Source organism: Nicotiana tomentosiformis, chromosome 1 (genome assembly GCF_000390325.3).
Source record: "Nicotiana tomentosiformis chromosome 1, ASM39032v3, whole genome shotgun sequence".
Classification (NCBI taxonomy): Eukaryota; Viridiplantae; Streptophyta; class Magnoliopsida; order Solanales; family Solanaceae; genus Nicotiana; species Nicotiana tomentosiformis.
Window position 1 is genome coordinate 73,606,564 of NC_090812.1, and position 56,341 is coordinate 73,662,904.

General features: G+C 36.7%; 1 protein-coding gene and 1 non-coding gene across 12 annotated transcripts; one reads left to right on the forward strand and one right to left on the reverse strand.

Annotated features, from left to right (window-relative positions):
- Positions 1 to 3,438: 3,438 nt before the first annotated feature.
- Positions 3,439 to 31,596, forward strand: LOC104114624 (uncharacterized). 11 transcript variants are annotated; one of them, XM_070185293.1, is made up of 19 exons: positions 3,439 to 3,846; positions 4,184 to 9,143; positions 9,216 to 9,404; positions 10,162 to 10,276; positions 10,774 to 11,827; positions 12,094 to 12,541; positions 15,185 to 15,238; positions 15,326 to 18,170; positions 18,282 to 18,395; positions 19,508 to 19,638; positions 20,381 to 20,473; positions 21,031 to 21,300; positions 21,373 to 21,762; positions 21,836 to 21,959; positions 29,751 to 29,826; positions 29,907 to 30,177; positions 30,280 to 30,334; positions 30,462 to 30,724; positions 30,826 to 31,596. In XM_070185293.1, the coding sequence occupies exons 1-16, from the start codon at positions 3,605 to 3,607 to the stop codon at positions 30,004 to 30,006; spliced, it is 11,205 nt and encodes a 3,734-aa protein (XP_070041394.1). In that variant the 5' UTR covers positions 3,439 to 3,604; the 3' UTR covers positions 30,007 to 30,177; positions 30,280 to 30,334; positions 30,462 to 30,724; positions 30,826 to 31,596. The 11 variants fall into 11 exon arrangements, with proteins under 11 accessions (XP_070041394.1, XP_070041388.1, XP_070041425.1 ...); XM_070185287.1 differs by having other exon boundaries at positions 30,482 to 30,724; XM_070185324.1 differs by having other exon boundaries at positions 30,482 to 30,686.
- An 892-nt stretch (positions 31,597 to 32,488) lies between these two features.
- Positions 32,489 to 32,561, reverse strand: TRNAA-CGC (transfer RNA alanine (anticodon CGC)). Its single transcript has one exon. It is a non-coding gene; the product is annotated as a tRNA-Ala (tRNA).
- Between the last annotated feature and the right edge of the window lie 23,780 nt (positions 32,562 to 56,341).

The following is a 56,341-nucleotide window of genomic DNA, read 5'->3' on the forward strand; positions in this document are numbered from 1 at the left end:
AGTAAATAATTTAGGAAAATAATATTTCAAAATCTTTACTACGTTGCTTCAATATAAAGTTTAAAAATGTCAAATACTTCATATTAATAATATTTAATTTAAAGAAAATCAACCTTCAAATAATGCACAGAATAAAAGAAACTAAGTTTCAACTAAACAGGTAAAACAATTAGTAAGAAAAGATCAAACAAATTTGAAGTATATATCTCAGACCAATGATGAAGAATATAACAAGATAAAATAATTTAATAAATGCGCAACAATGATCTACACAATTTTAAAATATAATCTTTCGCAATTTAGCCCGTGTACACACTCGTCACTTCGTGCACACGACTTTCAACACATTTCAATAATCACATCAATACCAATCCTAGGGGAAATTTCCCCCACACAAGGTTAGACAAGTCACTTACCTCGACTTGCTCCAATTTAATCAAGTATTATGCTTTTTCCTCGAATTTCCGACTCCGATCGACTCGTATCTAGTCATAATTAATTCGATACAGTCAACAAAAATTATAGTAATCACTTTCATAAGAAAATATTATATTTTTATTAAAAATCCAAAATTAGCTCAAAATTTGCCCGTGAGGCCCACATCTCGAAATCCGGCGAAACTTATAAAATCCGATAACCCATTCAATTACGAGTCCACCCATACCAATTTTACCAAAATCCGATAACAACTTGACCTCCAAATCTTAAATTTTCGTTTTTGGAAGATTTTGCAAAAATCTTGATTTCTTCCATTTAAATCCGAAATAAATGATGAATATGACTATGTATTTATGAAATATAATCACATTTGGATATAAGACACTTACCCAAGTTGAAGTCTTGAAGAAATCCTCAAAATCACCCAAGAACCGTGCTCCAAAACTCCAAAACGAAATGAAGAAAATGATCATTTTTGGTCCTTAAGTTTCTGCCCCCAAAACACTACTCCGGTCGCTAAAAGTCCAATCCCGTCGCTAAAAGTGTCACATCTGGTCGCTACAGGTGCACACCAGGACTATTTACACCAGCAGTTTTATTTCACTAAAAAGACTCTAACTCCATCATACGAACTCGGAATTCGACGATTTTTGTTCCTATGAGTCACAAATAAAACTACGAACCTATTCGTTCAATCGAAACTCAATTCAGAGCTCATTTGCTCAATATGATACCAATTTCGCTCGTTAAACAATTAACTCATATTTCGCGCTTAAAACTCAATCGCGACTTGATGAAATTAGACCAAACTTTCCAGATCACTCCTATAATTCATTATCAAAATATCAAAATTCTCGAAATCGAATTTCGATATCTAGAACTAAAAATGGACTTTTGGATCATTACATGCTTATGTTGAAAACATCAAACTCTTCCTCGACAGTATCGATCATAACTTCTTGTACTCAATTCCAACTGCTAAACGGTTTAAAGTTCTGCAAACTAGATATAAAGTACTACAACTTTTATGTTTTGCTCATCGCCCAACTCCTTATATATTGCGAGATATAAGCTCCCAAAGTCAGCCCTGTGCAGTAGAAATTTCTGGCGATGCATAGTGCTGTAGCAAAAATCTGCAGTACCTGCTTTAGTCAATCGATCACAACATTTTGTATAAATGTCTGAATGATAAATGGTTTATTATTCTGGAAACTAGAATCAAAGGGCTACAACTTTCATGTTTTGATAATATTCAGATTCCTTATAGATTTCGAGATATAAGCTTCCAAAGTCAGCTCTGCGATTGCACCGGTTGCTGTCCAAAAATAGCTTCTGCAGCAGAAATATTCTAGCAGTTCCTTTTTGTCCGGAATCCATTCCGTTAACCTTTCGAAATCCACCCGAGACCCTTGGGACCTTAACCAAATATACCAACATGTCCCAAAATATAATATGAACTTAGTTGAGCCTTCAAACCATGCCAAACAACGCCGAAATTACGAATCGCGCATCGAATCTAATTATGAGTTTTTAATTCTTCCAACTTCTATATTTTGCGCCGAAACATATCAAATCAATTCCGATTAATCTCAAATTTTGCACACAAGTCATAAATGACATAACTGAGTTATAAAAATTTTCAGAATCGGATTTCGACCCCGATATCAAAAAGTCAACCCCTCGATCAAACTTCCCAAAAATTCAACTTTCGGCATTTCAAGCCTAATTTTACTACGAACTTCCAAATAAAATTCCGATCACGCTCCTAAGTCCAAAATCACCATACGGAGCTGTTGGAATCATCAAAATTCTATTCCGGGGTTGTTTGCACATAATTTGATATCCGGTCAGTATTTGAACTTAATCATATCTCGCGCTAGGGACCTCGGAATTTGATTCCGGGCATACGCCTAAATCCCAAATCACGATACAGACCTACCAAAATTATCAAAATACTGATCCGAGTTTGTTTGCTCAAACTGTTGACCAAAGTCAACTCAGTTAAGTTTTAAAGCTCTAATTCACATTTTAATTCATTTTTCACCTGAAAATTTTCCGAAATATTTTTACGGATTGTACGCTCAAGTCGAGTAATGGTAAATAGTGCTTAGATCACATAATTAATTATTAAATTTAAAGATAACATTCTGGGTCATTATAGTTCGGTACGGTATGATTCGGTCGGTTTAGTTGATTTTTAAATATGCATTGACACCCAGTATGAAAGCATAGCTAATGGTACAAGCTAAACTTCCAATACCATGTGGATGTGCTTTCCTTTTTTTCTTTTCAATTTGATATATTTGATTAGGATGTTTTTGGATTCTAAAAAGTACTCTATAAAGAAACAAACTTTAATTTTTAACCGTGCAATGGAAGAGCGCCGATAGAAAAGTCAATTTTGCTTGCAATCGCACAAGTTTGACTTTCTCTAGCCAGGTGCTTTTGCTGTTTATATATATATATATATATATATATATATATATATATATATATATATATATATATATATATATATATATATATATATTACACACACTCTTGAATTTTTTAGCTTCTCTTGCATTTTTCAATTTAGATCTCTCGATTATTGTCTTATTCTATAGTATCATTTTAACTACTGATTTTGAAAATATTAAAATTTTCTAACTAAGTGGAAAATATGTGACATTTTCAAAACAGAAAAAGTTATTTATTTAAAATTCATTTTTGCCTGTAAAGTAAAAAAGAAACTCTATTTAAAATAAAAATAAGTTATTTCTCATTTCAACATATATGGGAATTGCTATTGTTCTTATTTATTTTTCTTTTTCCTTTTATTTTTTCTTTTCCCTTAACATGCAAAGCATATGAAATCTTATTTTTGTCGTCTTTGAAATAGAAATGTAATTCGTAAAAAGAAAAATCTTTAAAATGATGGAAAAAGAAATTTATTTCGCCCGGGTATTATAAATGATTTAAAGGGAAAGTTGTGGGACGGAAAATGAATAAGAAAAACTTTTAGGGGTGGCAGTGCATTATAAATTAATAACGACGTTCTTGATATTGTACAAGTTCAGTCGCCGGTGAACGGAGAAACGAAACAACAAATACAAGAAGTGCTCTCTTACTTGTAACGTCAGAAGACCAAAGAAAAATGGAGAATTCATTAGTAGAATAAGGAATTATGCAAGGACTTCATCACCAGCAGCAGCAATTAGCGGCGCTTCTCACCGTCTCTTTACCCAAAGAAGATCCTTCGAAATCCACTTCTACTTCAACAACTTCAGCTGCTGAAGATGACGAGTCTTCTCGTGTAGCCGCTATAACTTCTCTCCAACGCGCCATTCTTTACCCTCCAAACTCTCTCCTCATTACTCACTCCGCTTCTTTCCTTGCCCAAGGCTTCTCTCAGCTCCTCTCCGATAAGTATGCTTTTATCTCTCTCTTTTTCTGCTTTTTATTTACTTGTTCTTTTATATGCACGCCATATGTTCGTTGAATTTCCCATAAGAAACTCAATTTGCTCTTTGCCATCTCTCTTAGTGCTATTTGAACAGTACTGTTATTTGCTTATGAGGAATCATATTACACAATCATTGGTGACACAAGCTATCATATAGATATTTTGATCACACACCATTAAATCGGAAGCCTACTTAACTTAATGTGATACGACCATCTATTCTCTTAATAATTGTTACTATGAATTATGAAATCAGACTGTCTGATGAAAATTTTGCTTGGCATAAAAATTGCTGGTCAGGTCATATTCAGTGCGTCAGGCAGCAGCTACTGCTTATGGCGCGTTGTGTTCTGTACTGTGTTTAATCTCGATAGCTCCAAATGGAAGGCAGAACCATGTCATTCTTGGCAGTTTGGTTGATCGGTTCATTGGTTGGGCATTGCCATTGCTCAGCACTATAGTAGATGGGACAACAGATCTTGCATTGGAGGGCTTGCGTGAATTTCTTAATGTTGGGGATGTTGCTGCAGTTGAGAGGTTTGCGTTGCCAATTCTCAAGGCTTGCCAAGAGCTTCTTGAGGATGAGAGAACCTCCTTGAGCTTACTGCGCAGGCTTCTCGCTGTTTTAACACTAATCTCCTTGAAGTTCTTTAGATGCTTTCAGCCCCATTTTGTTGATGTTGTTGATCTCCTCCTTGGGTGGGCGATGGTACCGGACCTTGCAGAATCTGATAGGCGCGTTATTATGGATAGTTTCCTGCAGTTTCAGAAATATTGGGTGACTAATATGCAGTTCCCATTGGGATTGCTCTCGAAGTTTCTAGGTGACATGGACGTGCTGCTTCAGGATGGAAGTCCTGGGAGCTCCCAGCAATTCCAAAGATTACTTGCATTATTGTCTTGTTTTTCTACAGTGTTACAGTCCACAGCATCGGGTTTGCTGGAGATGAATATGCTTGAGCAGATAAGTGAACCTCTTTGTAAAATGGTTCCTATTCTATTAGAATGCATGTCTATGATGGGAAAAAAGTTTGGCTGGTCAAAATGGATTGAGGATTCTTGGAGATGCTTGACTTTGCTTGCTGAAATTTTGAGTGAACAGTTTGCAACATTTTACCCCATTGCCGTTGATATCTTGTTTCAGAGCTTGGAGATGGAAAGTAAAAACCAGTCTACGGGGATGAAGAAGCTTGATTCCTTTCAGGTTCATGGGGTTCTTAAAACCAATTTACAGTTGCTGTCTCTGCAAAAGCTTGGTCTTTCTCCATCATCTGTTCACAAGATATTACAATTCGGTGCGCCTATATCTCAGCTGCGTTTGCATCCCAACCACTTAGTGCCAGGAAGTTCGGCAGCTACTTATATTTTTTTGCTTCAACATGGAAACTTTGAGGTTGTTGAAAAATCAGTGAGTGTGCTACTTGAGGAGCTGGATTTGTTAAGGTGCATGCTCAGACAAAAATCAGACCTGCAGAATCCGGCATATGATGTCATGGTTCCTAAATCTTACTCGAAATCCGAGCTATTTGCATTGATTAAGTTTGATTTGAGGGTCTTACTTAGTTGTGTTTCTTTAGGCACTGGAGCTAGCGTGATTGGCCAAATGGAAATCGACACTCTGTATGTTAATAGGTCAGGAAAGTTAATATCGAGCATTATTGGCAATCTTAACCCTTTTGAGTCACCTGTCCAAGGGCATGTAGAATTGCAAGTCACAGTTCTCAAGACGTTAGAAAGACTAGCGGCACTTGAGTTTTTAAGCAAGTGTTCTCTAAGGAAACAAGTTACAGCCACAGTTTCACAGGAAATAACACCTGAGAAACTCAAAAAGGTTGAGAATGAGATGAATGAACTTCCTGGGCTAGTCCTACAGCATCTGGAAATGTATGGTATCCTTCTTATAAGAGCTCTTCATGTCACTTCTCCTCTAGCAGTTAAAATAGAAGCACTACAGTGGGTACATGAATTCTGTGGAAAAGTTGTTGGCATATATGAGAATGAGAAGGTATTATATTTTCCATATGAAGTATTTGGATATGTGGACGTTGTCCAGGATTTGCTGTTCTCGGTTCTGGATGCGGCGTCAGATAGTGAACCGAAATTGAGATATCTTGTTGCATTAGTCCTTCAGATGCTTCTACAAGCAAAGCTTATTCATCCTACACACTTTATAATTACTACTCAGGCGGTTCTTGAAAAACTTGGTGATCCGGATGAAGATATAAGAAGTGCATTTGTCAGGTTGCTTTCTAATGTGCTACCTATTACAGTGTATGCATGTGGTCTCCGTGATAATGGAGCGGCTACTACATGCTGGCCAGGTGTTCTTAGATTTAACAGTAGGTTGAACCTGCACTGGAAGCAACTTTTTGCAATTAAGCAACTGCCCCAGCAACTTCATTCACAGCAACTTGTTACCATACTTAGTTACATTGCACAGAGATGGAGAGTGCCTCTTTCTTCCTGGATCCAGAGGCTCATTTGTAGCTGCGGGCGCCCCAAAAATGTTGCCTTGATTCAGCCTGAGGAAACAGCTAATTGCAGCTTGAATGGGCTGTTGTGGGATACCAAAGTTGACGAAGATGTTCTTGAGAGAATTTGCTCTGTTAACACCCTTGCTGGTGCATGGTGGGCAATACATGAAGCTACTAGATATTGTATTACCACTCGCCTTAGGACGAACCTTGGTGGTCCAACTCAAACGTTTGCAGCATTGGAGCGCATGCTTCTTGATGTTGCTCATGTCCTGCAGCTTGATGCTGATCAAAGTGATGGAAATTTAAATATTATTGGTTCTTCTTATGCTCACTTGTTACCTATGAGATTGTTGCTTGATTTTGTTGAGGCTCTTAAGAAAAATGTGTACAATGCATATGAAGGATCAATTGTTTTACCCAGTGCTTCTCGGCAAAGTTCCTTGTTCTTTCGGGCAAATAAGAAGGTTTGTGAGGAGTGGTTTTCTCGGATAAGTGAGCCTATGTTGAATGCAGGATTGGCTCTCCAGTGTCATGATGCTACGATTTATTATTGCGCATTGTGCTTGCAGGAGCTGAGGAGCCTAGTGACTTCAGCTATAAAAGACAAGTCTAGGGTGGAAGTGACTGAAAATATCCACAATGTCAGAGCCAGGTATGCTGCAGATATCTTGAGGGTTTTACGGCACATATGTTTGGCTTTCTGTAAAACTTATGAGCCAGAGGCATTAATTGGTATCCAGAATTGGGCTACAGTAGTTTTCTCTCCCTTGTTTACTGATGAAAACCAGAGTTTAGATGATAGTGGAATAATTGGACATTTTTCATGGATTACTGGGCTTGTATATCAAGCTGAAGGTCAGCATGAAAAAGCTGCGGCTCACTTTATTCATTTGTTACAGACTGAAAACTCACTCACTTCTATGTGTTCTGATGGTGTACAGTTTACCATTGCACGTATTATTGAGAGTTACTCGGCAGTTTCTGATTGGAAGGCTCTGGAATCCTGGCTGTTGGAATTGCAAATGCTCCGTGCTAAGCATGCTGGAAAAAGTTATTCTGGTGCTCTAACAACTGCTGGCAATGAAGTAAATTCCATTCAAGCCTTGGCACGCTTTGATGAGGGTGAATTTCAGGCAGCATGGGCTTGTCTTGATTTGACCCCTAAAAGTAGCAGCGAACTCACTCTGGATCCCAAGTTGGCCTTGCAAAGGAGTGAACAAATGCTGTTGCAAGCTATGCTTCATCAAGTTGAGGGAAGAATGGACAAGGTATCAGAGGAATTGCAGAAGGCCAAGGGGATGCTGATGGAACCATTGTCTGTCTTGCCTTTGGATGGACTTGTAGAGGCAGCATCACATGTCAACCAGTTATACTGCATCTCTGCATTTGAAGAATGTTACAACCTCAATATAAGCCAAGACAAGCATTTTCCATCGCTATTAAGCTCTCATATGCAAGCGATGAAGTCTCCGATTATCAAAGTTCGCCAAGATTGTAGTATATGGTTGAAGGTCCTACGAATATGTCAAACGGCTTACCCCACATCACCTATGACTCTCAAACTTTGCAGGAATTTGATGAGCTTAGCTCGTAAGCAAAAAAACTTCCGTTTGGCAAATCGTCTTGACAATTATCTCAAAGAACATCTTTCTAGTTACCCTGATGGAAGTACCCGTGACAATATAATTCTTAGCTTGGAGTATGAGAGAGTACTGTTGATGCATGCTGAAGACAAATTTGAAGATGCTTTAACCAGTCTTTGGTCATATGTCCGTTCTTCCATGATTTCATCTTCATTTGTAGCGTCTGACGCCATTGATAGAGTTCTGAAGGCAAAGGCATGCCTGAAACTATCGAATTGGTTGCAAGAAGATTATTCAAATTCAGGGATGAAAGACATAGTCCTCAAAATAAGATGTGATTTCAGCACCTCACCCGGCAGAGAGGAATCTAGCTTCATTCTTGATAATCTGGCTTCTAAGGAGAATGTGAAGGCTACTATTGAGGAACTGGTGGGCACTGCAACAAAGTTGTCGTCCCAACTCTGTCCCACTTTAGGGAAATCTTGGATTTCATATGCTTCTTGGTGTTATAATCAAGCTAGATCATCATTGCGTGCCCCTTGTGAAGCTACCCTTTTTTCTTGCTCATTTTCTGCTGTTCTTGATTCTGAAATCCAACCAACAAGATTTAAGCTAACTGAGGAAGAAGTTCTGAAAGTGAAAGACATTATCTCAAAGCTTCTCCAGAGCAAATATTGTGGCAAAGTGTTGAATGAAGATGGAGATTCTGATGTTTGCTGCTCTGAATCTTCTGAAAGCATGCAAAGTGATGGCATTGCTAGCTCTCTGTTGCAGGAGGTAGTAGATACTATCGAAGCTGAAGCTGGAGCCCCTGGAGTAGAAGATTATAATGGCGAATACTTTCCCAATACATTGACATCTAAGTTGCAGCAATGTTTATTAAAAGCAAATGTTGTTCTAGAAGAAGCTACTGTCATATCCTTAGTTGGTGATTTAGTTAATATCTGGTGGTCTTTGCGGCGTAGAAGGGTCTCTCTCTTTGGCCATGCTGCTCAAGCTTTTGTGAATTTTCTTTCATATGCATCTTCCAGATCTTTAGATGGCCAATTAACCGGCTGTAGTGAGGAGTCAAAATATAAGTCTGTGAACTATACACTTAGATCCACACTTTATGTGTTGCATATTCTTCTCAATTATGGGGTTGAGCTGAAAGACACACTTGAACCTGCACTTTCAGCAGTTCCTTTGCTACCATGGCAGGTAGGTTCGATTTCTGCGTAAGGTTCGGTTTTGATTGCTTTGTCACATTTTAATTATCTCTTCTTTTTGTAGGAGATAACACCTCAGCTGTTTGCTCATCTAAGTTCCCACCCTGAACAAGTGGTTAGAAAACAATTGGAGACCTTACTGGTAAAGCTGGCTAAGCTATCTCCTAGGTCTATTGTTTATCCAACGCTCGTTGATGCAAACTCTTATGAAAGTGAACCTTCTGAGGAGCTTCAGCAAATACTAGCTTGTTTGGTAAATTCTTTCTTTACCATTATATCTGATTATTTGTCTTTATGATATAGAGAGAATTTCTCATGCAGTTATGTTTTTCAGTTCAAGTATGGTCAGATAGCATGTGGTTAATTGTGGTTCTGTATTTGGGATTTCAGTCTGCTTTCTTATAGTAAGACTTCTGTAGCTTAGTGGAAAATGTTCAAAGGGCTTTTCCCAGCACTACGTCGGTCTTTGTTGTCATTTGGATTCCAAATGGTAGTATTTGAACTCATTTTACCTTTTGGTCTTTCTGACAGTCTCTGTTACTTCTTCTGATAGATAATCTTTTAACATGTTTAAGTGTCTCATTGGACCATGATATCTTTCTGGAATTCTTCTTTCCAACTTTCAAAAAGAATTTTCTTGGTAGGTTATGGTAGGAAGTCCTTCTATTGGTTAACTATTAGGATAAATCAATGCGTGTTTGAGTCCCCTTATAGTCGGTTTATTATGTCTTATTGCTCATATGTAGATCAGCTTTATACCTGAAATAAAAGCTAGGTGACCTATAACTTTCTGCAAAATGGCATCCTCCCCATAAATAAATACGGTGCTAGCTGCAGAGTGCTATTTTTTTGCCCCTTCTGTTTTTCTGTTGGTCTCCTACTTTAATCTCCATTTTGTTAAATTTCCCAAGTTTGTTAGGTTTATGCAGATACAATCATTCCAGATTTGGTTGTATTGACTCATTCTGTATTGAGAACCAAAAAATAGTTAATCTTTCTATGAATTGCAGAATGAGCTGTATCCTAAATTAGTTCAGGATGTCCAGTTGATGATAAAAGAGCTTGAAAATGTAACAGTCCTCTGGGAGGAATTATGGCTCAGCACGCTTCAAGATCTTCATGCAGGTAGCTGTTGCTCTTTCATTTAGTCATGAGCTGTTTTTGGTTCTGTGTTTACCTTTTTCTGAATATCAAAATTAAAGGGCTGGGTGCTCTCATATTTTTCAAGTCCTAAAGGTAAAAGAGAAGTCAAAGCTCACCTCATATGAAAAGCATCAGAAAACTCTGAGCATGAACATTTGGTTTGACAATATTAAGAAGTTACTAAAATTATCTAAGAGAAAGAGAATGATAATTCGAAAAGCATACCTTAAGTTACTTATACAGTGTACAGGTTGAAAAACTTGTGATGTTTAACTTCCTCAATGGACCTTTTCTTTTAGTTTATGATAAATCCAAAAATTAGCATCGTCCGCATTTCTTCATTATGAAATTAACCAACACTCAGTACTTAAATGTACCGCACTTCCAAGTCAATAAGCATTCAATTGGGAAGGGAAGCAGTAAATTTAGTGCAAATCTCTTACCTCTTCTTGTTTGTTTGTTGATATATATTTTACCAGATGTAATGAGGCGCATAATTTTGCTGAAAGAGGAGGCTGCACGAATTGCAGAAAACCCGACTCTTAGCCATGGAGAGAAGAACAAGATAAATGCTGCAAAGTACTCAGCCATGATGGCTCCTACTGTTGTTGTCCTAGAGCGTCGTTTTGCTTCTACTTCTCGTAAACCTGAAACCCCTCATGAAATGTGGTTCCATGAGGTGTACAAGGAACAAATAATATCTGCTATTGGAACTTTCAAAACCCCCCCTGCATCTGCTGCAGCTCTTGGGGATGTTTGGCGACCATTTGATAACATCGCTGCATCCTTGGCATCTTATCAAAGGAAATCCTCAGTATCACTAGGAGAAGTCGCACCACAACTGGCTCTTCTGTCATCATCTGATGCTCCGATGCCTGGTCTTGAGAAGCAGATTACAGTTTCTGAATCAGAAGGGGGACTTAATACTTCTTCCAGTGGAATTGTCACAATTGCTTCGTTCTGTGAACAGGTGACTATTTTATCTACCAAGACAAAACCTAAAAAGATCGTTATAGTAGGCTCTGATGGGGAGAAGTACACATATCTGTTGAAAGGGCGTGAAGATCTGCGGCTTGATGCCAGAATAATGCAGCTGCTACAAGCAGTTAACAGTTCTCTGCAATCATCATCTGCAGTACAGAGTCGGTCTGTCTGTGTTCGCTTCTACTCTGTCACACCTATTAGTGGTCGAGCTGGTCTCATCCAGTGGGTGGATAATGTAGTAAGTATTTATAGTGTCTTTAAGGCATGGCAGAGTCGGGTCCAGCTGGCAGAACTTTCTGCGCTAGGTGCTAATGCAAAACAGACAGTTCCTCCACCTGTTCCTCGGCCAATGGACATGTTTTATGGTAAGATCATACCTGCACTTAAGGAGAAAGGCATAAGAAGAGTAATATCAAGAAGAGATTGGCCTCATGAAGTTAAACGTAAGGTACTTTTGGATCTGATGAAGGAAGCCCCTAAGCAACTTCTATTCCAGGAACTTTGGTGTGCGAGTGAGGGATTCAAAGCATTCAGCTCGAAATTAAAGAGGTAATGTTTTTTTTGCTATCTACCTGCAATAGTCTGCTGTAAATGCAATGCATCTGATAATGGATTTCACAGTTTTCTGTTGAAGATTTTCTGCAAAGGGAATTGGTCTATGGTTGTCCTAGTGTTCAACTCAAGAAAGGGGTGTAGAATAATCTTTTTGTTCTTGTGAGAGTATTGTTTCATGACAATGCAATTTCCATGTGAGGCTGTCAATGGATCTTGGATCGGTGGCTTATCTTTAATGATTGAAAATTATTTGCTTGCAGATATTCAGGTAGTGTAGCAGCCATGAGCATCGTTGGCCACATTCTAGGCCTTGGGGATCGTCATTTGGATAATATTCTCATGGATTTTTGCTCTGGGGATATCGTGCATATCGATTACAATGTCTGCTTTGATAAAGGGCAAAGATTAAAGATCCCAGAAATAGTTCCTTTCCGCCTGACCCAGACAATTGAAGCAGCTCTAGGGTTAACTGGCATAGAGGGTACATTCAGAGCTAATTGTGAAGCTGTTCTTGGTGTTCTAAAGAAGAACAAGGACATAATCTTGATGTTACTTGAGGTCTTTGTGTGGGATCCCCTAGTGGAATGGACACGTGGAGACTTCCATGATGATGCAGCAATTTTTGGGGAGGAAAGGAAGGGGATGGATCTTGCTGTCAGCTTGAGTCTATTTGCCTCCCGCATGCAAGAAATTCGTATTCCCCTGCAGGTACTATCAGCAATAACTGCATTTCTTATTGTTGCTGTAATCTTCTAACCAATGTTGAAAGAAATCGTAGTGAATCCATTGGGTCCCGGTGCTTCATCTTAGGCACAGCTCTGGACCGCTTCCCATAGTTCCTTTTCCACTATCTCCCTCCACTATTTCCCTTTTAACCTCTTCCTCCGAGTATATTGATTCCCCAATTCTGTTATCTTTACAAAGTTTCTCCTCCTATTTGTTGTCGCTAGTCGATGAAAAGCTTTCTGTTCACAGCCCCTTCTTTTAGCCATTGTACTCTACGTTCTGTTCAACTAGTTTCTTGAGCCATCGCCCTTTAATCTCTCCCTTCCTTGTTTTCTCTCCCTCCTTGAATTCCCTCTCCCCTTCCCATCTAATTCCACCAGCGCGTTCATCAGTTCCCTCATGATCTGTACCACCCTCAAAACTTCCTTGTTCGTGCCGTTAACTTCTTTGCTAGTCGAGGTGATGGGTGGCATTGCGCTTGATAACTTGTCTTTTTTTTTGGGAGAGCCTAACTGTGTCTCCAACATTTGTGGCTCAACCACATAATCCCGAAGTTAAGCGGTGTTGGAATACTCCTCATCCTGCTACAGTCCAACAAAATGGGCAAGTGATCCGAATTAGGCTTTGCAGGAGAATCTAGATTGTATTCGAGTCAATTTCCTCCAGAACGGTGGAATTAGGAATATGTCAAGCCTAGATGTTGACCTGGAATGTTCCGCTCTCCACCATGTGAACTTTGCACCTGTCATAAGGAAGATAAATGAGCAAGTTATCATTAATGAGCCCCGAGAACTCCTCAATTGCTCAGTGAAAGTTGTACTATCTTCCAGAAATCTTGTTGTGTCGATGTCTCTTCCTACCATCCAAGGAAAATACCACCCTACCATGAATATAGAGATTTCCTCCCAAAACTCCCTCTTAGGAGTTAGGACCCATCCCCCCCCCCCCCCCACATAGGCCAATACACTCTCCCAAGCCCCCTATCCACATTACCCCCTAAGCTTCTAAACGAAGATGATAATGTTAATACAAACTTCTAAATTTTGCTCCAAACAAATTTTCTTTTTGTAAATTTTTTTCCAAGTTAGCTCATTCTCAAAAAAATAAAAATCTCAAGTTAGCGGTGTTATTTCAAAGGAAGTGAGTATTTCATGTTACATGTTTTCTCTTTTCAATAGATATTACAAATAAACAAAGCTGTGAAAAGAACTTTGAGATTTTCTATGAACTTTCATTAGTATGTACATTCTATTGTTAGATTATTTAGCCAAAATATTGGTAAAAGACAAAAATAATAGTATTAAGGAAACCTCTTTGGGCACTCAAAGTAAGGTTTGGTTGTGCTCATTTTTTATTCTTTTTTAGCCATATTCATTTTTTTGTGCTTTAATTTAACCTAATGACGACATGTTTCCCCAATGTTGTCTTATTTTGAATCCAGGTCTTGTAGCTACTTTCTTTTGCCGGTGTTAGAGTTGAATGGAAAGATTTAGTTCTCATCCAGGCAACTACCTATTTATGTCAATAACTAAGGTGCTGCATAGATAATTAATAAAAAAATTTTAAAAAAGAGAGAAAATCAGATGATGAATGTTCTTCTGTTTGTTTTTTTTCTCTTTTGAGTAACGGTAAGAGTACAAAGATTTTGTATTCGATGTAGCACTAAGGGATTACAGAAAATTCTGTACAATGTGATAGAGGCCATTTGTCTGTTTCTTTTTAATGGATGAGTAATGTCAAGAAGTCAGATTTGAGAGAGCAATAATATTCCAAATAGAGAACCACTAAGAGAAATTAAAGAGTAAATATTTAATGAGATGTCAAAAGGAAAAAAGAAAATCTGAATTTTTTATTTTCTTGCGAAACAGGTCATCAATGTTTTGGTGAAGGTCAGATAAGAAAAATGGAAACTGATTACATAAGAGTTTCATATTTTACAATTTTTAATCAAGGAACTGCCGGTATTTTAATTTGAGTGTTACAGTTAGATTAAATGATTTAGTTTCTCTTCCATACAATAATCTATATTTCTTCTAAATTCGTGTTGTATGAAATAAGTAAACGAAAAATGATCAATTAACGAAGTATAAATTTAAGTGATGTGTGTTATTTTTTTTAAAATGGATAGGTAATGAAAATAATCAATATTGGAAAGATAGCAATACATATTCCAGGTAAAGAGATCAAAACCAATAAAAGATTAATACAATGAATACTCGATGAGCTAAACATATTATCAAAGGAAAAGAAAAAGCTTCACCTTTTTGTACTCTTTTTCTTGCTATAGAGATTTTGGATGATTTTTGTGAATCTGTTAAATTATTCAATTTGTTAGATAGGAATTTTGGAATTTAATCACATAAGAATTCCATTTTTTTTACCTTGTATCTTGGATATTTTATTTTTAAAATACGTCAATGTTTATGTCTTAATATTATGCAGAACGCCCAAAATGTAGAACATTTGATATACATAATGTAGATTTAACTGCAGTATCATTTTTTGCCTTCTCATTATAACAGTAATAGTAAGGCAAATTGTAAATAGATGCAAGATCTTGCATTCAGAGTGTTACTTGAATCTGTTTGTTAAATGAATGATTTTTCTTCTGTTTTCTTTATCTAGGAGCATCATGATCTTCTACTATCTACCTTACCAGCTGTTGAATTTGGTCTTGAGGTATGCAGTCAGCTTCCCTCGGCAGGTGATGACATTTAGTTCCTAGTTAAAATGAACTCAGTTTAATGATTTTATACTGATTTGCAGAGATTTATAAACATCATGAATCAGTACGAAGTTATCTCTGCTCTTTACCGTCATGCTGACCAAGAGAGATCTAACCTTGTTCAAAATGAGACATCTGCGAAGTCACTTGTTGCTGAAGCTACTTCTGCTTCAGAGAACATCCGGGCTTCTCTTGAAAGGCAGGCTCGAGAATTGGCACAAGCTCAAGCTGTGGTAATGGAGAAAGCTCAAGAAGCAACAACTTGGATTGAACAGCATGGGGGGACCCTTGATGCTCTAAGAAGCAGTTCCATCCCAGATATCAGAGCATGCATAAAGCTAACTGGTAAAGAAGAATCTCTATCTCTTGTATCTGCTGTTCTAGTGGCCAGGGTTCCTTTGACCGTTGTCCCTGAACCAACTCAAGCTCAGTGCAATGATATAGATAGAGAAGTTTCTCACTTAGTAGCTGAGCTGGATCATGGACTTTCTTCAGCAATATCAACTATTCAATCGTATTCTTTGGCTTTGCAACGAATCTTGCCAATCAACTACCATACCTCCAGTCCGATCCATGGTTGGGCTCAAGTTCTTCAGCTTGCTATGAATACGCTGTCTTCTGACATTCTATCGCTCAGCCGAAGACAGGCTGCTGAACTTATTGGAAAGGCACATGCTGATGGTATGGATTCTTTTAAGAATAGATATGATGATCTCTGCCTGAAAGTGGGTCAGTACGCAGCAGAAATAGAGAGAATGGAAGAAGAGTGTGCAGAGCTCATTCACTCGATTGGGCCTGAGAGTGAATTAAGAGCTAAAAATAGTCTGCTATCTGCTTTCATGAACTACATGGAGTCTGCTGGTCTTGAGAGGAAGGAGGATGCTGGTCAGTCAGGATCTTCAGTTCCCGGAGGCTCACAGGGTGGTGGTTGGCACGAAAACTTTCAAGAGACCAAGGAAAAAGTTCTATCAGTTTTAAAAGCAGCTTCTAGTTCTCTATATGATGATGTTAAGCATAAAATACTCGAAAAGTTGAGTCATTTCACTAGGAGAAGGCACACAGACTTAATGCTGTGCTCTGATCTTGGAACCTTTTTCTCTGAGTTTGAGGAGCAAGTGGAAAAATGCATGCTTGTAGCAAAGTTTCTGAATGAACTTATGCAGTATGTCAGCATGGATTATAGGAGTATTGACACTTCTGAATCTTTATCTGATGGTAATTGGACTTCAAATTTCAAAGCCAGTCTGTTTTCCTGTAAAAACTTGGCGGGCCAAATGGTTGAAGTTGTCCTTCCAGAGGTCATCAGATCAGTAATTTTGTTCAATACGGAAGTTATGGATGTGTTTTCATCACTCTCGCAAATCAGGAGATCTATAGATACAGCATTAGAGCAGCTTATGGAGGTGGAAATGGAGAGAGCTTCTTTGGCTGAGCTTGAGCAGAATTACTTTGTTAAGGTTGGTCTCATCACTGAGCAGCAGTTGGCTCTTGAAGAAGCTGCTGTTAAGGGTAGAGACCACTTATCTTGGGAAGAGGCCGAGGAATTAGCCTCTCAAGAAGAAGCATGTAGAGCACAACTTGACAAGCTCCACCAAAGTTGGAACCAGAAGGACATGCGAACTTCATCTCTTATACAGAAAGAAGCGACCATTAGAAGTTCTCTGGTTTCTATAGAACAGAATCTGCAATCTATGATCACTCATGAACATGATAAGGAACTACATCTTTTTAGAAGCAGAACTCTTCTGGCTGGACTAATGCAGCCCTTCTCTGAGTTGGAGGCACTTGATCGAGAATTGTCATTGCTTGGGGCACCTGTTGAATATGGTTCAGCTGGGATTTCTGACCTAAAGAATTTGTTTAATTCAGGATGCCCGCTATCTGAATATATTTGGAAATTTCCTGCCATATGGAGCAATCATGCATTTTTTATGTGGAAGGTTTATATAGTGGACTCTTTTCTTGATTCCTGCACACAAAATATAGCATTACAAGCTGATCAAAGTTTGGGATTTGATCAGCTTGTAAATATAGTGAAGAAAAAACTTGAAGTCCAGCTTCAAGAAAACGTTGAGCAGTACTTGAAAGAGAAGGTTGCACCTGTTTTAATAACAAGATTAGAGAAAGAAAGTGAATTTTTGAAGCAAGAGACAGAGTCAACAGAAGATCTTACTTGTGATCAAGGGAATAATAACTTTGCAGCTGTAAGAGATGTGCGAGTCATGCTTGAGGAGTACTGCAATGCACATGAAACTGTCAGAGCAGCAAAATCAGCTGCTTCCCTCATGAAGAGGCAGGTGAGTGAGTTGAAGGAGGCTTTTCTTAAGACCAGCTTCGAAATTGTTCAGATTGAATGGATGCATGATAGAAATGCTAGTCTGTTGCAAAGAAGAAGGCTGATATCTCATAAGTATCTTTCAAGTGATGCCACACTTCTTCCAGTTCTTCTAAACATCAGCAGACCTCAATTGCTTGAGAATTTTCAATCTTCCATTGCAAAAATAGCTAGATCGCTGGAAGGCCTGCAAGCCTGCGAGAGAACTTCTGTCACAGCAGAAGGGCAGCTTGAGAGAGCTATGAGCTGGGCTTGTGGAGGTGCAAGTTCAACTTCTGCTGGAAGTACTGTGGCAAGGAATCCAGGAATACCTCAGGAATTCCATGATCATCTAATGAGGCGCCAACAGTTATTATGTGAAGCTCGAGAAAAGGCATCAGATGTAATGAAACTTTGCATCTCAGTATTGGAGTTTGAATTATCGAGAGACGGCTTTTTCCAGACTTCAGAAGAATTTTATCCATCGAGGAGCATTGCAGATGGCAGGACCTGGCAGCAAGCTTACCTAAATGCTCTGACAAACTTGGACGTTACTTTTCATTCCTTTACTCGTAAGTCTCAAATCTATATGTTCTCTGTTCTAAAAATGAAAAAGGTGCATTGCTAGTGGTATTGCATGCTTCTCATTGGCAAATATCATCTTTTTGTATTTTATGCATCAGGTACTGAACAAGAATGGAAACTTGCACAGAGCAACATGGAGGCTGCTTCAAGTGGTTTATTCTCTGCAACTAACGAACTTTGTGTTGCGTCTGTTAAAGCTAAGTCAGCATCAGGTAACATGATTTTATGATACTGATTTTCAGTGGCTATCTAAAATCTTAAGCTGTCAAAATGGGGATAGATCTAGCTCTTTTACTTGATTGTCTACTTTTTACCTTATGTGCTGCTGGGGTTCTTTCATTAGTTGGACCAAGCATGTGGAACTATAGTGACAATTGGTCAATGTGAAATTGAAACTTTGAAACTTTTCTCTGTTCTAAGCAAGAGAGGTGGAGTTTCGGCTCAACTAAACCACTCGATCTCATCATGTTTTTAAAAATAAAAAAATGTAAGTAGCTTGTAAAAAAGGAGAAATTGCCTAGCACCAAGCTGGTGCTAAGTCTCTACAAGTATCGGGAGACCTTCCAAGCAAAACAAAAAGAAAGGAGTTCTGCATTGTCAAACCTATGCTTGCAGGGAATCAATGAAATCTGACATACAATCTTCATTCCTTACATCGTGAAGATTACACCAAAAAGCAAAAAGACCTAAACAAATGGATTTAAGCTGCTGTACACTAAATGACTTTCCTTCAAAACATCTGCCATTTCTTTCTTTCCATATACTCCCGCATATGCAAGCAGGGATGGTGCTCCAAATCTTCTTAAGTTGTTTGCTGATGCCTCTAGAGTTCCAACAAAACAATAGTTCTTTGATAGTAAGTGGCATCACATTGGAAATCTTGAAAAGATCAAAAAAGAGAGACCACAACAAAACAATAGTTCTTTGCATTGCCCAATTTCATCATCTTAAAACCTATAACATGGAAGGCAAGCATTACTAGTCTGTAGTCATGTGATTTTCAGTTATCAGCCAATAACTAGATACAAATACCATCCTTCTTGTTGCCGCATGGTTTAGGATTCTATTGGATTTTACATTTAGCAAGTATGGAATGTATGAGTTAGTCCATGTTGAAGATAGAAACTCTAGGAAAAATTGACTTACAGTGCTGAATGTAGAAAATGTGGAAGGACATGGTTCTCTTTTATGACTTGGTTAACTAGTGTGATAATGCATAGGTTCTTTAGTATTTTATTTTTTAATGAATAACTGGAGCAAGGATGTTTTTAAATTTGTCTTTCCCCTATTTTCTCAATGTTGTTGACTTTTTCTCTTCCCCAAGGTGATCTGCAAAGCACTCTGCTTGCGATGAGGGATTGTTCCTATGAATTAAGTGTGGCACTATCTGCATTTGGGGCCATTACAAGGGGACGTACTGCTTTGACATCTGAGTGTGGTTCGATGCTCGAAGAGGTAGGATGCTCACAGCTAATTAACGTTCTTATGAAGATTCATGTATGTCGGTGCTTTTAATCAAATTGTGCCCGAATTGGCTTGGTTCAGCTACATTAATATTTGATTCCATCTGCTAAGCCTATTCTCCTAAGCTACATGCATCCTTTATTCCATCTGCGTAGCTTATTCTCATAATTCAGCAGCAAGAGGTAGATTTGAATCCACCAAGAAAATGAATAGGTAGAAATACCATAGACCAAGGGCTGGATCTCTATGGGAAGTTTCAGTAAGTAATTCTAGAAATATGAAGATTAAAATCTGTAAAAGCACAGAATAATTTCAGACAAGTCCAAACTAAGCTAGGTGTCTCGCCTTTTACAACATTGAACATGGCTTTTGCAGGATTTCTCCTTCAAAATGTATGTCTGGTCATACAATAAGATTCCTAGATTCCTTTACCTTGCCATAATGTTGTTATTTTGTTGTAGAGTCCTAGATGTCAAGCTTTCTCTAGGTTGACCTTTGACCTTGACTCTCATTGATTTCTTGAAGTGTTATTGAGCACATTTATAAATTATATATCTTGGGCAAGTGTGCATAAAGGAGAGGCGTTTTATATTAGAAGTTTCACCTTAAGTGCTGTACTCATTATTCATCAACAAAGATTTAACGAGTTTTTGTGACTGCAGTATCCAGATAAAAACACATAATGAAAATGAGTGATTTTATTTAGTTGTTGATATTTTTTCCTTTTCCAAAGGTTCTGGCGGTAACAGAAGGTGTGCATGATGTTCACAGTATAGCAAAAGAGGCAACTGCTTTGCACTCGTCTCTCATGGAAGATCTATCAAAGGTTTCATTTTTCTTATTTTCCTCTACTCTCATTTGTTTCGCTTCCTGTCTTTTATCTTAATTGGGTGAGGTGGAGAGGTGGGAGCAGGAGGCAGTTGTAGCAGCAGGGGCAGATTGTAGTTACACTGTTTTGTTTTATAATTTGTCCTTATTCCGAGCTGGCACATTCTGATACTGCATCTGCTAACAGTGTTAGGTGTCATTTATACTTTGTGGTCTGTCACATAGAACAAAGTGAGGCAAAATAAAATTGTAAAGCGACAGAGCAATAGAAATGGATGATGTTTCCTTTATCTGTTCCTTTCCCTATTCATATTATTTTTCCTTCTTAATTTACTCGTCTTTTCCTACAGTTTCAGTCCATAACTCCATATAATGGGGAAGTGGCAATGTAATCTAACACTCATTACCATAAAAAAGATTATTTTCTTATTGGGGGAATGGTGAGTCTAGGCAGGTGGTGATACTACAGAGATGATTTCAGGGTCTCATTCGAGTGGCATATTTTTCCAAGGTTCCTTCTCATTATACCACTTATTTTATTTTCTTGATGGACAGGCAAATGGCATCCTACTTCCACTTGAATCTTTATTATGTAAGGATGTTGCTACCATGACTGAAGCTATGACAAAGGAAAGAGAGGCAACTAAGGAAATATCTCCTGTTCATGGACAAGCTATATTCCAGTCTTATCATGTTAAAGTTGAAAAAACTTATGAAGTTTTTAAGCCCTTGGTTCAATCTCTCACAATCTCTGTCGAGGGACTTTATTCGATGTTGACCAGGCTAGCCCAATCCGCAAGTCTGCATGCAGGAAATCTTCATAAGGTTGTAAAGAGAATAAACACGCATTTTGCAGATGCTCTTTCTAAGATTCTAATAAGTTGTTATTTGATTTAGGCTCTTGAGGGCTTAGGAGAAAGCCAGGAAGAAAGGTCTGAGGATCTCAATTCCTATAGGCCAGATCTTGCTGATCAATATGATGGCAAGAATGAAATCTTCTCCCAATCAGACAGAAAAAGCAGCGCGGATTTTCTTGATGTTAGTGGACTGTCTTTGCAAGATAAGGGATGGATATCTCCCCCTGATAGCATGACCAGTGGCAGCTCAGAGTCTGCAGCTACATTATCTCAAGTTAGTCTTGCCAATAGTTCCAATGGCCCAGACTTGACCGATCCAATTACTCCACATTGTTTTGATGACACAGAAAGAAGAGAATACTCGCATAATTTTTCCTCAGTTGGAAGTGCACTTCCAGGATTGCCACAGCCGGAATCTGAAAAGACACAGGTTTGTGTCTTTAGTTGCACGATGCGACAGTCTGAATTCTACCAATTATTGACACTCTTATTGTTTGGATCAGGAGACGTTTGAGATGAAACTTTTGCTTGGAAATGAAGAACCTTTGTCAAGCAAAGACAAGGTTGAGGAGGCTGCTCATGAAACTTCATTTATCAATATAGAGGCTGCAAGCAGAACAACCAGAGGTGAGGATTTATCAACAGTTTCTGTCCAATTCTTACTGAATGTTCATAATGTCTAAATTTGACCTTTTAGGTTCATCTGGTTAAATTTCCCGTTAGTTAAAAACTCAAGACTTCTGTGGCATAGTCAAACAACACCATTGTCCTGTCATGATGAAATAGGTTTACAACATTTTGTTGAGTAGTTACCAGCCTCGAGGAGTGTTATATACTTGTTTCATACTAGTTGTCTAGTTCCAACAGCTGATTGCAATTTCTTGATTAGCCATTTACCTCTTTTGGAGGGCTCTACATGTTACTTCAAGGTTTTCACCTTTGGACTAGTAGTAGCAAGAACTTCTTAAGAAGACTGGAAGTTCCTCTTTTCCTTTTAAGTCGGCGAATTATTCGCTTCCCAGACATGCCTTTCTAGCCATTAATTCTCTCTATTTGGGTCTTAAAAGTTGTGGCTGCCTGAATTGAAATTCTGGGGCATGATTTTCCTGTGGGAGGTGGTTATAAGTTGAGGAGTAACTTTTGAATTGGTGAGTAGGTCTGAGGAAAATGAATTTTTTTCAACAGATTGTGTCACAAAGCATTTTGCTGTAGGAAGTGATTGTGGAAAATTTCTTAAAATGGACCCTTCGTCTTTTGGGAGGTTAAAATTATATCAGTGATACCCTTTTACCTTGTTTTTGTATCACTGGGGGCCTTAGTAGCAGTGACTTCCTGTTCTTACAGGGTTCTAATATGAAACTTTCTACTGATTCTAATTTTGTGGTTTTGCACCGTTCACACTTAAAGAATGCTGGCCAGGCTGTGTGCAATCGTGCTTCCTCAGTAGGGAGGAGGAGTATTGGGGGTTAATATGGGTATTCTTTGTTTTGGGTTATGGCAATTGAGAGAATTTATTGATCGTTCTCTTTTTTCTTCCAATAATTGTTGTTAACGCCTGCCTCAAACAGATTATTTTTGGTCTTGCTTGCATGTAGTGGTGGAAAAATGGTTAAAAGAAAACAGTTATCCACCCATATTATCCATTAAAAAATGGGTTAGATAATGAACTTTTTAAAAACGGGTCAAATATGGATAAGAACCATATTATCCACTTAGAAAATGGATGACCAATGGATAATGAATGGATAACTAATGGGTTTAACTTTTACATTTGTAAAGCCTCAAATTAAGGGCTCCTCAAGTTTGGGAGACTAGGAATTCTTCCAAAAGTGATTATATTCAAGGAGTCATGGATAATATGTATATCCATATTATCCGCCGGTTAACCCGTTTTTTTATCCGTATTAAATATGGGTTGGGTCGGATAATTTATCCATTTTTTGCATTATCCCGTTTTCGACCCGCCCATATCCGACCCGACCGTTTGCCACCCCTACTTGCATGTTACCAAATTTTCCTTAAGTGAGTGGATGAGGTTGGGATAGACCCTTGATTGCCTTAACTTTTGAGCTGGTTAAAAGGGGCAAAGTGATAAAAAAAACTAAATAACTTGTCCAACAAGATGGCTCAGATGTTAGAATTTTTCGTGCAGAGACCTTCAAAGAGAAACTAATACGGAAGTATGTGAAGTTACTTTCTATTGGTCTTTTCTGACGGCAGAGTTCTAAATGTAGAATGCTCAAGCATATTTCCGTTCAATTTTTTGTATTGCTTGGTTGATCCCAAGTTCTCCATGCTTTCCTGTCCGCCTTGATTTGGAAAGCCAAATACCCTAAGCGAATTAACTCTCCTCCTACATAGGGATTGTGGAGCTCTATCTTGCTGAATTTTACTTAAATATTTAATAGAGGACAGCTTACCCAGTGGACTTCTTTGGAAATTAATAAAATTGTTTTTTCATCTTGAACAACAAAAGGAAGTGTCAGAAAACTTCTGTTAGGTACTTAATGGTAAGGTTCTGTCGCCTTCTTAACCGTATCAAAATACCGAAGGGCTGTCCAACTGGGTGCTAAATCAGTCTTAGTAATTGGGGTGCGGCCCTTCCCGTGAATGCGGGATGCCTTGTGCACCGGGTTGCCCTTTTTTAATTACTTGTATTCTCTGGCTCTTTGGTTTTCAATGTTCTTTTGATTATTCAATAGCATTTCATGAATAGTTACACTTCATATAAATTTTAAATATATATATGTTATAAGAAAAAATCAAATTATGGTGGATGTCTACTCTTACTCCATGATCTTCTCAAATGCTTAATGACATATTCAATGACATATTTCTATGCTTAATGACATATTCAATGACATATTTTTCTTCACTTTTCATGCCTATATAAAGGCCTTTTAATAGATAAGAAAATACACACAATTTAAGAAGAAAATCTCTTCCTTCTCTCTATCTCCATTTCTTGTTCATGTTTTACTAAATTGCTTTTATTTCATATAACAACTTGTCTTGTTCATGTTTTACTAAGTTGCTTTTATTTTATAACACGTTATCAGCACGATGCCCTAATCAATTGAGTTACTTACATCTACAAAATTGTCCTACATCATAAAAGGCATGTTCCTGCCGTGCCTAATATTCATCTTGAAGAGATAAGCTTTTCTTTCTCATTTAGTAATTTCAAAGAATGGTATCAAACATAACTGAAGTAACAATAAGGTTGAGGAGACCAGTACACTGTGATAAGGCATACAATGCTAATGCTAAGATACGTTTTCTAATCCTTTTTAATTAATTCATTTTCTTATTCGTTTTTCTCATAGGTTCTTTATTTGTTATGAAAGTTTCCAATGCTAAGTATTTTCTTCTTACAAATCCATTCATATTCTTAAGTGTTTTACTTTATAAACGAAAATACTTAAATGTAAACTAATTACTACTCCATGTTTTACTTATTTTATTTTGTTGCATTATCAATATCCATTTCAATGAACGAGTTTCTAATATTTGTTGTAAGTTTGGTCTGATCTTTTTCATCTCGTATCCTGGTTATATAGATCTTATTATAAGAATCGGAAGTATATAATGATGCAGCCAAGAGTTACGTACTAAACCAAAGACCAAAAGAAGTACAAGAAATTGGGGAGCTACTACAGCTTTTGCAAAGTCATTTGAGGAACTTTGGTTCCTTAGTTAAAAAAAAGCAAGAACCTTATGTAAAGTTTCCCTTAACTGAACGTTTTCCTATAAAATATATGCTTGACCATCATGCGCCATTCTGACTTTTGAAAAGGTAATGTGAGGTAAGTTTCTCTCGGGTAATCTTAATAGCACAACTAGCATACGTTATTGATAAATAAATATACGATCCAAATGGAAAAATATTTTGAATTAGCATTGGCCGATCAAAACTTTTAATTCTCGTATATTGAAAAATTGAGTGAGTTTGTATCTCTGCAACCCAATTTTTCATTATTTGTACACGATAATCTTAGTACACTCCATTAAATTAAAAAAAAAGGGTTTAGTTTCTTGTGACTTAAAATACATAACAGCTCCTATTTTATAACTGATGTGGGAGGCAACAAGATGGTAGAGTCATTCCAGTATTGACTTTTTCATTAATGTTCAAAATATTGTCAGTGATTTTTTCAATTAAAGGTTCTGCTATATCTCTTTGTTTTTCTAGAGAGCATAATACTTAGTTTCCATAAAAGTGCATGGTAACTAGTAGTACTATATTATTCTATTTGATACATTATTTTTCTTTAATGTTCTAGTCATATCACTTTCATCTTGAAGTAAGCTTATTGCATCAAAGACCACATGTGAATTTTCAATATTATTTTGTATTTTCATATATCTGTTTGACACTAATTACTTAGCTGATTTGAGTAAACGAAAGTCTATTGTTGAGAATTTTATCCAAATGACATTATGAATAGTTTAACTCAAGAGGTAAACATTGCCTTCACAATAATAATAATAGTTATTCAAAATGTGAAGGCAATGTTTACCATCAAATTGGTATGCAAAATAATAAAGCACGCTGCCAATTATGATACATTCATTGAAGAGAATGTGACTTGTGATAAGCATTGAGAATGCAAACCCATTCCTAAAGATGAATGTTGTAATATGTGATAAAAGTAATGAATAAAGACATGCAATGCATGATTGGATGAATACCACACAACTCACCTCTGAGGGAGGTTTGAGTGAAATAAAGAGAATAAATATTATTGTGTGGTTACATGAATATGTCATTGGTCGCGAACATGTGATACGCTAAAAAATATTTTGTTGTGCCTTCTCCATGAAGGAGACATTTACTATATGAATGGTGTGACAAAAGATCTTGTAGTACAAAAGTTGTTAAGAGCTCCGGAAAAATTAATTTGTTACTACCCGGATGAATAAAAGTATTCACGACATTGATATTGTAAAGTCTCAAAAGAAACTTTTTGAGTTTCAAATGTATAAGTCAAAGTGGTTGGCATATTGAGACTATAAATGAAAGGAATATTGAATATTTTCATATTTCTATAATCATAACGGATAAATATGAAAGATTATTCGATTTTCTTTTTATTTGTACTACACAAATATAAGCATGATGATGGAATCATATGTCACAAGTAAACTAGAGGTTTACTAAAACAAATATTAGTTGGCATGACCGGTTGACCATCTCGGTTCAATTATAATGCGAAAAATTAATTGAGAATTACATTGACGTATATTGAAGAAATATAAGATTTTTCAAGAATTCTCTTGTGCTGCTTATTCTCATGATATATCAGTTAAAGTTGGGATTGAATCCTTTGATTTCTGGAACTAATAAAAGGTGATAAATATATGGGTCCAGTCACCTGCCATGTCGACCGTTTATTATTATATGATTTTAATAGATGCATCTATTCTTTGGTCACATGTGCATTTGTTATCAACTTGCAGTTTGGCTTTTGCAAGATTGATTGCTCAAATTATTAGAGCACAGTTCCAAAATATAAATTATGATTATTTATCTTGATAATACTGGTTTAAATCCAAGTTGGTTTAGCAGAAATTGTATGCTTCCAATTATAGCTAAACCATTAGTTATGAGAACAAAATTGCCAAAATAAAATTTGGTGTGTGATGTATTATTTAATATACAACAGCACTTGTATGCATCTAGCCAAATTAAGATAAGTTCTCCCTATCACAATCGGTTCAGGGTCAGGAACCAAATAATTTCCATCTAGAAATATGAATGTGCTATATGATTTAATTGTTCCACCACAATGTACAAAGATGGATCCCCAAGTAAGGCTAGGGATATATGTCGGTGATCCCAACAATAGGGGGAGAATGGGCAGCTGAAAAAGTAATGCATGTAATGAATTATTATGAGTACATCTAGATCCTCGTATGAGAAAATGTGAACTTGAAGTTAAAGGGATAATTCATTTACAAAATATTACCAGACTTATTTGCTGACCCAAAGTTAAATATCATATTCAGCTGCTAATGCTCCAAATAAAATAAAGTTCATAGTGAATAGAGTCTATGGCATGAAGCATAATAGACTAATCGGTTCCAAAGATAAAACTCCTTGAAAAAGGAGAGGAGCAAATGCTCAAGATGGTCATAATAAGGAGGTAAGTGCTCTAGAAGAGCACCACGACATAGCACTTCATAAGACCTCATCGGAAAGGCTCAGGTACCTGAAAATAATAAGATAAAGAGATCTCAATAAGTTATGTCTTTATTGGGTAATAGTAGAACCGATATAAAATGATCGTCGACGATATTGTTAATATAATGTAGCGCTCAATATTATTAATATTGACGAGGATCTTGAGCTCACATCTATCATGAAATTTGGACAGATAAATGATTGGCCAAATGAAAAATACGCAATGAAAATTGATTTCACCTGAAAAATATGAAGTTGGACGGATAGTCCCAACACCTGAAAGTATAAAGCCAGTGGAGGTATAAATGCGTTCTTGTGCGGAAAAAAAGGCAAGTCGATAAACATAAAGACGACTTGTGTCACAAAAAAATTTGTAAATATCCTGGCATTGATTATATAGAGACATGTTCTCCTGTGGTGGATGTCGCCATTTCAGGTTTTAATCTGGCAATACAAGAAAAACGTGATATGCGTATAATGAAAATCATTGAAGGATTTAAATTGTTCTGAAGCATATTAAGGTTTCCAAGAAATTTATTAAATAAAGCTTCAAAAATCCTTATACGGATTGAAACAATCAGGGCACATGTGGTATAGTCGCCTGAGTGAGTACCTGTTGAAAGAAGGGTACAAAAATGATTCAATTTGTCCTTGTATCTTTATAAAAAGATCTGGATCTAAATTTGTTATAATCATCGTGTATGTTAATGATTTAAATATCATTGGAACTCCTAGGGAGCTTACTAAAGCAGTAGACTATTTAAAGAAAGAATTTGAAATGAAAGATCTTGGAAAGACAGAATTTTGTCTTGGTCTACAAATTGAGTATATGAAAGATGGAGTTTTTGTCCATCAATCAACATACACTAAAATGATTTTAAAGCGATTATATATGGATAAAGCACATTCATTCCGACCTCATGAAAATAATGAAGAGCTTATTGGTCCCGAAGTACCATATCTTAGTGCAATTGGTGCACTAATATATCTTTCTAACATTACAAGGTCTGACATAACTTTTTCAGTTAATGTCTTAACAAGATATAGCTCTGCTCCTACAAGGAGACATTGGAATGGAATCAAACACATATTGCGGTATCTAAAAGGGACTACCGAAATGAGATTATTTTATGGCAATGATTGTAGTGAGATCTTGTTGGTTATGCCGATGCTGGGTATTTATATGACCCACACAAGGCTCGATCTCAAACAGGCTATGTGTTTATATATGGAGGCACTGCCATATCTTGGCGATCGACTAAGCAATCAATCGTGGCTACTTCATCTAATCATGCTGAGATAATTGCTATTCATGAAGCAAGTCGAGAATGTGTATGGTTGAGGTCTATAATACACCTTATTCGAGACAAATGTGGTTTGAAGTGTGACAAACTACCCACAATTTTGTATGAAGACAATGCAGCATGCATAGCCCAATTGAAGGGAGGATTTATAAAGGGGATAGGACAAAGCAAATTTCACCAAAGTTATTTTTCACACATGATCTTCAAAAGAATGGTGATATCAATGTGCAACAGATCCGTTCAAGTGATAATATGGCTAATCTGTTCACCAAATCTCTACCGACGTCAACCTTCAAGAAACTAGTATACAAGATTGGGATGCGAAGCCTCAAGGATGTGAATTGATGCTCTCATCAGGGGGAGTTAATACGCGTTGTACTCTTTTTCCCCTACAAGGTTTTGTCCCACTGGGTTTTCCTTGAAAGGTTTTTAACGAGGCAACCAAAAGGCGGATTTCTAAACATGTGTACTCTTTTTCCTTCACTAGGATTTTTTTTCCCATAGGGTTTTTTTCTAATAAGGTTTTAACGAGGCACATTATCTATGGACATCCAAGGGGGAGTGTTATAAGAAAAATCAAATTATGGTGGATGTCTACTCTTCCTCCATGATCTTCTCAAATGATTAATGACATATTCAATGACATATTTCTATGCTTAATGACATATTCAATGACATATTTTTCTTCACTTTTCATGCCTATATAAAGGCCTTGTAATAGATAAGAAAATACACACAATTGAAGAAGAAAATCTCTTCCTTTTCTCTATCTCCATTTCTTGTTCATGTTTTACTAAATTGCTTTTATTTCATATAACAACACTTGTTCATGTTTTACTAAGTTGCTTTTATTTTATAACAATATATATATATATATATATATATATATATATATATATATATATATATATATTGTTTTTGTTCTCCTAGGTAAAAATGCATATGCATTGTCAATTTTAAGGAGAGTGGAGATGAAGTTAGATGGTCGAGATGTAGCTGATAACAGGTATATCCTTCCCATGAAAACTTTAGATAAGTATCTTGTATTAAATGTGAATGACCATGTTTACTTTTATTTCTCCTCAGGGAAATTAGCGTTGCAGAACAAGTGGATTATCTGCTCAAACAAGCAACAAGTGTAGATAATCTTTGCAACATGTATGAGGGTTGGACACCTTGGATTTGAGCTGTTGAACACTATTCTTTTTCCTACTCCAGAACTCCTTTCATGATATTCTTTGATAACATTGAAGAAGCTCTGAGGTAAACTGGAGCTTGGTCTCCTTAGCCACAAGAGCCATGTTGGAACTTTGGCTTCCTCATTTCAAGAGACGCGGCAATTGACAAGCAATTATAGGTGAGAAATATTCTAGAAATCTTGTTTAATGCATTTTCTAGGCATAACTAGATAATCTTGTTTATACATCTTGGATCTCCTTGTAACTGGGAGGATTGGTAGTTTTCTGATGCAGTCTATGCAAAGCGAATTTGAGGATCTAACTTGAAGGCTGTAGGTAGGATACTCTCATCTGCAACTGCTACCTGTTCTTCCTTTATGTGATGCCTTTTGAGAAACTGCTGCATGTTCCTTACTTGAATCTGCATATGCAAATACTGGAACTTCAGATCTAACTTTTACAGCACTTTGATCATGGTTCAAGCACAGCTGAAAGACAATTTAATGTGCTCCAAAGGGTAGCAATCTCCCTCCAAGTCCATTACTTGGCAATAAGTCAATAACAACTTCAAAATATCATTTGGTACGATTAAAATCTGGAAGTCAAGCTGTGGATGCTCTGAAGGATTCCTTGGCATGCATCAATGATTACAGTCGAACTATGTGGAATTACCTTTCCAGCATTTTTGGTATTGGCTTCATTACAGATGTAGCTATGCATTAATACGTATGCCACACTCTTCAAGATTTATTTTATTAGATTACTATTTTCAATTGTTTGTGTCAAGTTTTTGTGCTAAGCCTGCCTCTTTGGTATTTGTTTGGTAGGTCTGAGTCTATTGGTTGCTTTGTATTTGATGTTGACGAAGCAATGCACACTTCCCACAGCTGCTTATAGACATGATGAAGGTTGGCTAATGTCATTTGTATGTCATCCAAAACATGACTTTTGCCTCAGGCAGTGAGGAACGCGAAGTGGGTACCTTATTAGCTCCTGGTATTGCTCTAGTTGGGGTCTGGTCTTACCACAGAGCACTTGTATCCTGTAAATGTCTTTAATGACTGCAAATTTCTCATAAGTTCAAGGGATGTTCCTACACAAGTATGATGGAGCAAGTGGCTGGAGCGGACCTGATCTTTGCCTGCCACCACCCTCCACTCTCACAACCATACTGTCACTGGATGCTTACAGGGACAAGAGAAAAGGAAAAGATTTTGTAGCTTAAGGTAGAAAAGGAACGAATGTGCTTTTTCAGGTCGCTGGGACTCGTGTCTAGCGGATACAGTTGCTTTTGGGCAAGGCATACTAGCAATCCAGAGGAATAGGATGAAGGCAGCAACTTGGAAGTTGATTGGTATAAACCATGTTCATTGTCATCAGCTTCTCCTAGCTTGTCGTAAGTGTATGCCATTGTTTCTCAATAAAGTGAGTGGAATGCCAATTGGCCCATTCAACTATTGTAAAATGAAAATATGTCAATAGATTACCTCAATTGTTGAAATATAAGATCGTGTGTTTGACTAACAAATTAGAGTTTAGTGATATGGAATCTACCTCAACTCAAACGTTGAAATATAAGATCTTGTGTTTGACTGACAGATTAGAGTTTAGTGATATGGAATCTACCTCAAATGTTGAAATATAAGATCTTGTGTTTGTCTACAAATTAGAGTTTAGTGATGTGGAATCTTCTATAGAACCAATACATCCGATTTGAAATGCAAGAAAAATACTATGACTAGTGTATGGACTAAAAGGATAAAAAGGAGCACATGGTTTTGAACAGGAGAAGCAAATCCCCACACTACCAGATTATCACTTGGGAATAGCTCGGGTTTTGGACCGACCCCGGAATATCTTAAAAAGAGGCACACACAGATACTTGTGAATCTAGAACAACAAACTGAATGCTTATAGAATTGGAAATATGTGCGGCCGCTTTGAAATTCAAAAAAAAAACCTTTTCAGTCTTTATCTTTCCCTCACAGACAACCATAATTATATATATAACAGCGACTTGTGATACCATAGAAATTGGAATAAAAGAAACAAAATATCTGTAGAATCTAGTGGATAAAATTTTCTCTTTCTTGTGGGGTGAGGTTGAAAAAGTTTTCTCAGAGAGAGAGAGTTGAAGGAACAAGATATTTATGTCAGAGGCTCGTAGATATTTATGAGTTTGCTTAAGTTGAGGAACAAGACGGGTCAGGTTCAAGCTGTAGCTGCTGAACCTATTTCATCTTTGGTTAATTTTACTAACCAAGATGAAATGTTCTGATGATTCAGCCTCGATGATTATGGTTTGTGTTAGTCCTTAAAGAAAGGAAAATGTTGAGTACTTTAGGAAAGTATAGGTCTTATTTTTGTTTCTTGAATAACATTATTGTAGATATATAATTAGTGTTAAGTGACACCTATTAACAGAAATGCGAAAGAGTTAATTTTGATTCTTTCGATCATTTGCCAATAGATTTTCTGTCTTAAAAAGTATGGAGGTGCGGGGAATCGAACCCCGTGCCTCTCGCATGCGAAGCGAGCGCTCTACCATATGAGCTACACCCCCGTTACATTCATTCATAGGTAAATATATTATATAATAATACCCTTCAGAAGATTGCAAAGTTTGCTTGTGATTATTAGACACATCCAATTCTGCCGTATTTCTAATTAACATATACTCCTATAGGATAACTTTTCCTTAAGAAACTCCGCTAAAATATTCTCCTTATGAGGAGAATTTATCCTTCCAACAATTTAAAGCATTAGTATGAACTATTGAATAGATATTTACTCTATATTACATTTTAAACAAAACAATACTTTTATTGTTTTCGCATTTTTGAATTGTTATCTTGAGTATTTCTCATCTAAATCAGAGATCTCCATAATTTTTTATAATGTTGAAATTAGAAAAAATACAATTCAAATGTGAGTTATTTTATTACTTCAAAATAATGGTAGTTTCTTTTTATCATCACAACTTCGTTCATCGTTATCTTCAAAGTAGCAAAGTGTTTGGCAAATAGATAATGGAGAAAGGTCATAGCAATCAAGTCTATTAAGTACAAAGTCAGCTCAATAGTCTAGAAGCCTTGTTATATATGACTTGGAATGCAATAATTTCATTTACATTATTGGAATGAGCAATTCGGATAAGATCTTAGTAGTACAATTATTTATGAGTCATGCCAGCATACATGTTCAATCACGAGTCACTGTTAAAGTTATTTAATCGGGTTATAAATCAATCCTTAAGTAATTGTCTGGTACATGATATAAGAATAATAATCACATGATAAATTTTATAATTAATTTTATTTCATATTTAGTTAGGAGTTTTAATTAATTTCAGGATAACTTTTATACTAAGGGCTCGTCTGGTATGATAAATAAAAGATAATTAATTCCGGAATTAAGGTTGATTTGAGTTTATCTCATATTTGATTGAGATAAAATTGTGGTATAATTAATCCTGGGATTAGTTATACCTGTAGTATTTTTTTTTATCCCGATGAGAGAGTGAGATTTCTAATCCCGAAATAATTAATCATGAGATAATTTGTTTCCCAACTAAATGACCCGTAAGGCTCGTTTGGTATGAGGGATAAGAGATAATTAATCTCGAGATTAAATTTGAGATGAGCTTATTTCATGTTTGGTTGAGATAAAATCGAAGTATAACTAATCTCGAAATTAATTATCTCGAGATTATATTATTTTTTTATCCCTATGGGAGAGTGAGATAACTAATCTCGGAATAATTAATCATGTGATAACTTGTTTCCCACCCAAACAATTCCTAAAATGATGGAATTAATTATTCCATATAAAAAGTAGGATGACTAATCTCATTAAATATCCCATAAAATATTTTGAGATATACCATTGTAGCAAACGAACCCTTATTACTCAGCAAAAACATTAGTCCACCTGCACCAAATTGACATGTGAAACAAAGTATGAAAATAACTTTCACCCGTTATATCATCTAATGTTAACCTAATACGCGTCGCAGTGGGGAAAATTCCCAGTATCATTAAAGATTCTATTCGTTTTCTTATTTTTTTAGAATTCAAAAAAAATTAAATCAAAAAGAAAAAAGAAAAAAGAATAAAAACAAAGTTAAAATTAAGCCCACCAATCACGTGGTTGAAGGCATTACAAGTAGCACCGTCTGTAGAAATGGAACACTGTTTTGTCAATCATTTACAACTTTCTACGCAATAGAAAGTGAAAACAAAAAACTTTTGAATTCATTTGTGGTCCTAAGCTAAGAAACTAACAAATTAGTCAGCTTCATTATAATTTCTCAATTTCTTTCATGTTTATCATTTCAGTTCTTTGCATTTCTCTTTCCTTCTCCTTTTGCTTTTATGATAACATTACTCAAATATTTTTAAGATTAGAAATTGTTGTTTGTAATATACACTTGTGTACCTTCCAGATGCATGGATATAGTTTAGAAAAATTGATTATCTAAATTGTCCTCTTACTTTTTATTCAACGTATTCGGTTAACTAGTAATTTTGAATATTCAAAAATTAATACTTGTACTATATACCTAGGGGAATATCCTACTAAAATATACCAATTCCGTGTATCATCTGCATATAGATTTTTTTTTAAAACCATTCAATTCCACAAGGACCACTCCACCCCCACCCTGGATTCTCTACCCCACCAAAGCTTCTGATTTCATACTATATAAGTAGACCCTTTTTCACTTTTCAATTTCATATATCTGAGTTTTATATATTTTCAAGATTACTTACATAAGCAAAAGAAGAGAAAAAGAGAGAAACTTTGTCTAAAAAAGGAAATGGCAACAGTAGTTGATGCTTGTGTGTGTGAGATTACAAAGCTAAGTGAGAAGGTGAGAAACAGAAGCTTTTTCTTGTTGAAATCTCAGAAGAAGAAAAAGTCGGGGGATAAAGTGGAAGAAAGCAAAAATAGCCAGAATTCTTCTTCTACTTCAGTGGCAGAGACAAAGAATGACAACACAATGTGTGAAGCAACTGTGTTCTTGCTCATGGACCGTTTTGCTCCTTGTTGAAACCATGATTTTTGATGTTTTAATTAATACCCAAGTATAGTGTATAATCTCTTAGATTTTTTTATAGTAGTATGTATAAATGTTCTTGTATATGTATCTTATGTAAGAAGGTTATATCATTTAGCCTGTAGTTTATTCATCATCCCAACTTCAGTTTCTGTCCATTTCTGGTTGTGTAATTTTTTGGAAAATATTAGCAGATGGATGTTATATATTCCTCCGAAAAATCATTCATAAATACTGTGTGAACTCTGCTAATTAATTTCTTTTGCTAGGCTCATAATTATAAGTGCCCACTTAGACAAGCACCTCTCGCCTACAACTCTAGGATTGTGAGTTCGAAGTCACAAAAAAGGAGCAATAACTTCTTATTATCCGGATGTTCATTTGCATATGATATTCAATAGTGGAAATGTAATTTCCACTTTTCTTACTGCCCAAGGTTTAGATACATTTCACAATTAAGAAATCACTAGTGATGCAGGGTGCTATTCAAGAACAATTAGCTGATATAAGTTTACAAATTATAGAGAATTCGTTGATATAATGGGAGAAAGTGAGAGATCAACAAATGCATATGCGGGATATAATTTAGAAGACGTGGGTCATTTAAGCATTCGTCTATAATAAGAACAATTCTGGTAACCAAATATTTGTGCCGAAAGTAACCTGTGGAAAATATCTTTAAACCACTTCAAAAACAGCACCCTTTGAAATTCTTTTTGGAAATACTTCTTGAGAAATCTTAAACAAACACGTTTTTTGAGAATATTTGTGCAAGATTTTAAGCTTCCGTTTCGCTTTTGACAACTATTTTTTTTTTATAAAAAAATTTAAAAATATTGTTTGTTCATGAAATAAGATCACTTGAAATTTCTTTTCAAGTTACCAACATCTGGTTTATGGCAGTTTTTAGGTGAAATTTTTTCTTCCACTACTGTGAGCACCTAATTTTTGACTATATTTAAATTTTTATCACCTTTTACTCTGTAAATATTTTTAGAAATTTAATATATAATTTTTTAGCTTTGTGATATTTTTTTTATATATAGGATAAAAATTATAAATAATTTAAAAGGTCAATTATTACTATTAATACTATTTTTATTTTTATCTTTATCTTTATTTTAAAATAAAATAAATTAAAAACCCGAAAAAAATTAAATATTTGAATTAAAAAAAAAAGGAAAAGTAGAAGTATGGTATTAAAAAGTAAAAGTAAAAGTAGATGAAAAATATTTAATAAAAAGTAAAAGAAAATTAAAAAAAGAAAAGTAAAAGAATGTGAAAATTTAAAAAATAAAAAATAAAAAAAGTTGGAATTAAAAAATAAAAGTAAAGGTAGCTGAATTTATTTTTAAAAAAAAAATAAAAGAGAGTGGAAATTAAAAAAAAAAAGTAAAATAAGTGAAAAATAAAAAAAGAAAAGTAAAGAAAAGTAAAAATTTAAATATAATAAAAGTAAAAAGGTGAGAAATTAAAAAATAAAAGTAAAGGAAAGTGGAGAATTATTATTTTTTTTTTTAAAAAGAAGAAAAATGAGAAGTGAAAATTCTTTTTAATTAAAAAAGAATAAAATAATAAAATAATTTTAAAAATCTAAAAAAATTCAGAAAATTTTTCTATGAATAGAAGAGAAATGTAATAAGAAAAAAAGAGAGAAAAAGATTAAAAAAAAAAAAGAGTGGAGGGATTTGAGAGAAATGTTTTTGCCCCTTCTACGCTAAGGAAATTTTATTTCGTGTCATTCTTTTTTCGTCTTTCTTTCGAAAAAACCCCAGCAGATTCACCACCCAAAAATAATAATTAAACCTCCACAGAACAGCCCTTTTAATACCAGAAACTATCATCCAAACCCAGCCGAAACAGTGAGGTTTTTAGTTGAGGTCGCCGACGAGTTTTGATGCTTCGTTTGAGGTCTTGCGTGCAGTTTGAATGTGTTTAAGATTCAAAGCTATAAAACCGTAAAGTTTTAGATTCAACTTTTGAGGTTCACTTCTTATCTTGTTTTGATTAATGATATGAGTTGTTTCTTTTTCTTTTGGTGTTCTTTGGTATTCATTTATATCTTGAATGAATGAAATTATTCTCTATTAAGCACGCTACCAAATTTTGAGCTAACTCTTTGTATATTTATCTTAGTTCGTTAGTATGTTCTCTTAAAAAAGGGTTTATCCATGAATGGTTTAATGAAATTTGCTAATTGATAAGTGAGTTGTGATTGTTCATAAAAATAATAATTTCTTATTGAAATGGAAGCTCATGCAAGGTTATGTCTCTGTTTGGTTATTTAGTCCTTCATGTGTTAATAAATATGCTTTAGTAGTTTCATCTTTGTTTTAAATTAAGCTGTCAATTGTCTAAAGTATAAAGTTATGTTGTTAAACAAGTTTAACTAGAATTATGTCACTGGTGAAGATCCAATTTTTGGGCCTAGACACATGGGTCGTTGAAGAAAGTGGGTTGTGAGGTTACTATAAGCTAATGAAGAAAGTTGTTTTATCTTTGGGCCAAAACTTGAAATCTGCTAGGCCTATTAATCTCATACAGTGGCCCCCTTTTGTAATCCTTGAATAATTAATTTAATCTATTTCATACTTTTCTACAATGACATACTCTTATGGCTTTACAAATTTCAAATTAGTTTAAGACAAATAATTCATAAACATCATAGCTTGCTTTAGGCGCGATTAATAAATTATCACGACTATGAGTACGGTTCCCGTTGCATAGTCACGATACGTAAACCCCAATTCGAGTGCGCATTTCACGCGACTTGACCATAACTTCAAATAATAGTAATAAACATATTATAAATCGCAGGTGCGTTTCACGTGGCGCAGTTTGCAATGTGTACCAAACGACAAGTGTACGACATCGTAACTTGTTAAAAAAATTACTCCATAAATACTAAAAAGCGATTTAAATACATAATTAAAAGCGGTCAAAGGTAAAATGCACAATATGTTCAAAACAGGTAATAAATCAGATAATTAAAAAGTAAAAAAATCAGATAATTAGGCCAAGTATTAATTGTTAAGCAACCGTGCTAAAATTACGGAATTCGAAAGTGCCTCACACCTTCTCCCGGGTTAACAGAATTCCTTACCCGGTCTTCTGTGTTCGCGGACCATAAATAGAGTCAATTTTCTCGAATTAAATTATGGTGACTTGGAACACCATAATAATTATTCCAAGTGGAGACTCTGAATTAAATAAATAATCTTATTTTGAACAATGTCACTTTAATTAGAAAAACTCCCCTATCCATCGAGAAAATGGAGGTGTGACAGCTTTAGTGACTCTACTAGGGATAGGATCCCAGAATCTCTGGTTCAAGGTTCAGAATTCGAGCTTAGAATAACTGTTATACTTGACTTTTGTTTATTATCTGATTTTTTACGTGTTTGAGCCTAATGTGCTGATTGCCTTTATTTACCGCTTTGATATTTTCGTGAACTGTATATTAACTATTATGAAAACCCTTCTTCTCTTTGAGTCTTCTAAATCTTCTGGGAAGCGTGCGTTTCATGTGGCTTCTTTTTCTATTAGAGTCATACCCTAATTTTAGAACGAGGATCGGACAAGTTACAAAGCCGGTGAAACTTCTGTATTCACGGTACGCTACCCTCCCTCCCCTCCCTCCCCGGCTCGAGTTGTCCGCTTGGGTAAGCCAGGTCTAGAACAACACACCCAAGATTTAAACCTAGGATATCATAGCCTCATGCCAAATCCCTAGTAGGAACGTTTGTTTGCATCACGTGCATTTGACTTTGGGGACTCAACACAGGGGGTTGGGTCCATCTAAGACAAGTGTACCCAATATAAAATACCATCCTGATGCATTTTTACGTGCTACTTGTGCATATGTTTTGTTCCGACTTGCATGTTGACCGGCTTCTAGAATAGGGAAAGGGAACCAAGAAAAACTAAGAGTGAGGTAGGAAAGAGAAAATTTACCCGGTTTTGAAAATTCAGGTATTTGAAAAGTCCTGAAACTCTGCCAAAATTTTTTAAAAAAAAAAAGAAAAAAAGAAAGAAAGGTCGTTTTTAAAATAAGTCGTATTTTCCTGTTGCATCAAAACCTACCGAACTACGCGGGTCTGATTCTCACCGGATGTGAGATACGTAGGCAACACCTATCAGGTCCGGACTCATTTTTTGCAAAACTCACCAAAATAAGAACCTTTTGAAACATGATCATCACCCGGGGCCATTCTTGTCAAAATAGCCTTAAAACGTTCTCCTTGAGCGCCGAAAGGCTCTTTTCGCAAGAATAGCCACAATATAAATCCAAGTAAGTATTTTCTCCTATAACCAACCTCAGTTGGCAGAAACAGCCCTAAAAACTTTCCTCCAGTGCTGAAGGGTCGTATTTGCAAAAAAAAAAAAAAAAAAACTTTTTGTTACAAAATTTACTGATTTGGATTTTCAAAATTAACCACTTTGTATTTTTGGAAAATGTGTCGGTTTTGATCTTTGTCCTCAATTTTTGTGCAGAATGAGCATCGTTGAGAATGTACCTGACTGATGTCCCGAGGGCCCCCGGAATTGTATTGGAGGCTCTTAAGTATTCTTGATTTTTCGGCTTTTGAGTATGTATTTTACTTCTTATCGAGTCTGTTCGTCTTTTCATCCATGTCGAGTATGTTTTATTGTTCTGTTTTGAGTTTATATGTTTCTTTTTAGTCATCAGTATTTCCGAGTCTTTGTAATAGAAAAATTCAAAAGGATTTTTTTTATTTATTAATGAAATATTGAAAACCCCAAAAAAATTCTTTTCTTTCATTTCGCATTTATTCTCCTGAACTACGTAATGGTCTAATTCATGCGGCATCATGATACGTAGGCAATCCCCATCGTATTCGATCATTTCCATTAATTAAACCAAGTGAAAAAGAAGAAGAAAAAAGAAGAAAGAAAGAGTGACAAAATAACAAGGGAAAAACAAAGAGCGAAAAACAATAAAAAAGAGAAGAAAAAGAAATCAAGATTTGAAATTTGATTAAAAGAAAAGAGCTACAAATGAGAAAAGAGATAGCAAAAGCCGGGATGAAACACACAGCCATTGCAAAAAATATTTAGAAACGTTTAACTATTCAGGTGCATTGCATCCCAATGTGCGATTCCCTATTTGTTAAATATTTCAAAACTAACAAGGTTGTTGTGCGTACAATATTTGAGGTTTTGTTAAGGTGGTTGGTTCTGACGGTAACCTAGCTTCTCACCCTTACTGTACAAGATCAAAAGGAAGTGTCCCAATATCTTCAGAAAGCAGTCTCCGTGTCATCGATCCTGAGGATAATGCCATACCGGTTATGTCTCAGCCTGAATCGGCAATTGTCGAAGAGAACATGAGGTTGCGTCTCCGCATGTTGGAGATGTGGGATGCCTGGTCCAATGGTAGAAAACCACCAAGTTCAATCCCTGGATTTCCAGAGCTGATCCCCAGGATGAGTGGAACCACCAACATCCCCATCCCCATATCCAACCCATTTGTACCGTTTGGGTACCATACTATGTCAGACAATTTTACCGGTATGCCTTATAAGGTCCTCCGAGGCACCGTTTTCAGGAGTACCTTCGACATTTTTCATAGCACCGCTAGCCTTTACCATGGCGCAACCGACCGTGCCCAGGCCATGCTTTGAACCGTCAGCATTCACTTTTGCAGGGGCCCGCAGTTTCAGCCGAACATAACTCATGTTACTCTGGACTCATATGCTCAACAACCACAATATGAGTCCCATATCGAACGAGAAAGAGCAGTGAGGAACCCTAAGCAAGAAGAAATGGCTCAGAAAATAAGAAGCTTGAAACAAAGCCTAAAAACATGCAAGGACTGAGTGGCTAGAAAAGTGTCTCATACTCCAACATGTGTATGTTTCCCTATTTTCACTTGCCAACTGGTTTCTAAATGCCAAATTTTGAAAAATATGGTGGGCACGGAGACCCGATCGCTCATCTGAAACGATACTGCAACCATCTGAGGGGTGCTGGTGGAAAATAGAAGCTGTTAATGGCCTGTTTTAGGGAAAGCCTCATCGGAATTGCTTCCCAGTGGTATATGGATTAAGACATTACTCATTGGCATGCATGGGATAATCTGGCCCGAGATTTTGTCCGTCAGTTCAGTATAATGTGGACATCGCTCCAGACAGAAACTCGTTGTCCAATTTGAAAAAGAAAATAGCAAAAAACTTCCAAGAATACACTGTCAAATGGCGCGAGCAGATCGCCAAGGTAAAGTCTCCTATGGATGAGACCGAAATGGTGATGGTTTTCTTGCAAGCCCAAGAGGCTGATTATTTTCAAAATATGATGTCCGCTATGGGCAAACCGTTTGCAGAGGCAATCAAAATCGGAGAAATGGTGGAGAACGGCCTGAAAACTAGCCGGATATTAAGTCAAGCTGCTTTGAAAGCCACCTCTTAATCCATCCAAAACGGCTTAGGGGGTTTGGCCAATCGTAAAAGAGAGAGAGGAAAGCCATGATGGCTTCGGGATCAAGAGGGCCCCGCCGATCATTCGATCGCTCTTACATACCGCCAAGAACCCCGCAACACTACTATCCACACCAAGATGCAGCTTATGCCGTGGCACCGCCTCATTATGCAGTGATGAATTCCCAACCTTACACATTGCCACAACAACACTACAACCAAGCCCGAGCTCCATCTCCCAAAAATAACCATCCCTACCAAGCTCCATATAACCCCCGTCCAATACAAAATACACATCAATGTAATCCACGCCCTCATGAGCCTCCCAGGAAAAACAATTTTACCCCTATTGGTGAATCTTACTCCAGCCTACTCCGGAAGTTAATCCAACTGGGTCTGTTGTAACCGGTACCCCCCAATAGGCAAAACCCCGAATCCCCATCATACCGGGATGGTACCAGGTGTGCTTACCATTCGGGAGTAGAGGGCCATGACACAGAGGACTGTTGGACCCTCAAAACGGCGGTTGAAAGCTTGATAGAACAAAAAGAGGTTGTGTTGAGGGACGAGGAAGTCCCTAATGTGACTAACAATCCATTACCCGCTCATAACAATGGGCCGATTATTGGAATGATTTGTGAAAACAAGGAATTTAATCCAGCATTGAAAGCCATCATTGCCATCGCTGATTCAGAGGCAAGACCCAAAGCGGTAGTGAAACAAACCAAAACCGAGAAGAAAATTACTCTGGTTCCTCAAGTTGAAGAAACAAAGACCGGGGAAGCACATGCTAAGAATGTGATTCTCTATGTTCCTAAAGCCCCAAGAAAATAACAACTCATTTTGAACACTCCCAAGAAATTTGAGCAAAGGAAGGCTACGCTGAATGTGACGAGATTGTATGTGCCGAAAAGGACCTATGTGGCGGGAGGGGGGAGGCAGTAATTCCACCAAGGCTGACTGAGCCTGTGGTTATCAGCTGTGCACCATAGAGCCCTATGAGAGACCCCACCACAGTTCCCTGGAATTACAACAGAACAGTAGTTGCCTACAAGGGGAAAGAGGTCTTGGGAGAAGTAAATGAAATCAACCAGTCTGGGAAGTACCACAACCCAAAAGAGTTACATAAATCCAATCTGAAAAGGGATAAACGGTTGCCATCAAAGAAGCCCGTCAGAAAAATGAAAACTTCAGAATATGCAATAGTTGACCAACTCCGGAAGACTCCTTCCCAGGTTTCACTCTTATCTCTGTTGCTGAGCTCGAACGAACACTAGAAAGTGCTTCTTAAAACCTTGAATGAGGCATACGTCCCAGTTGAAACTTCTGTTGAACAATTGGAGAGAATGGTTGAATGATTCTTTGAGTTCAATAAGACTTCTTTCAGCCGTGATTATTTCCCCCCAGAGGGAGCTACTCACAACAAAGCCCTTCACCTGACTGTCAAATGTGAGGGCTATTATGTGAAGAGAGTCATGCTAGATGGTGGTTCCGGGGTCGATATTTTCCCTCTTTCAACACTCCAGAGAATGGAGATTGGAACGGAAAGAATCCGATGGTGTCAAGAGAGACACAATGGGGGAAATTAATTTGATCTTTACCATTGGCCTCGTGGATTTCGAAGTGACTTTCCAGGTTCTGGACATGGACACCTCATACAATTTCCTCTTGGAAAGACCATAGATTCACGCTGCCGGAGCTGTTCCCTCCACTCTTCACCAAATAGTCAAATTTGAATATGAAAATCAAGAAATTGTTGTCCATGGAGAGGACGAGCAGTCCATCTACAGGGAACCTTCAGTCCCATGCCTTGAAGCTAGGGAAGGCAGCGAGCATATTTTATACCAGGCCTTCGAGATTGTGGTTGCCGACCAATGTGAAGAAGGGTCCCCATTATCTCAACCTTGATTATCTAATGCCTCGGTCATGATCGACACTAAAATGATTAGACATGGGTACAAGCTCGGAAAGGGACTCGGGGTGTCTCTACAGGGCATCACAGAGCCTATTACTTCGATCGCCAATGAGAAGTTTTTCGGCATAGGTTTTCGAGCTACAGAAGCTGATAGAAAATGGGCGAAGGAGCGCAAAGAAAAAGGGTGGGTCCTTCTCCATCCCATTCCACATCTTGCCCGATCATTTGTCAAACCCAAGTATATGGAAGAAGAAGAAGAGGGTTTCACGACCGAAGAAATAGATGATATTTGTGAAGCTATGAAATAAATGCTATATGAGTCTCACATGGTCCAGCTAGGGGAAGGCACGAGCACTGCCGAGGTGCAATATATGGAGCCAGATGCCAAGCTTCAGAATTGGAAAACTACCCCAGTCCCTGTCAGACGGGAGTCCCGGTAGTCCAATCTTGCCATCTCTTCTACATTACGAGTTATTTCAGAGTGTAACTCGAATGTTTTTACTTTATTGTCTTCTGATTTTGATGTAAACCCGCATATCTTCAATTTAATTCATTGAAATCAATATTTCATCGTCTATAGATATCTCTTTTCTTTTATTCTGATTTTGCTATTTTTCTTATCTTTTCCTTTTCAGTTCTAATAATGCGGACTTAAATAATATGACATGCTTGCGGACTTCATGCCCAGATCCTAAAATGTTATTTAACTGTGAAATAATTAATCAAGAACCAAAATATGATGAAGATTAGGCTTTTAGGGAAATAAATCGAGAATTGGAACAATTTGAGAATAAGCCTAAGCCAAACTTAAATGAAACCGAGCCAGTTAATCTGGCAGTTCAGAAGAGATCAGAGAAACCATGATAAGCATTCACGCTGATGAAAGAATGAGAGATGCATTGATCCAACTTTTGTTTGAATTCAAAGACGTGTTTGCATGGTCCTATGATGATATGTCAAAATAGACATTAGTGATAAGATCAAGGAAGAAGTCACTAAACAACTGAAAGCCGGTGTGATCCGAGTGGTCCGATACACCACATGGCTGGCGAATGTGGTTCCAGTGCCGAAGAAATATGGAAAAACCCGAGTGTGTGTTGATTACCGGGATCTGAACAAAGCGAGCCCCAAGGACAACTTTCCCTTGCCAAACATCCACATTCTTGTTGATAATTGTGCCAAATATGAGATACAGTATTTCGTGAATTGTTATGCTGGGTATCACCAGGTTCCGATGGATGAATAAGATGCATAAAAGATGGCTTTCACCACACCTTGGGGCACTTACTGTTATAGGGTCATGCCATTCTATCTGAAAAATACCGGGGCAACCTACATGAGAGCTATGACTGCCATCTTCCATGACATGATGCACCAGGAAATTGAGATGTATGTGGATGATGTGATCATTAAATCCAGAACACAAGAAGACCATGTGCGAGATCTGAGAAAGTTCTTTGAGCGTCTACGTAGGTATGATTTGAAATTGAACCCAGCTAAATGTTCATTCGGAATTCCATCTGGGAAACTTCTGGGGTTTATAGTCAGTCGGAGGGGCATTGAATTAGATCTAACAAAGATAAAGTCTATTCGGGATTTACCACCTTCGAAAACAAAGAAAGAGGTCATGAGTCTGCTAGGGAGGTTGAATTACATCAGTAGATTCATTGCTCAGCTTACTACCATGTGTGAGCCCATATTTAAGTTGCTGAAGAAAGACGCGACGATCAAATGGACAAATGAGTATCAAGAAGCTTTAGATAAAATCAAAGAATATCTGTCACATCCGCCAGTGTTAGTTCCGCCTGAGCCCGGAAGACCTTTATTCTTGTACCTGACAGTCTTGAAAAATTCTTTCGGATGTGTCCTGGGACAACACAATGTGACCGAGAAGAGAGAGCAGGCTATATATTATTTGAGCAAGAAGTTCACTAGTTATGAGGCCAAGTACACATTGTTGGAAAGAACTTGTTGCGCCATAACTTGGGTCGCCCAGAAACTCAGACATTACCTGTTGTCCAACACAACATATCTCATAACCAGAATGGATCCTCTAAAGTATATATTCAAAAAATCGATGCCCACGGGAAGGTTAGCAAAATGGCAAATCCTGCTTACCGAGTTCGACATTATCTATGTCACTGGCACGACGATGAAAGCCCAAGCCTTGGCGGATCATCTAGCGAAGAACACGGTCAATGATGAATACCAACCCCTAAGCACTTATTTCCCCGGCGAGGAAGTGAACTTAATTGAAATAATTACAGAGGATACCAATGCTTGGAAAATATTCTTTGATGGAGCTGTAAATGCAAAAGGTGTCGGGATTGGAGCAATTCTGATTTCGCCCACATGTCAACACTATCCGGCCACAGCCCGGCTTCGGTTCTTATGTACAAAGAACACCGTCGAGTATGAATCTTGCATCATGGGCATGAACATGGCAGCTGATCTGGATGTAGAGGAATTGTTGATCATGGGGGATTCTGATTTGATCATTCAGCAAGCCCAAGGTGAATGGGAAACTCGAGATATCAAACTTATCCCATACAAGCAACATGTGAAAGATCTTAGTAAACGGTTCAAGTCCGTCGAGTTCAGGTATATTCCTCGATTCCACAATGAGCTAGCTGATGCACTAGCTACTCTGGCCTCAATGCTTCCATACCCGGGTAATGTTCATATTGACCCATTGGAAATCCAAATTCGAGAAAGGCATGGTTATTGTAACGCAATTGAAATAGAGCCAGATATTCATCCATGGTATCATTATATCAAAAGATTTTTGAAAAGAAAACAATATCCCTAGCAGGCCAATTGAGATAAAAAAAAAAGAACTATCAAAAGGCTTGCCAGCAGTTTCTTTTTGAGTGGAGAAGTCCTATACAAAAGAACTCTGGATCTGAATCTGTTGAGGTGCGTAGATTTTTGAGAAGCCGAAAAGATCATGAATGAAGTCCATTCGGGAGTATGTGGACCTCACATGAACGGATACGTCCTTGCAAAGAAAATCCTTCGAGCAGGTTATTTCTGGATGACCACAGAAAATGATTGCTTCAGTTTCGTCCGGAAGTGCCATCAGTGCCAGATACACGGTGACCTGATTCATGCACCGCTTTCAGAGTTACATCCTATGTCAGCGCCTTGGCCATTCATTTCTTGGGGCATGGATGTTATTGGGCCGATCGAGCTGAAAGCTTCAAATGGGCACAAATTCATCCTGTTGCCATTGATTATTTCACAAAAGTGTGTTGAAGCAGTCACTTTCAAAGCCGTCACTAAGAAAGCAGTGGTAGACTTCGTGCATTCCAACATTATTTGTCATTTTGGTATTCCTAAAACTATCATTACAGACAATGCTGCAAATCTGAACATCCATTTGATGAGGGAGGTATGCGAACAATTTAAAATTACGTATCGTAATTCTACCCCTTATCGTCCCAAAGCTAATGGCGTTGTTGAAGCTGCAAACAAGAACATCAAGAAGATCCTCAGAAAAATGATTCAGAGTTCCAGACAATGGCATGAAAAGTTGCCATTTGCATTATTAGGATACCGCACGACCGTGTGCACATCAGTCGGGGTCGCCCCTTACTTATTGGTTTATGGCACTGAAGCCGTAATACCTGCAGAAATTGAGACTCTCTCTCTTCGGATCATTGTTGAAGTCGAGATCGAGGATGATAAATGGGTCAAAACAAGGTTGCAACAGTTGACTATGATTGATGAAAAACGGATGGCCGCAGTTTTCCACAGGCAGTTATACCAACAAAGAAAGGACCGTGCTTACAACAAGAAAGTGTGGCCCTAAAAATTTGAAGTGGGGCATCCCATTCTGAGACGTATTCTCCCGCATCATGAAAAAGCCAAAGTAAAATTTTCTCCTAATTAGAAAGGTCCATACATTATAAAAAGAGTATTGCCAAAGGGAGCGCTGTACTTAGGAGACATCGAAGGAAATGATCCCGAGACAACTGTCAATTCAGATGCGGTCAAAAGGTATTACGTTTGACTACTTTCATAGCTTTAACATAATCCGATTGGGATGACGAAGGTTTTCTTTCTCACTATTCAAACACTACCAATCCTTTGCGAACCCTTTGAGTCGGTTCCCTTTCTTTGACTACCCTCTTTGGAACCTGAAAGTGTTATAGAAAAAAAAAAGTAAAATGAAAATTGAAAGAAAATGAAAAAAAAAAGAAAGGAAAAAACAAAAGAAAATCAGAAACAAAGTTCCTTGAACTACGTTCGACTTAATTCCGAAAGGATACGTAGGCAGCCTCCCTCTGGGGTTCAGTCATACTAAAACATCACATTCCCCCAAAAGTACAAATTGGGGCAGATGTTATAACGGTTCGGTGACAGTTTCGCCTGAAAGGTTCCGAAGTTGTAATTCAATCCAATTTCTTTTACCCAAATATTTTTCAAGTCCTTCCGACCAATCGACAAAGATGTTCAAATTGGAAGGTACATTTACTTGGATCTAAAACGACCAAAATGAGAGAAATGAAATGAGAGAGTCTTATTGGTGAAAACCCTCACATGCATCATAAGGCGATAGTAAGCAAAAAAATTGAAAATTAAAAAAGTCTTGTTAGTGAAAACTCGCAAAGAGCGCTATAAGGCGATGTTGAGAAGAGAAATGAGAGAGGTCAACTGGTGAAAACCCGAAAAGGCACTGATCGGAAAAAGGATCCACACAACCAATGTCATCAACACAACCCTGAACAAGGTTCCTCGATTTCGAGGTAAAAGTTGTGGTGACTTTCTGAGAGTCGGACGGTTTACACAGGTCAGGCATCCTGTCCAAAAGGCATGTCATGTTCATTGAAGTCCGCATGTATTTCAGATAAGTCCTTCTTTTCCTTTTCCCGAAAGGGATACCTTTTTTTTCAAACTCATTCTTCATTCCATTGTTTGTTTTTCTTTGAATCCCTTTCGGTCTAACTCTGTTCCAAAATTAAGGCAAAGAAGGGATGGCAAGACTGATTTACATGGCTCTCATTTGATGCAAGCCAATATGTAAAAAAGGGAACCCAACCTCGGCAGGGGCATCAAGTCGACCCTGATTGGCCGTGACAGCTGATGCTTCGAAATCAAAAGCTCTTGGAAAGAGGAAATCAAATTGATAGTGCCTACGAGGGAAAAATAAAGTTGAAAAGGTTAAGTCTCACGCGACCAACCGTCCTGTAAAAGTTTGAAAAGTCAAAGGCTCTCTAGGGCTAGGAATGCAAGTGGTATTCAAGAAACAATTAGTGGCAGGTTAAAATCATTATCAAAAGAAGATGGGCCAAGATCAAGTGGTTGAAACACTCAAGGCCGCAAAATCAACCATCGTATCAAATTAACAATTGTTCTATATTTGAAAAACAGGAAACAAGTGCAATCTAAAAACAACTTTGTAAGAAGCAGTTGCAGAACTCCAAAAGAAGGGAAAAAAGAAATCGCGCGGGAACTAGAAACAACTCCAAAAGGGAAGTCTTATTCAAATTCTTTCCCACATTTACTCATTCTCTAAAAATTAATTTTAAAAAAATTGAAATGAAAAAAAAAATTAATAAGAGAGAAAAGAAAAGAAAAGTTCCAAATCATAGTAGTATAGGGTCTCTAATCCCCAGCTGCGTTTTCCAACATAGGGTCTCCACTCCCTAGTCTCTTTTCTAACATAGGGTCTCCACTCCCTAGTTGATTTTATTTTAGACATAGGGTCTCCACTCCCTAGTCGTTTTTCCAACATAGGGTCTCCACTTCCTAGTTGATTTTATTTTAGATATAGGGTTTCCACTCCCTATTCGCCTTTTCCAACATAAGGTCTCCACTCCCTAGATGATTTTTATTTTTTATACATAGGGTCTTCACTCCCTAGTCGCATGTTCCAACATAGGGTCTCCACTCCCTAGTCGCTTTCCAACATAGGGTATCCACTCCCTAGTTGATTTTATTTTAGACATAGGGTCTCCACTCCCTAGTCGCCTTTTCCAACATAGGGTATCCACTCCCAAGTTGATTTTATTCCAGACATAGGGTCTCCACTCCCTAGTCTCTTTCACAACATAGGGTCTCCACTCCCTAGTTGATATTTCCAACATAGGGTCTCCACTCCCTAGTTGATGTTATTTTAGACATAAGGTCTCCACTCCCTAGTCTCTTTTCCAACATAGGGTCTTCACTCCCTAGTTGATTTTATTTTAGATATAGGGTCTCCACTCCTAGTCATTTTTCCAACATAATGTTTACACTCTCTAGTTGATTTTATTTTAGACATAGGGTCTCCACTCCCTAGTCGCTTTTCCAACATAGGGTCTCCACTCCCTAGTTTATTTTATTTTAGACATTGGATCTCCACTCCCTAGTCATTTTTCCAACATAGGATCTCCACTCCCTAGTTGATGTTATTTTAGACATAGGGTCTCCACTTCCTAATCGCCTTTTCCAACATAGGGTCTCCACTCCCTAGTTAATTTTTATTTTTTAGACATATGGTCTGCACTCCCTAATCGTTTTTCCAACATAGGGTCTCCACTCCCTAGTCGTTTTTCCAACATAGGGTCTCCACTCCCTAGTTGATTTTATTTTAGACATAGGCTTTTCACTCCTTAGTCGCCTTATTCCAAATTAGGGTCTCCACTCCCTAGTTAATTTTTATTTTTTAGACATAGGGTCTCCACTCCCTAGTCGCTTTTCCAACATAGAGTCTCCACTCCCTAGTTGATTTTATTTTAGACATAGGGTCTCCACTCCCTAGTTGCCTTTTCCAATATAGGGTCTCCACTCCCTAGTTGATTTTATTTTAGACATAGCGTCTCCACTCCCTAGTCGCCCTTTTCCAACATAGGGTCTCCACTCCCTAGTTGATGTTTCCAATATAGGGTCTTCACTCCCTAGTTGATGTTATTTTAGACATAGGGTCTCCACTCCCTAGTCTCTTTTACAACATAGGGTCTTCACTCCCTAGTTGATTTTATTTTAGACATAGGGTCTCCATTCCCTAGTCGTTTTTCCCACATAGGGTCTCCACTCCCTAGTTGATTTCATTTTAGACATAGGGTCTCTACTCCCTAGTCGCTTTTCCAACATAGGGTCTCCACTCCCTAGTTGATATCTTTTTAAACATAGGGTCTCCACTTCCTAGTCCCCTTTTCCAACATATAGGTCTCCACTCCCTAGTTGACTTTATTTTAGACATAGTGTCTCCACTCCCTAGTCCTTTTTCCAACATAGGGTCTCCACTCCCTAGTTGATTTTATTTTAGACATAGGTTCTCCACTCTCTAGTCGCATTTTCAACATAGGGTCTCTACTCCATAGTCGCTTTTTCAACATAAGGTCTCCACTCCCTAGTTGATTTTATTTTAGACATAGGGTCTCCACTCCCTAGTCGCATTTCCAACATAGGGTCTCCACTCTCTAGTTGACTCCCTAGTCTCTTTTCCAACATAGGACCTCCACTCCCTAGTTGAAGTTATTTTAGACATAGGGTCTCCACTCTCTAGTTTCTTTTCCAACATAAGGTCTCCACTACCTAGTCGCCTTTTCCAACATAGGGTTTCCACTCCCTAGTTAATTTTTATTTTTTAGATATAGGGTCTCTACTCCCTAGTCACCTTTTCCAACATAGGGTTTCTACTCCCTAGATGATTTTTATTTCTTAGACATAGGGTCTCCACTCCCTAGTCACTTTTCCAACATAGGGTTTTCACTCCCTAGTTGATTTTATTTTAGACATAGGGTATCCACTCCCTAGTAGCCTTTTTCAACATAGGGTCTGCACTCCCTAGTTGATTTTATTTTAGACATAAGGTCTCCACTCCCTAGTCGCCCTTTCCAACATAGGTTCTCCACTCCCTAGTTGATTTTATTTTAGACATAGGATCTCCAGTCCCCAGTGTCTTTTCCAACATAGGGTCTGCACTCCCTAGTTGATTTTATTTTAGACATAGGGTCTCCACTCTCTAGTTGATTTGATCTTAAATGCATGGTACACCACTCCCTGATATCATTGCCAATATAGGGTATATCATTCCCTGGCCACAATTTTCCAACATAAGGTACAATAATCCTTAGTTGAGACTTCCTTTTGACAATAAAGAAACACCATAAAAAACAAATCAGCATGATCTTTTCGGGGTACACTACCCCCGATCTTTTATTGCTTTCAATAAAAAATTAGTTTAGAATTTTGTTATAATAACTCACAAAATTTTCCTAGTGCAAACTAGGGCAGAAAAATTTCGTTCGTTTGTTTGTTTTGGTGTCTGAGTAGGTTTTACCTCAAGGCACTGGGTTCGAGATGACCAAAAGAAGAAGTCTTAATTGAGAATAAAAGAAAAGAAAAAAATAAGTGAATCCAAAATGCAAAAGCAGTTGAAAAGATGTGGAATGCTCAAGACATGACTGAAGCCACAAGAATTGGAGTCCCGTTTTGATTAGAAGAAGCTATAGAACAATGAACTAGCACCTACAGCTAGCGAGCATCAAGGTTTAGATCAGAGTATGCATGAAGAACCAGTCAAGACTAAAGATCAAGTTTCAGAAAACTCATAGATAGGAATCTTGTAACTCATAACTGATAGACTTATTTAGTTTCTTTTTTATTTTTGATATAATAGCAGGACCGCGGACCAGAGCCTCGACGGAACCTCACTTGACTCCTCAACTCATCATTCTACCATTCTCCTTGAACTACACGCGACCTGATTCCCCTATAACCCGGATGTGTAGGCTGTCCAAAACCAGAATTCGGTTGCACCCTATCTTTTATTTTTTTTCCTTTGAATAACGGTTTGATAAAAAATTAGTCACATGGCTCACCTAATCTTTGCCTGAAAACTCTTCATGTTTTCAAGCAAAGAGGGGCAGCTGTGAGCACTTAATTTTTGACTATATTTGAATTTTTATCACCTTTTACTGTGTAAATATTTTTAGAAATTTAATATATATATTTTTTAGCTTTGTGACATTTTTATATATATGGTAAAAATTAAAAATAATTTAAAATGTCAATTATTACTATTAATATTATTTTTATTTTTATTTTTATCTTTATTTTAAAATAAAATAAATTTAAAACCCGAAAACAATTAGTATTTTTTTAAAATTTTTCGGATTTGAATAAAAAAATAGAAAAAGTAGAAGTATGGAATTAAAAAGTAAAAGTAAAAGTAGGTGAAAATTATTTAATAAAAAGTAAAAAAAAGTAGAAAATTAAAAAAATAAAAGTAAAAAATGTGAAAATTTAAAAAAGGAAAAGTAAAAGAAAGTTAGAATTAAAAAAAAGTAAAGGTAGCTGAAATTTTTTTTAAAAAAAGTAAAAGAGAGTGGAAATTAAAAAAAAGTAAGAATTTAAATATAATAAAAGTAAAAAAGTGAGAATTTAAAAAATAAAAGTAAAGAAAAGTGAAATTTTTTATTTTTTTAAAAAGAAGAAAAATGGGAAGTGGGAATTCTTTTTAATTATAAAATAATAAAATAATAAAAAATATCTAAACACATTCCGAAATTTTTTCTATAAATAGAAGAGAAATGTGAGGAGAAAAAGAGAAAAAAAGAGGAGAGAGATTTGAGAGAAATATTTTTGCTTCTTCTACGCCAAGGGAATTTTATTTCGTGTCATTCTTTTTTCGTCTTTCTTTAAAAAAAAACAGCAACTTCACCACCCAAAAATAACCCTTAAACCTCCATAGAACAACCCTTTTAATACTAGAAACTACCATCCAAACCCAGTCGAAACAGTGAAGTTTTTAGTTGAGGTCGTCGGCGAGTTTCGATGCTCCATTTGAGGTCTTGCGTGCGGTCTGAATGTGTTTAAGATTCAAAGCTGTAAAACCGTAAAGTTTTAGATTCAACTTTTGAGGTCCACTTCTTATCTTGTTTTGATTAATGATATGAGTTGTTTTTTTTTCTTTTGGTGTTCTTTGGTGTTCATTTATATCTTGAATGAATAAAATTATTCTATGTTAAGCATGCTGCCAAATTTTTAGCTTCCTCTTTGTATATTTATCTTAGTTCATTAGCATGTTCTCTTAAAAAAGGGTTCATCCATAAATGATTTAATGAAATTTGCTATTTGATAAGTGAGTTGTGATTGTTCATAAAAAAAAAAAATTTCTTATTGAAATATAAGCTCGGGCAAGGTTATGTCTCTATTTGGTTATTTAGTCCTTCATGTGTTAATAAATGTACTTTAGTAGTTCCATCTTTATTTTAAATTAAGCTGTTAATTGTCTAAAGTATATAGTTAAGTTGTTAAACAAGTTTAACTAGAATTATATCACTGGTGAAGATCCAACTTTTGGGCCTAGACACATGGGTCGTTGAAGGAAGTGGGGTTGTGAGGTTACTATAAGCTAATGAAGAAAGTTATTTTATCTTTGGGCCAAAACTTGAAATCTGCTAGGCCTATTAATCGCATACAGTGGCCCCCTTTTGTAGTCCTTAAATAATTAATTTAATCGATTTCATGCTTTTCTACAATGACATACTCTTATGGCTTTACAAATCTCAAATTAGTTTAAGACAAAAAATTCATAAATATCGTAGCTTGCTTTAAGCGCGATTAATAAATTATCACGACTATGAGTACGGTTCCCGTTGCATAGTCACGATACGTAAACCCCAATTCGAGTGCGCGTTTCACGCGACTTGACCATATCTTCAAATAATAATAATAAACATGTTGTAAATCGCGGGTGCGTTTCACGTGGCGCGGTTTACAATGTGTACCAAACAACAAGTGTACGACATCGTAACTTGTTCAAGAAATTACTTTAAAACATGTAATAAATTAGATAATTAAAAAGTAAAAAAAAAATCAGATAATTAGGCCAAGTATTAATTGTTAAGCGACCTTGCTTAAACCATGGAACTCGCGAGTGCCTCACACCTTCTTCCGGATTAACAAAATTCCTTACCTGGTCTTCTGTGTTCGCGGATCATATATAGAGTCAATTTTCTCGATTTGAAATTTTAAAATAATGTCACTTTAATTGAAAAATTCCCCTATCTCTCGGGGAAAAAAAGAGGTGTTACAGCTACATATAGGCGCTATGAGATTATCCTTTTATTAGGGTCATTCCGCTTTTTAAAAGAAGAAAAAACGAAAGGCGATGGAAAAAAGAAAAGAAGAATTGACAAATTTCGTGTTTACAAAATTTTTATTAGCTATATATGAGGAAAGTTAATTCCTTCTCTAAAACTATTTGCAGTGCCAAAAAAGTAAAGTGGACTCAAAGCACAATGAAAAAGGTCATGGCAATCAAGTCTACGAAGTCATCTCAATAATCTAGAAGCCTTTGTTATATGATTTGCAATGCAATAATTACAGATACATTATTGGAAGGAACTTCGGATAAGATTTTAGACAATTATTTTGTGAGTCATGCCAGCTTGTATGTCCAATCGAGATTGGCTTTTTATCCACTTCTCGTATTCTTGTTTTGAAAAATTCAGACAATGAAAAAGAAATTTACTATTTTCAAGCATCAATTATCAACTACTTTGAGAGAGAATTTGATTTTAAAAATTCAGAACAATAGTGAAAGACAACTTCAATTTTCATCCATAAGTGAATAATAAGTTGTCGGCCAAACATAAATAAAAATTTGAAGAAGTTAATTCGTTCATGAATATGCGACTAGTCTCTTTTAAATAGGTAATTTTATTTTATACTACATGACGATATAATGTCACTAATAGATAGTTAGTTCTTCAGCAGTAAAATTCACTTTATCCCTTTAATCTTTAAAGGCGAGAAAACAATACTCCCTTCACTTTTTAAATGAGAACAATAACCCCTTAGGTAATATTTTCTGGTACAACTTAGAATTTTAACACAAAAAAGTATTACTTATTATCTTTTTTCTCTTAAAAATTTCTTTTAATCCAAAGTCATAAAAACACCTAGCAAAATTCCCAAATGCATGTCCATCACCTTTTTTGGAAGTTTTAATGTGTATGTATATGTATTATCTTATTGTTTGTCAATTTGCATGTTCACTGCATGTGAAAATAAATTAAAGCAATCAATTACTAATAGATACTATATACTGTATGCCATTTTAACTCTAAAAATGTGTTCTGGATCTGCATATTCCAAGTATTATTATAAAATAAAGACGGTAAAGTAAAGACAAGTATAGAGAGAAACTGATATATTATTCAAACTTCAAACTTCTGTACATAATGAATTGAATTCTCCTCTATTTATAGAAGAAAGGAAGCTGCTGTGTAAGCTGCTACTGCAAGCTGCTTGTAAGCTGCTGTGTAAGCTGCTGCTGCTGCAAGCTGCTGTGTAAGCTGCTTGTAAGCTGTTGTGCCAGATATAAATAATCTTCTATCATGGGTAATATTTATCCATAACGGAGTACCGAAAGGATAAGCTTCTTCAGGAGGCTTATTTTCAATAGAGTACTAAATAGATAAATATATTTATGGCGGAGTCTCATATGGATAAACTTCTTCAGGAAGCTTATTTACAACGGAGTACTAAATGAACATCCATAATATAATATATTCATAACACTCCCCCTTGGATGTTCATTAAAAGATAATGTGCCTCGTTAAAACCTTACTAGGAAAAACTCCGTGGAAAAAAATCCTAGTGAAGGAAAAAGAGTACACATATTTAGTAATATGCATTGCTAGCTGCCTCATTAAAAACCTTATAAGGAAAACCCTGTAGGAAAAAACCTTAATAAGGAAAAAAGAGTACATCGCGTATTTTACTCCCCCTGATGAAAACCTTGTTTCAAATATTTAAGTCTCCGCATTCCAATCTTGTATATCATCTTCTCAAAAGTTGAAGTTGGTAAAGATTTGGTGGATAAATCTGTCGGATTGTCACTTGAACGGATTTGTTGCACATCAATATCACCATTTTTCTGAAGATCGTGTGTGTAGAATAATTTTGGTGAAATGTACTTCGTTCTATCTCCT

Excerpts from the sequence above, each read along its gene's own strand:
- LOC104114624 (XM_070185293.1), top strand. The coding sequence starts at position 3,605 with ATGCAAGGACTTCATCACCAGCAGCAGCAATTAGCGGCGCTTCTCACC. Across the intron at positions 9,144-9,215 it reads TTCCTTTGCTACCATGGCAG|GAGATAACACCTCAGCTGTT; the intron begins GTAGGTTCGATT and ends TTCTTTTTGTAG. Across the intron at positions 18,171-18,281 it reads TACTTTTCATTCCTTTACTC|GTACTGAACAAGAATGGAAA; the intron begins GTAAGTCTCAAA and ends TTTATGCATCAG.